At 32.5% G+C, this 72089-nt stretch overlaps 3 protein-coding genes across 3 annotated transcripts; 1 reads left to right on the top strand and 2 right to left on the bottom strand.

The window, feature by feature from the left end:
- Nucleotides 1-6147: 6147 nt before the first annotated feature.
- Nucleotides 6148-9182, bottom strand: LOC106134657 (venom allergen 5). The gene is made up of 5 exons (XM_013334754.2): nucleotides 8924-9182; nucleotides 8361-8482; nucleotides 7614-7874; nucleotides 7208-7403; nucleotides 6148-6891 (listed from the first exon to the last, which is right to left on the bottom strand). Exons 1-5 carry the CDS (start codon nucleotides 9000-9002, stop codon nucleotides 6590-6592), a joined length of 960 nt encoding a protein of 319 aa, XP_013190208.2. The 5' UTR covers nucleotides 9003-9182; the 3' UTR covers nucleotides 6148-6589.
- Nucleotides 9183-42505: 33323 nt separating this feature from the next.
- On the bottom strand, nucleotides 42506-57485 carry LOC106134621 (serine protease nudel). The gene is made up of 27 exons (XM_060945918.1): nucleotides 57366-57485; nucleotides 57017-57104; nucleotides 55217-55837; nucleotides 55062-55134; nucleotides 54612-54725; nucleotides 53850-54020; nucleotides 53423-53499; nucleotides 53015-53172; nucleotides 52026-52153; nucleotides 51479-51659; nucleotides 50772-50863; nucleotides 50526-50735; nucleotides 48980-49278; nucleotides 48561-48676; nucleotides 48323-48482; nucleotides 47210-48239; nucleotides 46965-47134; nucleotides 46784-46897; nucleotides 46515-46692; nucleotides 46029-46439; nucleotides 45768-45956; nucleotides 45538-45685; nucleotides 45044-45209; nucleotides 44771-44968; nucleotides 44378-44609; nucleotides 43047-43172; nucleotides 42506-42824 (listed from the first exon to the last, which is right to left on the bottom strand). The coding sequence occupies exons 1-27, from the start codon at nucleotides 57483-57485 to the stop codon at nucleotides 42506-42508; spliced, it is 5889 nt and encodes a 1962-aa protein (XP_060801901.1).
- LOC106134622 (uncharacterized) lies at nucleotides 53897-69054 on the top strand. The gene is made up of 7 exons (XM_060945806.1): nucleotides 53897-53985; nucleotides 62747-62979; nucleotides 64682-64875; nucleotides 66467-66600; nucleotides 67035-67210; nucleotides 67953-68000; nucleotides 68585-69054. The coding sequence occupies exons 2-7, from the start codon at nucleotides 62800-62802 to the stop codon at nucleotides 69023-69025; spliced, it is 1173 nt and encodes a 390-aa protein (XP_060801789.1). The 5' UTR covers nucleotides 53897-53985; nucleotides 62747-62799; the 3' UTR covers nucleotides 69026-69054.
- Nucleotides 69055-72089: the final 3035 nt, after the last annotated feature.

The raw sequence follows: 72089 nt of genomic DNA, 5'->3' as shown, positions 1-72089 counted from the left end.
GGGAATATATGTAGGTGTAGATGAAATAAATTTGACCGATATAGTTTTCTTACATATAACTTTTCAGCGTGGTTTGCAGTCGTTTTTTATTAATATTATTATTTGTATGTTACATAGCCATCTTGATAATTTCGTCCATATCTTTTAATATAGAAAGAGCATTATCTTTGCGAACTTTTATTTTATAACCTCCTTGCTGTAAGCTTTAAGTATACGTTGTATTACTTAAATCTGTCAATAGATGGCGCTGGCCGTAAATTAAGTTATCCTTTACTTCAAAAGGTGGCACTTAATCAACACAGAAAATGAAGTTTAAGGTTGAGCAAATTGGAAGTTGTTTCTTTTTTAAGTGAAAAGATGCTTTGAAGAAATACTTGCTCTTTGCTTCGCATTTAAAATATACGAGTAGGTAGGTGAAGTATGCAGAGATCGTGGCAAGTAGAAAAATGTAGTCTCTGTCTACCCCTCCGGGAAAATGGCGTGTTTAATGTATGCATGTATCGGTTCAGTGGTTTAATCACAAAAAAAAACTAATTTTGTTTCGTTCTTATAACAAAAGTGGGATAGGAAGAGATGTAATGTAGGTACTTTGTTTTACAAAAAAAGTGTGTAAGAATACCTAAGGGGCATGCGCGACATGGTCCAGAACCTTATAGTCCAAGATCCCAGAGCCGTAAGACACAACTTATTTTCTAAAGAATTTCTCTTTCGATTCTCAGTAGTCTTTCATGTACTTTTAATACCTGCATGTTTGTGAGACTTGCCCGGTGACACCTGCGCAGGTACCAGGCGAGAAAGGTAACTAAAAATCACAGTTACTTAACTTAAATTTTTATGACTGATTTTTATATATATTTTATAGACTATTACTCTGAAGTCATTATCAGAGAAGTCAGACGCTTTCCATGCGCCAGAACTTTTGTCAGACGCTTTAAAGCTCTATCAAAAAAAAATTAACTTAATTTATTTTTAAATGTCTGACTTTTATATATGTTATTCAGATAACTATTACAAAGTTGTAATAAATCAGTCAGACAGTTTGTAATGACCAAACACCCCTTAAACACAAGAATTACTCAGCCTCGAGTATGAGCGCGATAGCACAATGCGCATGCGCGTCAGAGTAAAATATCTAATATTTGAAAAGTACTTATGTACTGTTTTCAATTTCATATTTTTGCATATCTATTCAAATACGATGAAATTTATAATTAAAATAATAATTAATCATTTTTAAAATAATATAATATATTGCATACTAGCTGTTGCCAGCGACGTCGTCCGCGTAAAGTTCGAGTTGAATCTTAATCATACAGTCTGATACAGACAGACAGACAAAAATGTAAAAAAAAATCTCTATTTGTTTCAGTCAAAATATTAAATGTACAGACAAAATATTTTTACCGTATGATTATATGTAGTATTTTGATTTTCAGTTTTTTTAATAAATACTCAAACAACACAAAAAAAAAATATTTTTAATAAAAATTAATATATATCTTGTTATTGTTGGGACTCGAACTCGGACCGCCAACTTCACAGTCTCACGCGCCAAGCACTGGACCATCGAAGCCGTTGCGGTGGTGTCGAAATTAAAGTAGACTACATACATGGTCACGTCTATATCCCTTGCGGGGTAGACAGAGCCAACAGTCTTGAAAAGACTAAATGGCCACGTTCAGCTATTTGGCTTAATGATAGAATTGAGATTCAAATAGTGATAGGTTGCTCGCCCATCGCCTAAAAAAGAATCCCAAGTTTGTAAGCCTATCCCTTAGTCGCCTTTCACTTATATTTATATGTTATAGGTTTACTATTACTATACTATTTTTTAATTGTTTATGATTTTATTTTTACGGAAAATTCTGCCAGCAACGACAATCTAACTGATGATGAAGATGATAAAGAGACAATAAAATAATTATTCAATTGATTAATCATAATTAATTATTTTTTTATTAAAATTATTATATAATAGATATATTTTTTTAAATAAAATAAAAATTATTCTTTTTGAAAGGCTATTGCTACAAAAAAAATCATTTTCCCCTTTTTATATGCAATATATTATATTATTTTAAAAATCATTAATTATTATTTTAATTATAAATTTCATCGTATTTGAATAGATATGCAAAAATATGAAATTGAAAACAGTAAGTACTTTTCAAATATTAGATATTTTACTCTGACGCGCATGCGCATTGTGCTATCGCGCTCATACTCGAGGCTGAGTAATTCTCGTGTTTAAGGGGTGTTTGGTCATTACAAACTGTCTGACTGATTTAATACAACTTTGTAATAAGTATCTGAATAACATATATGAAAGTAAGACATTTAAAAATAAATTAAGTTAATTTTTTTTTGATAGAGCTTTAAAGCGTCTGACAAAAGTTCTGGCGCATGGAAAGCGTCTGACTTCTCTGATATGACTTCAGAGTAATAGTCTATAAAATATATATAAAAATCAGTCATAAAAATTTAAGTTAAGTAACTGTGATTTTTAGTTACCTTTCTCGCCTGGTACCTGCGCAGGTGTCACCGGGCAAGTCTCACAAACATGCAGGTATTAAAAGTACATGAAAGACTACTGAGAATCGAAAGAGCCATTCTTTAGAAAATAAGTTGTGTCTTACGGCTCTGGGATCTTACTCTATTAACACAACAAAAAAAAAATATAGGAAGGAGGCCAGGACTCATATTGGGTTATTACATACATATACATAGAAACCCGTCTTCATCCCTTTCGGGGTAGATAGAGCTAACAGTCTTAAAAAGGCTTTAGCTTTAGCTGTATGGCTAAATGATGGAATTGAGATTCAAATAGTCACAGGTTCAATATATTCCAACGATATTTCATGCCCAAAATAAATTGTAATGACATCCAATATTATTCCGCCCATATCGCAAAGTTAAGTGACAAAAAAAAAATAGTCACAGGTTCTAACCGATTGCCTAAAAAACGAATCCCAAGTTTATTAGCCCTGGATTGAATTTTACAATCTGTACGGGAAGCGAAGCAGTTAGCACACATTATGTTTTTTCTTTGCTGTCAAACTAGCATGAAAGCTATATGCAATAGCTTGTACTTAGATATATAATGTTTGTTTTTTATTTCTTGAACAGCTTGTTCAAACATCGGAAGGATGTTTCATTCCTAAGTTGGAACATTAACCTGCTCAGCAACCGATAACTACATTAACATTATACAGTTTCATTTTCTTTTTTCGGCAACAATTTGCACCGAATTATTTTCATTATCACTTCAAATGCCTCTTTAGCTAATGCTACTGCTAATATACATTTTGTTACTGTTTGCACAAATTGAGTTATAATTCCAGACGATACGTGTGAAAAATAGAAACGCAAGCGTTTCGTATTGTTTGTTCTGTTTGTTAGATCGTTTTACCTCGATAACTTTAATATATTATTGATATTGTTATTGAGTCACCCTTTGGTTGTTTTTTTTTAGAGTAAAGTCTAAGTATGACCACGAACCAGTAATAAGAAAGTAGTTTATCTTCAGGAAATACCTACTTCATATTTTAAAAACTTTCCTATAAAAACCTTGAGATTTATTCGTATTTAGACATTTTTGTCAATTATATGGTTGTGTTAACTTTGTAACAAGGGGGAATGATTTTCAATCAAGAAAATATGGAAACTATATTTATCTATGTAAGAAAAATATTGAACGTATTTTTTGTTGTCATCAAAAATATCCAAATTATTAGACCCACATGGATGAAGACACAAAACACACTTGATTTTTGTGTTTAATAAATAATAATTTTAGTGGGACAAGTACAGATTCTGTGCTTCTGTAATAAGGTGTTCATGACAAAAAGTTATTAGGAACAATATAGAATGTTCCATTCAACACTTCAAATGTTTTCCGGAAACGTAAGGGTCGCCTGGACCTTGGCAATTATTTATTTTCCAAGTAAATGTTTAAGGTACTGCTTAGAAGGTTATGCCTGTAAATATGAATAACAGTGAAGTAAAAATAAATACTGAGGTCAAAATAATTATAGGGCAGTTGCTAAAATCGATTTTTATTATATAAACAATGCTATGCCTTATAGTTCCTGGCACTTTTGAAAAGGACTACTCCATATCATTTCCATGGATGTCGTAAAAGGCGACTAAGGGAAAGGCTAATAAACTTTGGATTCTGCTTGTAGGCAATTGTCCACCTGAACTATTTAAATCTTAATTGGTTGACTGGTAGAGAATGCCAAACGGCATTAGATCCGCCTTTTGTACATTTTTTGATTTTTGTGCAATAAAGTTTAAATAAATAAATAAATAAATTCCACCATGAAGCCATACAGCTTAACGTGGCCTTTTAGTCTTTACAAGACTGTTGGCTCTCTCATACCCGGAGGAATATAGACGTGATTATATGGATTTATGTAAAATAACCTTAATTTGTTTCAATAAAATCATTTGTGTTGCAATTGTTTACAATGTATGTTTTTTTTTGTTTTCAACATTTAAGTCCAATTATTATTATTAACTTTAGTTTGAACTGTAGATATACTTAAAATTTGCTAAAATCACAAGTTGTTTAATGACAAAAGCCTCCAGTTCATAAAAAAATAATACCTATATTAGATGAATATGTGTCTTTGACATCGACTGTACATCATCTTAACTTGTCAAATAAGAACAGTTCAAGAAACAGACATCGTAAATCGGAAGATTGGTTTTGACACCTCCAAAGATATTTATTTAGCTTTTACGTAATTTATTACGTCCTCAACCCTGCGTACGCGGGGGTCAAGGTTTCCGTTACTTGTCAGTAGTCCATATTTAACTGACTTACTTTTAAAATTATTACCAAATTTTGTTCAGGATGAAGTTAAATCAATAGGAACACTGAATTAAATCTTTAAAGTTGCGACTAATATCTTGTGAACTTTAAAAATAATACCTATGTAGTCAAAATTTTAAATTTTCCTGTATAATGGTGTTAAAAGCAATAAATAAATACTTAATTGTTTTCAGTTGCTGCAATGTAAATTCAAACAAATGATTGCTGGAAAATCTGGCCCACTAAAGCTTTTTTTTTATAATTTACTTACCAGCAAGAGATGAGACAAAAAAAAAAAATAATGATAATAATAATCAATTGTACAGTTACCTATAATTTGAGTTGATATGTTTGTATTTCTTAAGTCATACAAAAAGCCTTCGATTATATTTGAAAACTTCATAGATAGACAGAATTTATATCGACTCATGTGTTTAGGAAATAAATGTCTACAATATTATCGTCAGAAGCGCGTGCTGCTTGTCTAATACCAGCATTACGTATGCCATCTCTATAATTTATAGCTTTTAGTCATTGGCATTGAAAGAACTCAATTATCAGTTGCATTAATATTCTTCTGATAAGAAGTGTCATTGAAAAAAAATTACCTAATTAATTTTTTTTATTTTATACCATAGGATATAAGTTTTTTAATGTTTAACAACTAGTTTGACGAGAGATGACATAATGTTTAAGACTAAGATAAATATGGAATATGAATGTGTTTATTAAGTAAATTATCAATTTAATGGACTAAAGGAATACTTCGTTCATGTTGTGAGTAAGATGCTTTAAATTTCTAGGTTTGTTCAGCTTATCTACGGAATATTATTAGAAAAAAAAAAAAAAAACCTACTTGATAATTATGTCATTACTTTGTATATATGTCAGTCAGATGATCCGAGTCGGAACTATAGAATGGAAATGATCTATGTATGGGAAAACTAGGAAACTGGTTAATTGCATTGTTTGGTATCCTTGACAGGTTCTCACGTGTTTCAAGCATCAGGTTCACATTTCGTCATTGGCCTATACTCAGTTATGGTCGCATCGTTTGGTTATCGTTAAATATACTTATTGCCCATAAACTTATCTTTTATTTAGCTTTATGCTGTAAAGTTGTTATTGTTTTTGAATTTATGGCAAGACATGTCAATAATCTAATAATGTTTACGTACTTACCTACAAATATATTTTGAACAAATGCCTCTTTTTTACGAGGTGATGCTCTGAGATTTTGTAGGCATTTGACAAATCGTGTAGCTGATAACTTGCTCTTTTTTCATTTACATTTTTGAAGAAAAACAATTTTTAAATTAAAATATATGTTTATTTAAATATACACAATCACAAAATATTCTTAATAACAACACATTCTTACATTCTCTGCTAATACTAGAAAGCCATTCACAGCAGCAACGCGTTTTCAACATAAGTGTGTAAATGGAAATATAAAAAAACTTATTTAATTTCCTTGTAAAACCAAGGAATAACAAAATTATCTACAATTTCCGAAATCATGCATTCGCTGTTTCGAAATTCTAATCAGTCGAGTAACACAACTGTCACAAAATACTGTAAACTATCTTTCTTTAGAAATGGCTACTCAGAAACGCTTTTCAATTCAATTAATTTACATCGAATGATGCATTGTCTAAATTTTCTAATACTAATAAATTAAATAACCCTGATCATATTAAATACAATTTGTGCTTGTTTCCATTACCCATTTCTAGACAAAGAAGGCATAAATCGCATAAAGTGTAAAATACTTCACGAGAACACGGTACCGAATTTTACTTGTGGTTTTGCTTTTGTGAGTAGATCGGTAGCCCTTTTGAAGATGCTAATGAAGGGTCTGAAGGTAGAGCTAACTACAGGTGTGTAGTAGGGGTCTGGTTGTTGGTACTGGTATTGATATTGGTTTTGGTATTGGTTCTGATACTGGTTGTAGAATTGGTTGTTGTACTGGTAGTTGATCGCTTCCGCTGGTCCGGTGCTGCCGGGAATGACGTTCGAGAGGTAATTGCTGTCTGTCTGGTAGCTCGAGCTTGATGTCACTGAGTAACCAGTAGCTGTTGAGAAAAAACCATCGATATTAATACTGATAAAATGAAATCTGAACACTTTTCAAAGAGAATAAAGCAGAGACGTTCACCGCAATTTTTCGACTTTTATTGACTAAAAATTTTAACAAAGTAAAACATATCGAAAATTATCGTTAGCTTAAACAAAATTAATTAAGAAGTGAAAGCTTTATGTAGCTGCTGACAATTTTTTGTCTGTTTTTTAGGCCAGTGTTGCATCCAACACTTGAAATCAAATTTTGTGATACCATTTCTTTTTATATGAGACATTATGAGTTCCAAAAATTATAATTAAGATACTTACAGCAAAGGCCAGAATATTTGGCGGAGTCCGTGAGGCCATAACTGCTGCAAGAGGCATAGCCCTTCTCGTAGGGATAGGCTCCGATGACGTTTCCGCCAGGGCCGTAGTTGCACACGTACAACTTGGTGTAGCCACGGACGGGGTCATAATAGAATGTGAACCCACAGCCTACTTTGGACGTCTCTCCCCAAACCATCTGAATAGATAAAATAAAAATAAATTTAAATTGAGTATTTTAACAACGGACTGAATAAGATAGTCTCAAACACTATTCACATAACAACGCAAGAAGTAAATATTACAAAACGATTAGCGTTACTAAAAAAACGAAGTCCGACCGAACCCGCAGCAACTTTTTAGATCAATAAAACGTGTTAATTTAAATATTTGCAGACGTGATTCTCACCTGAGAATAATGACCTGTGCTGTGGCCCCCAGTGATGGGTTTGAAGCCGAAGATTCTGACTTCATCGAACCAAGCGTTGATTTGCTTCATGAAGTCTGGTTCGGTGTCAATGGGGTCGCTTGGGGGCCTGGTGGTCCAAGTGGCGGCTAGGTTTTGGCCTACGGGGAAGCGACTGACGTCGCGTTCAGCTGCGGTGTCGTGGGCGGTCGTGCATTGGTCAGACCACCGCTGGGCAGTCACCGCTAACTCTTCGTCCCATGTCTGGAAAACAAAAGAGAAACCAAAATTTTAATAGGTGAATATTTTAAGAATAGGTAATGTGTACATTGAAGTGTATTTGTTGATGGCAAATTAACATTTTGTTTCTGATAAGTATTAATAATGAAGAAGGTATCTAATATACTATTGAAAATTTATGTGAAATTTAAAACTTTGAATAGATAATACTTTATTAAATGAATTTAATTCAAAATTGATAAATGAATTGATGTCAAAATATGTTCTCGTAAATCTGTGATAACTTTTCGGTTAAAATTATGAATATTCATGAAAACCTAATAGACATATTGAGATAATTTAATTTTGACAAATTTTAATTTACATCATTAACATATGAAAAAAAAATTACTTTTTTGATAAATGATGAAACAAAATCATGTGATAATTAGATATTTTATCACAAGTAACTTATACAAATGAACACCAAAGTTTGATATATGTTTTCAAGTGTTGAAGTGAATGGCTTACCATTTCCATCATATTAGCTGCTGGCGGCTGGCTAGAGACTTGTCCCAGGGCAACGGATTGCCTGAGACGATTGTGCGCGTCCACGATTGCTTGCTTCTCAAACGCCGACAATCCTCCAGATTCTACAAACAATAAGTATTGTTCTTTGAGTATACGTCATCGATTATGTAATAGCATAAATCACAATAAATTTGGCTTATGATGAATCTCTGTAGACAGTCTCAAGGTTTGTTCGTAATCTTTAGGATTAACACAATTTATGGTACTTATGGTCAGGTGGCTATCGATAAAATTTAATGGCCTCGACCTACGGGTATGCTAAGTGATCGACATTTGGAAAAACTAGTTTACTAAATCCAGACGAGACGGCGGCGATATTACTTATTAAATTGTATAAAATAATTTGTTCATGCTTTTAGTACGTAATTAATATTTTCATGATAAAATTGTTATGTACTTATATTAGGTTTAAGATATCAGAAGTAAGTAAATTTTATAAATTGGTACAAATTATGGGTTAAAATTTATGACAAATGATTGACAAAATTAAAAAATTAACTTACTTAAAATTTGTTTCCCGCCACCGCAACCTTCTGTCGTTGCAAGGATAGCTCCCAGGACAAACAACACTAAGGACATCATCTTGAAGTTTATAAAGTTTATGCACAACACTTTGAAACTGAAATTAAATTCACGTATAAGTTGAGATTCGTAACTAGTATGTTCACTTATTTACGAAACGTCAAACTTTGTTAAATATTTTTCCTGTGATCCGCAGCACTGCGTGCGGCGCGCTCTCCAGGAGTAAGCAATCTGAATGGTTCGTTGCTCCGCGTGTGCTTATGTACCCGTGGCCGCGTTACCATGGAGACGCCGAGACGCCGCCGGCCGGCTGCTCGCGCTCATCTCGGACTTTGCGTCTGTCTGTGCCGCTCACTATAGCACGCGACTCGTTACTCACACCACCATTTATTTTCTGATCCCTATTGGAAATGCCTACGTTCAAAATTTTCAGATGTTTACTATCCTTTTCAAGAAGTCTATTTTAAGCAACTTCTTTATTACTAGACATATATATCCCTAGAACAAAACGATCAAACGATTACAAGTTTTTCTCATCGCTCGTGCAGTGTCTTCGATCAAGAAATAAAGAAAGGTTAAACGTGCATCGACCGGCCACTTTTTATCTGCGGTAATAATTTAAAACTCATTACACTGCACCCGGTGGTTGTCAATGAAATCGAGTTCTTGTGATGTGTCGAACCGAACGTGGAAATATGTTGACAAATATTGGCTGGAACGGAAGTGCTCTTTAGGCGAAATTATAGGCAGGTCGGAGACAAGGAAAATATCACGTAATCACAAGTTTTTGTGTCAAAGGCTACTTAATTTTAATACTTTCGAAAAGGATAAGGTTAATTAAGTATAAACATATAAAATATTGTTCTTTTTATTTCCTGAACTTTGCCTCGGCGATCCTTGTAAATTTAGTACAGAATATGTATTCATTTTCTTAAAATTTGGAGAATTTTTGTAATTTAAAAATATTTATCTATTAGTATTTACTACTATTCATTTATTTCAATGTAACACTAGTTACCTTTAAAATTACACTTGCTGTTGAGATAAATACGTATAAACATTCATTTTATCAATGAAACTAAAATTAAAGATAGAGTTGTTCATTGTGGGATACTCCGCGATATAAAAAACATTTTTTTCCAGTTTTTTGTTTAATTCATTGTTAATCATTAAGTGGACTTAATGATAATAGCATTATCTACCAGTTATCCTTTAGAAAATAGCAAACAGATAAATATATAAAAAAAACCTTATTTCTATAAAAAAATAAATTTGGCCAATCAGAAAAAGTTCTTTTCTCATCATGCCCTGGCCAGGATTCGAACCCGGGACCTCCGGGGTCGCAGACAAGCGTACTACCGCCATAGAGGCCGTCATAAAGTAGAGTTAATAGAGTTTAAAGGATAAGACGTAACAAATCCGCAATAAAATGTCATTTTGTTGCTACTGAAGTTGTTCATCTATGTATTTTTAACTATTGTTTTAATCTTGGCGTTTTATTCGTTGTAAATTGACAATTGGGAAAGGCGATAAACTTGGGATTTTTATTTTAGGCGATGGGCTATTTGAATCTCAATTCTATTATTATGCCATACAGCTGAACGAGGCCTTTCAGTCTTCGAGTTTGTGGGCTCTGCCTACCTCGTAAGGGATAATGACGTGTCTATATGTATGATGTTTCTAACCTTCCTGAACTTTGCGTCCTCCTTTGATCACGTTACAAAGCTCAAACATGAGGTAAGTAGCTACAGAAAAGGACTATCATCTTACCTCCAAAAAATTTATTGAAATGTTTTTCCCTTATTTACTCTTTATAATATCTAAAGATAAAATAATTGGGCTTATGATAAATGACTTTTTAAAGTTTTTTTTATACCTATAACTTCTTCTTAATAGTTTACTTCATTCATTGTCAAGCATCTTGATAGCATCTTTAAGAGCGTCGGTTGTCGAATTGGTAAGGCCATTTTAAAATGCGTGTGGCGCAATAAGGGTCCAGGTTCGAAACCCACGTCGACCATTGTCCAACAGCTATTTGTGGAGTTATGTACATTAGTTTGAATACTAACCGATGCCCTTACGGTGAGGGAAAACATCGTGAGGAAACCCGCACTTTCAGGTAACTGAATGTGTAACCATGATCGATTCCATACGGGTAAGGTTCCCCTGGGAAGCTTACGGAGGTCAATCGGGAGTGGCTTCGTGTAAAAATCTGACTTAACTGATGCAACCGGGACTAAAACCTGGAGGGCGAAGATTATCAAGCACCTCGATAGGAGTCCCTTACATTAATACTTTAGAATAATGATATGATTGGTAAGAATTTTTTAAAGTATAGCTCTGGGTGTTTTACATAAATATAATCACGTCTATATCCTTTACGGGGTAGATAAAGCCAATCTTGAAAAATCTGGAGAGTCACGTTCAGCGGTTTCTAAATTTTGTATGAAGGTATTTCCACAAATGCTTCAATCTTCATTATGTAGGCAGGACAGGACATAAAAATAATTCAAATATTTCTGAAAGGATTGATGTGCCGAAAGTCGTTACTAATAAGTAACAGGTCGAAATGCTAGGTGACAACTGGTCTGTTGGCAACCGGTCCGGTTTACCACCTGAGATGAATCTTATGCCACCATTTACATATTAATGACTTTTATTTTATTGACTTTTTTATCTTATACGACCGGTTTCAATTTGGTATTATTACTAGTTTAATTATCAAAAGTTAAGTATTGAACTATATTAATGTTTGTATTTAAATTTTTTCCGTGTTTAATTCATCATCATTCAATGTGATATTTTAGTTCGAATTGTTTTAAAACTAGCTTTTGTCTGGGACTTTGCTTCCGTAGGAATTACTAAAATATTTTAAATAATTATCAAATTAATTGAATTTAAATTTATTGAATTTGATACTGAACCTGAAAACACCTGAAAATACTGAACAAAAATATTCGGTCAGAACTTCCAGGTACAGAAGGAATTTTGGAAATGTGTGCTGGAGCAAGTGCGCAATTGCTGGGTTTAACATACATATATTTTGTCATCTTGTCAAAGCACAAGTAATATTCATATCTCTATTTATATTTGTTGTTAATAAAATTAAAATATTTAAACAGTTAACCACAGAATATTTAACATACCAAACAAAATTACGGGGTATCAGATGACCAAGGAAAAATATAGTTAATTGGAAGTATTAATAGAGACGTGAGGCAAATATACAACTGATTAATATTCACTTAGTGTGTAAACTACTGGTAGTCGTATAAGGTATCAAAAATATACCTAATATTCTGAGACCATTCGAAGTAAAAATCATTTGATAACGTTTAAATAAAAATACCTACCAAACAAGAAAAAATATTATATAACACCCAGTAAAGGTACATCTACAATGAGAGGTAAATATGATTAAATTGAAACAAAAGGGATTGACCTGATAAATATAATACATTAAAGCTGTTATTATTTGGGTCAATTCAAGTTACTTTTTTATGAATTTGGCTAATATTCGGCTTTAGATTGGAAAAGAGGCAGAAGATAAGTAAGATCTATGCGAGAGTAAGAAATAAATATCTATGTTTGGTTACTAATATGAGTGCCTTGAGATCGGTTATCTATTCAGTTACTCAATTTCATCGAAAGCGAACCCTATCATTTGCAAATAAAACTGAAACTGTGTTGTATGTAAATAACTAATTATTTAACATTACTAAGACCAACCTCTTACGCTTACCAATAAACGTATATCTATTTACACCCTTACAACATCACACGACATATTCAAATGCGGCACAGGTTGACAATTCGATATTTGTATTCGCGGCGTTGAATTTTAATTGGCAGTCATTTAGCTAGACAGCTTGGTCATGGCCATCTTAAGGATATGATGGGGCCTTGACAGAAACACAGCATCTTTGAAGGTAGCTCAAGATCAAGATCAAGACCATTTCGCAACAGTTCAATGAATCTTGATTCTATTGTGTAAGTATTGCTTATTTAGTAAGTATATTGTTACGATGACGGAAAATATCGTGACGATACTTTATTATTTCAGGTACGGTAATTGGATGTGTTATCATTATTAGAGCCTAATCAGCTTTTAGGCTGACGAGAGTAGCTCAGTAAGTAAAAAATACAGATTAACCCACTCTAGACTGCATACACAGTTGAACACTGGACTTCTAAAGAAGTGAGGACGTTACTACAGGACAATCGCCAGGAGGATGGTAAGTGAGGTATGAAATAACAGAAAAGCAAGTTTACAAATGCCAATAGGCCGCCATTTTGGTTCAACTATTTAATGAGGTTCTGTACGTCTACGTACTTTTGGACCATTTTGTTTGGTTGGTAATATTTGGTTCTTTCGTTAAGGCCAATATCTCCTAAAAACCCACTTGTTACGCCAGTATTTAAATGTCCTTCTAGTGATCGTTTTCTTCGAATTAATTTTAATTATAATGTTTCCATAAATCGGGAAATATGTGTTCCGGTGTAGGTATATTTTATGGCTGATACGAGTTTTGTAGTTACCCATAAAATTCTGATCCCATCTTGAAAGTCGCGGCCAGTTGACCTTTAAATAAATTGCCTTATTATTGTATGATTAAATTAAACAGTGATATCGGTATAATACTCCATCCGGTATAGATAGTATCAATGAACGTATATTTTAGAAAATGTATACAAAACTAAAATCATCTTCCTAGCACTATCACCGGTTGCATTCTTTTTAAGAAAAGCCTAGGTCCGTAATATCCACGAACTGCAAGGTGCTATCGCGAAATAACTATGATTACATACCGTACTTAAACTATTTCTGTAAGTATTTAAATTACATAGATGATAGCAAAAAGGCTGTATGCATTATGTTCAAAACCTTGCGTCTACCGTATATCAATATATGAAGGTCATACATAAATAACTATGTTTTTTATGTCACTGACGCCAATTTTTTAAGCTATCTAAGGATGACATGCACAGACAAACGACTTAAACAAACATGATTTGGTTTTGAAAAATGAATAATCTCAGATTATTATGGACAATTTTAATGAAAGCTAAGTTTCTTGACATTTTTTAACACACATACTTTATTATATAAAAAAATTCTAAAATGTCACTTAAAAGTTCTAGAAGTTAAAAAATGATGTAATAATTAATTTCGAATAAAAAGTAGGATTTCAGTTTTTCATTGCGGGAAAATATAATAGGTTAGCGTCATTAATTTACATAATGTGGATTTATTTTTTTTTGAGAAAATAAAGTTAAGTGATAACTAAACGTAAGCTTACAGCAATTTCATGACTAATTAAAAATTGTTATGAAAGTATTGAAATAACAATGCACTTTTAAAAATACCTTTTGTATTAATCCTATTGAAGAAATTCAATGGATTCATTTTAAGTAGTGGATGGGCAACTTTTCTGTATAAGGAAGGCTTGTATAATATCTACGTAGAATTGACACTGGCAGACATGTAGTCGGCACTAAAGGTTTGCTGAATGTCTGCACTTGTATAGGTTATACTTACAAAAGAAGTTAAGTTATTTGGGTATACGTAATCTTGTCATGCTTTTTTTCTCATTTTTATATAATTTGCTGTAGGTATACTATTTCATAAAAAAATATAATCTAAAAAGGGATTAAAATTAGAAATTAAAAAGATTTCTTAATCCAAGGAAATAAATATGCGTACATAGATTCCACTTCTTTCTAGGAGGGGAAGGCGGAGACTACATCTTTCCACTTGCCACGATTCCTGCATAGTACTTTCGCTTCATCCGCAATCATAACTCCGTTCATGCAAGCTCGTCAGTTTCGGTTACTCTAAACCATTTGCTAGAACATCTCTTGTTCGATCAAGGTACCTACGTTCGTTAAGGTCGTCCCACTCCACCAGTCTCATCTACACTCCCTTTGTATATTTGGTTAGTCAACCTACTTTCATTCATCCTCTCGACATGACCAAACCATCTATGCATTCCCTTTTCAACTCCTGTTAGTATATATTCCTTCACATCATAACATTCCCTTATCACGCTGTTCCTTATCTTGTGTTCCTTGTCTTATCTATCACTCAATTTCTCACCGAAAATATTTGTTAAAGTATAGATCACAGGTCTAAAAATAAGCACCTAGTACTATCCTTACTTCTAACTATCAGAGGTACTCAACCTTTATAGTTTACTGTAATAAATTTGAATATTAATGATTGAATGGAAAATCTAGACATGATCATAAATTTGGCTTGATCGTTGACGATATAGCTTTTAATTACTATACTGGTAAGTTTACTGATTACAAGATATAACAGGAAATGTATATTGGCTGAGTAGAATATAAACATTTGTTTAACGAATGAGAGTATAAATATTCTTATGGAAAACCCGAGAACGCTGGGGTCATTAAATGCCGGGGTCGATCGGTCTGATGAAAGGATGAGTTAATGTTAACACTTATTTTGCTCATAATAAACTGGCTGAGATAACATTGGCCATACTAGATGTAGAGTTCCATAGTTAGGCGGAAATAAAAATGAACGTAATTTTTTTAGCATACTCTTCCCGATTTATTTGGAACTAGCTTTTACCTGTAGCTTCGCCCGCAAAAATTACGGCGCTACAATCAACAAGCAACCTTTACAAAAAGCAACGAATTTAGTGCCACCTAGAAAATATTACAGGTATTTCGCAAATTCCACGGGAACTGTAGTTTTACCGGGATAAAGAGTACCTACCCTATGTCCTTCTTCAGACTCGGTGAAGGTTGGTTCAATAGATAAGGCGTGAAGAATACAGGCGTATAGATTTAATAATGTCACGATAATGAATTTTCAAAACAAAAAAATAGTTTTTTTTTTATTTTGAAGCATTTAGCTCCTTGTGTAATTTTCTTTTTTTTACAACAATGCTCTTATATTTTTCTATTTGTTTACACCACATGTCTGTATTCATAATTTTGTTTTTGATGGTACTAGATCTACAAATGAATTTTTACTACAATTTTGATGGATATTGATGTTAAGATAGCAATTTATAAGCTGCGGAACCCAAATACGTACTAGCTAAGGTCAATATTAGGCTGCTTTATAATATCCGAGAAGAAGGCATTATTTGTCTTAAAAATTATATTTGTTCGTAGCCAATACATTACATCCTGCTACGAGTACAAATTTAATTTAGTTGTGCGAAATAATCAATGGTCTTTACGCTGAAATGAAGGGGCACTAATTTTAAAATCATTTATTATCAAACCATATTGATATACCTAGTAGAAGATATTAATAATTTGGTCAATACAGAAACTAAAAGAAATTGAAAATTATGATAAAACTTTTCGTCTTTAGAACAGGATCACGCCTCTTTCTCAGAGGGGTAGGCTGAGACTACATCTTATCATATATTACTTAAATCTTCTTTCACCTTAACCTTCTTCTTCTTCATCGTGTTCTTCATTCCTGAAAGTCGTGTCCGTCCCGTAAAGCTTTGAAGGATTCGCTAACGAGCTGTTTCCAGGCTGTTCTATTTTCGGTTTTTCTCAAGGCAGTGGTTATAGTAAGTTCCGTTACTTGTTTGTTTGATTCTGGCCTATTTTGTCATTTCAGCGTAGAAGGCGCTGCTGCCCACCGCCAGCTTGATTCCTTAATCGCCTCTTAGGATACCCATGGGAAGATAATCTTCTTTTGCTTTATCCATTTATCAATATATTGTTTACTTGCTATAATACTTGTTGTAATACTTGTCGATAAATTTAAGCTTTTACCACGACTTATTTTTATTTTTTAAAAGTCATCGTCTAGATGATATTGCATTTGTGTTGAGGCAGCCTTTTGTACATGTGTGTTTTCTCTTTAGCGCAATAATTTTTTTGCATAAGTAATTATTATTAACTTTTCACCTAACCTTTCACCAAAACGTCTCCTATTTGATAAATTTATGTATGTTAACACTTTCCACGTCTTTCCATCGAAAGAAAAAAATTCCATTAAAAAATCTCCTTTTTGGAGTTCCAAAATTTTGATATTATGTCATTTTGAACTTTAATGGTCTTGTCCAAGTTTTATTGCTTTCGCAGAACTAGCAGCCTTCACGGAAAAGTTTTGACTATATAATAAAGCGTTTTATTGAAAACTTAATTAATTCGGCTCTATATGCGTATTAAGTATTGTTTGTAATAAAATACACAATGAGCTAAATCAGGAAGTGTTTGTGGTGATTCACACTTAGATTTTTAAAGGTCGATAATTTTATCTATGTATTATTTTTGCAATGTTTACAAGAAAATTTTATAATCATAAAAAAGCCATATGATTGTTCAGATAGCTAAAAATTGTATATATAATTACTACAATAATTATAGACCTCACGCAGATTTCAGGTTTAGTAATAAAAACTTCCTATATTGCCGTTGACAAAAAAAAAAAATACTTTGAGATAATTTCCCCCAATTTATTATAAACAAACTTTACGGGTTTACAAACATATTGATGTATAATCCATATCTCATTTTTAAGAGTTCCTAATAATACCTTTAGCTACTAAACATTATAAGGACGATCGGTATAAAATTTAGAAATAAGTAACAGGATAAGAACAGCATGATAAAGGAATGTTGTGATTTGGAAGGAGATATACCACTTATTAATGGGAATTTCGGAAGTGGAAAGTCTACCGAATGTTTCTTGTTTTAATTTGGGACGATCTGGTGAAAGGTCACCTTAGAATTACTTTAACTTGAAGAAGTTTGAAGGATCCAAGTCAAGCGGAATGAAATTAAATCTTTGCCTACCCCTCTGGGAAAGAGGCGTTATCATAAGCTTCTTTATGTTGTGTGCATAACACTGCTGACAACTGTAACCAATAAAGTACCAATAAAACATGTAGATGATAGATGTCAGGGGTCCACGAACAAGGATGTCATATTAATAGAGACGCTTACTAATGGATTAATCAGTCAATTAATGAATAAATTAATGGTAATTATGAAGTCAGCCAGTTATTGTTTTTTCGTCAAAATATGAATTTATGATAAATGATTAAGTCTTTGTTTTTTATTAATTCAATGTCGATGTTAAAAACTCGTTTTAACCTAAGACAATACTAGTGATCATTGTGGCATAAACACAACATTTTATGAATATTTGTAGATTTAAGAATAATTAAATACGTAATATTCGTATTTATTTAATTAAATTAATGAGTTTACTATATTGTACGCGATATAAGGACACTCATTTAAAAGTATAACGTATTTTCCTCAATTCTTTAAACATGAATAGTAATTTCGGAGAATATGCTTTCACTACTTACAAATACAAACAAACATTCTTTTTTGTGAATCATATTTGGAAAGTGATCAATTGATAATGATCTTGACATGACTATACAATAAACTTCTTATATGTTATGTACTCTTGACTACTTTCGTACCATAAAAGATTGGCCTTAATCGTTTTTCATTCGTAAAATGAACTGAGCATTGTTCCCAAAGATAGATTAATAAAGATAGATAAAAGTGTTCGAAAGATACATTTAAAATCGTACCAAAGAGAAAAGAATTTCGCTACTTTTATTTTTGACCAAATTGCGAAATATTACGATGATTTTATCCGCTTTTAGATAAGTCATTTATTTCCCCAAATCTTTATTATTACAACATTCTAGTAACTTTGAGCTGTTCAGTTTCACAAATATCAGTTTTCTGAACATAAATATATATATGTATATATACAAAGAAAAAACTGAATAAGGTGCTTTTTGGGTAAATGAGTTTTTGCGCAGGTAAAAATGTGTCATTTTAATATTGAACTTTGATCAGAAATATACCATATAGTCATCGGTGAAAACCGGATCACAATAATCTACTAGTTAGGTCACTTTAGTTTTTGCTTTGCTATAGTTTAAAGACATAGAGGCATCGTAGGAAAAAGGATAAAGTATAAGATATGGTATATCTTCAAATCATTCCACTTCAAATAGATCACAGATAACAATTTGCTTATCTTCGATCAATATTAATTCTGCTTACAATTTGTAAACCATAAAAAATCCTTCTATTTTAATTAAACTGTTCATATTTTGAGGTCGTAAATAAATAAATTTTTACCATCCTTAAATTAATAAGTAAGAACATATAGTTAACTAGTAAAGCTTCAGCATTTTTTCTAATTGTGTTTTGTAACTCCTTTATGCGAAAGTTAAGTACTTACTTATTTTTGTTTTCATTATTTGACATACAAAAAATATTTTTACAGATAGTCAAGCTTTTAAGCTCAAACGTTTAATATGAACAAAAAACTACTGGTTTGTTTAGCTCATTATAAATAAATTATAAAGTTTTATTTACTTACGTGATGATACGTCACACTTCAATTGATATCCAAATAAGTTTTCATGTACATATGTATGTATGTATGTATTTATAAAACTTTTTACCCTTATATATATTTTTTTTCTGACACAATTAAAATTAACCATCGGCTATTGCTAACAATCGAGATATGAGCAGATTATAATGATTACATCAAATTAAATAAGCAGGAAATATATGCGATTGAAATAGGTAGATAATCGATAATACAACTTTAGTGTCAACCACTTAGACAATGATGGCACAGTGGTTTAGAAGCTTTAATTTTTTTATGGTCTTTTCCATTAAAGAAGTTGTTTTTGTACAGTGGGCTTAGGTGATAGGTGTGCCAGCTTACCTTGATTAATGTATGCTATACACCAGCTCAAAGCCGTTAAAAGAGAGCCGTTAGTACAAAAAAACGAATCATCATCAAACAGCCTCTGCCTGTTATTTTCCTCATTCGTCCTTCATCCGCGTCTTCTCTGAGTACAACAGGGGGAAACTGTTGAACAATTTACAAAAAACAATACTGTTGCACGAGGTGAAAGTGCTTAGTCGCTTCTTAAAGCAGAAAAGAAATGTAGTGGACCTTTTCTCAAGTAACTCGAAGCATACTAGAAAGTCAATATTTTTGAATAATCGGCTCAGGTGCTTATTTTATGTAAATTATACTTATCGTACTGTAGGATAAGTAATTTGTAAAAAATAATTACACATTAAAAATAATCTTAGCTAGCTAAAAATATTAGGTATTTAGCTCTTTACGCACTGTGCTTGTGGCAGTTATAAAATGAGTTAATTTATTTATAAGCCCTGAATCTTAGAAGTATCCTGTTGCAATTAGTTTCCTTGTTTTCTGAACACCTGTTTAGTTGGTATATCAATCTCATAACTCTGTAGTGCTGATAAATTTCGATTTTGTCAGAAAAGAAAACATCGACAAGGAATACAACACTATAAGAATAAAAGTGATACGTAACTGAATTGGCTTGTATAAACAAAGGCAATAAGAAATACTGCATCAAGATAACCAAAGCAAAAGACTTATTCAAATCCTGTGGCATATATGCACATATCACTCGTATTATCCCTTTGCGGTTAGATAGAGTCAATTGCCATTAAACTTGAAAGCCACGGAATTTACATTCAGAGATAGTAACACGTTGCTTTTGTATCACTCTTTTCACATCACGCTTTTCTTTACTTAAATTATTTCTTTAGCCTCGAAGATAAAAGATGAAGTGGTACTCAGCGTATTATGCCTACTACCTTTTGTCAAAGCACATGAACTGATTTTGCTAACCCATCTTATTGCAAATCAAATAAAATAAATAAAAGGAAAACATTACGATGAGAGTGAAAGAAAATAAAAGAGACGATGATTAGCTATAATTTTGATTAAACCTATAGCATTGACTATAAAACTGACAATATTATGGGATACACGTTTATTGTTTTATTGGTTATCGAAGGTTAAACGTGTACGATTTTATAGGCTTCCTGAGTAACTAAGTATATGTATATAGTATTACTTGAATGCATATTATAGCTAGATAAGTTGTAACGATATGTGTATGAAAATATACTACTAGCGATAGATTATTAGCGTTTATGTAAGGTCATACAATTCATTCATGGGCACTTCCATACTAATCTTTGTAATCCAACAAAGCTTATTGGGAACATAGTAAGAACAAGTTCTCTATATTAAAGATAGTGTTTGTAAAATCAGAATTTTATTTAATAATGATTTACTTAATAGTCCCATAACCTAGACTTATTAATTACTATAACGATCGTTCAATGTTAGTATATCTGTAATATTTATCTTGGATTAACAACTAAATATGTACGTAACGCAGCATTCAAGCCAGTATATACAACATTCATCTTAAATTAGGACAAGGACATAGTTCCTGAGGGATTTGTATAAAAACCTGTAATCTTTTGTAGGTGGCTCTAAATTTGCGCGGGCAGAACCTCAGGTAAAACCTAGTTTATAATAATATCAACTACAATATATTATAGTTATCAATAAAAAAAATATAATTTATTAAACTTAAGTTCACATGATGTAGTCAAAAGTCTGAGAAAGTTTTATTGACATTAAGTTTTGATGACTATGATACTCGTATATGATTTACATTAGGAAAAATGTATATGGAAACACACATACTAGTGAACATTTGCCTTTACTTACACACATTATTGTTATTTGCAATAAACGCTTGTATGTCAACAGCTATAGCCTTAACGCTAATGGAGATATAAACAAACTTACATAAATGTATGTATGGCATGAGACGCTACCATACTCGTATTATCGAACTAATGTTCTTTACAATTCATTAATTTACATGTCTCGCAGTGTTTCTGTCATTCCTTTACTGTATTCATTACGTAGCAGGTGCATAAATAAGATCCTTTGAAATAATACGTTGCGATTTTTTTACATAATACATTTGTACATAAATCACGCCTCTTTCCCGATTGGTAGGCAGATACTACATCATTCCACTTGCCACGATCCCTGCATACTGCTTTCGCTTTATCTATATTTATTACGCATGTTAGCTCGTCAGTTTCGGGCATTCGACGTTAATTTACTTTATTATAATTTAATATCGTTCACGTGTTAAGTTTTTTTTGTACTATGTAGAAGTTGTCCATTCCATTTGTTTTTTCTAGGATCACCACTGTTGTGATTCTAGTAAATGTATATATTTGTCTATGATGATAAGACTGCAAACTTCCTTCATAGAAAAGCTAATTCAAATTATAATAAATAAATTAGCAGTTCAATGACGGAGAGAATCTCCTTCTGACGTAATAATATCTTTGCGATTAACGTCATTTATATGGTTGACAGCCGACACTGCAAAATTGTCTTATATTGACACAAAATATCACACTTCATTTAATACGTCTGGCTGTTCTTTTTTCCTTTTATTATATGCTTGACCAACACATATCACGCAACCTGTCATTATCTGCATGTCAATTCTTTAATTAAGCCAAACAGCTGAACGTGGCCTATCAAGACTTTCAAGACTGTTGGATCTGTCCACCCCGCAAGGGATATAGACGTGATTATCTGTATGCATGTGTATTTATGTTAACCAGCACACTTTCCCGAAGAAAAGCAGCTGGCGGAGAAGACCACATTGGTTTTTCTTTTTACTACTAGAGCGTAATGGACACTAGATTGCTAATAATTAGAAAAGAGTTTTTAAAATTCGATACAAAGTATCACTTCCGGAGCTCATGGGTAGAAGAAGTGACGGAGCAAGCTTCACTGGAGCATTTTCACGGGACGTCAATATACAAAAGGCAGAGCCTGTTTCATGTAAGCAGAATTGTCATGCATTTCTTTCCTATATAAATAATAGAAGAGAACAAAAACTATATGTTGTTCATATACAAATGCTAATAGTATATTTTACTCAAACGACGTATTGTAGGTATAATTGAAATCTAACATGAGTGACACGACACTTATGTGGGCGAAGATTGACGTAGGTATACCATACATTTATTCAAAATATCAATTTTCTTTATCAATTTAAGTTTTAGTTAATAGTATATTTTATGTAACTGTACGTAAGAAAAACAAAACTTGCGTTCAAAAATATTGATACATCAACATATACATATATAGTATGAAATTCGGGAGACTGTCAAAAACTCCAAATATTTTTTTAAAATTTTCGATTGACGAAGATACAAAGAAAACTGATTTACATAATGGATGAATGATGATTAGTTTTGATGAAATGCGACGAGTTCATTGGTTTTTTCGGAATAAAAACAACACCGGCTTCTGCCCCTAAAAAATATTATGTAGGTAATTATAAAGTTTTTTGATTTGTATGTAATCATAAATTAATTAAATAATGATTACCGGAAATCACTTTGCCCATATTGACCTGTCTTTTGCTTAATCATGAATAAAAAAAAATACACATACTCGTGAAACGCATGATTGAGCTCACTGATTTATATATTCGGATGCTTATATTAACCGATATTACATTTACGAACAAGTACACATTAATAAATTTATAGAAAAAAAAGTCATGTCCATCAACCTGAACCAGATATTTTTTACTTGTTCTGAATCAGTGTTGTGAAAACAAACCTACAAAAACTTAAACTTATAAAGACACTGTAAAGTATTTGGTTCCAGATACCAATTTAGTTAGTTCTAGCTACAAATTGAAATGGCTTGTTTAATTTGACTGTATTAAACTTTTAATTAGAATCTTCAACGGTCGGAAGTAAACTATTAAATAACGTGTATGAATATTAATTGTTTTTCAACAGACGTCTGTTTTACTATGATTGAGTACTTCTATTTATTAACATAGCAATGAGTTTGAGCTTTTCAATTATGAGTTATTTTGTGAGACCGCAATAATTTATTAATGTACAATCTACCAGATTATAAAGTAACATTTGTCGTACATAACGTCATTAGCGAGATGTTTTGTATACGCTAGTTGAATTTATCAAAATATATTGGGTTTCCATAAACAAAATAGAATTACCCTCAATTTTTAAAGAGAGTTATTTAGATATAAGGTCACGTAACAGATATTGTGAGACGAAGTTCATTCTTCATTCAAGAAGTTCTTCTTAGTGTACTCAATGACTCATGTAGCTATTGGAATATGAGAGCAAGTAAATATATTTTAATGTGGCCAAATTGGGCATAATGTGTCAGGTCATCTATAAATGGATGTTTTGTTGTTGATAAATGAGTATCTGTTAAGCCCCAATTTAACTGTATTCTGAACTTAAATATTAGAGTTCAACTGTTAGTTCCACTTTTAATTCTGGTGATGCATCACTGTTAGTTTGCTTCTATTGCAAAACGGGAGCATTTTTTGATGTGTCGAGAAACAAGATAGGTTTTAATTTGTAAGTTGAACTTACACTATGACAACGTACAGATGAACTCACATGAATTATATACATAAAACCACGCCTTTGTCTCGGAGTGAGGCAGTAGGTAGAGTCTACGTTTTTTCATTTGCCACGATCCCTGTCTTATTTGGCTTTATCTACATACATAAGTCTTTACATGCAAGCTCGTCAGTTCCGGGTATCCGACTTAATTACTGAACGTTAAATTTAATAATCAATCGATCAATATATTTTTATTTGTGATAAGCTGGGAGTAATTTTTGTTTCGTACAAAAACAATTTGTTGGATGTCTTATTTTTAATAAAATTAATCATCAAAAAAGAAATGATTACCTCGAATTTTGAGAAAAGGAATGCGAAACGTATTTTGCGGTATTCTCAAATAAACACTATCTTCCTACTCGGATCCATTTCGGTAAATAAGAAAATTAATACACCTAGGTACTTTAAGTATTTTTTTAAAGTGTCGAGATGAAGTTACACAAGTGTATTCAGACGAGTTTGGTTGTACGTAAACGGAAGCGACAAAGGCCATGTAAAGTACACATAAAAATGTTGACAACCATTCAGAATAAACACTATCGCATATCACACAGGACAATTTAATCCTCATCATTGTGTACTATAGGGATAAGACCCTGTTTATGAAGAATTAATCATGTTTTGTAAAAAGCTTTTTTGTGGTCGTATTCTATACAGTGTCGTAGGACTAGTGCTTCAAATATTGCCTAGGTAGTTAAGGCAACCTTATTCCTAGTGATTATGTCCTCTTCGCCTTGTGTGAGGCAAGCAAAGGTAGCTTCGATTGTTTGAAAACATTGTTCATTTTCTATCTTTAACAGACCCCAAGCTTTGAAGCTAACGTATAATATTTTTATACACTACGCTATGATCTGAGAAATGATATTTTGATTGCCGTTACATATTAAACGCTTCAAGTGGTATTAAGAAGATCACGTGGAGACGATATGCCAAGTTCATTGACAACCAGTCATGGCCATCTGATGATCAAAGTCAAAAGAAACATAAGGAATATAATATTGCTAAGTAACCTTAAAGTAATTTGTATAATTTAAACCATTTGTAGTAAAAATAGAACAAAATGATTACCGACAGATGGGTTTTGTATTTAAACGAACCAGTCAGAACACATTAATTTGTTAAATAAAACAAATACATACATTTTGGTTTTGGGTATATTTTATAACCTATTGTAGTCATTTTAGACGTTTTGTTGTAAGGTTTTGTTTGTCTTGATTAAGCTTTAACAATTTGACATGAATGACTAGTCAAATTAATTGAACGCAGCATAATTAATCTCAAATAGGTTTTTGCATTGTACAAAATATTTAGGGAGGTAGAAGGTATATCTTTTTTGTGCTGTTTATTTATGATTTACCCTGAAAGTTTGGATAATGAAAATGCGATGGATAATGGAATTCATATTGAACAAAATAATTTTTAATATTTTCAGCTATTTAAGAAAGTTCCAGAATATAACATAAATGAAATATTGACTTAATGGTACTATATAATAAATCCATTTAGCCGTGTGGTTTGACAGAGTAAAATAAAGCAACTCCTAATATACTTATCATGCTTAATGAGGCACAATAACAAAAAAAACTGCTAGACTTTGATCTAGACTAGTTTTCGGGTGGCAAAGGGTAGACGATGTTACATGTGTAAAATGCTCCCGGGCTCAGAAGTAAAGCTTTGAAGTATAACTTGTAAAAAAAAATCGATGAACGATGAACGAATCAAACCCCTAATTGAAAGATGGAACTAGTTTATGTAAACTTTGTGATAACTCTAGGTAAACAATGATAATCATTTATATGTCGGAAGTCAATCATAATCCGAGTTTCATCATGTCCCGAAATACAAACGTTACGCAATCGGACAAGTATTTGGCCATTCTAGTTTAAATATTGGCAATTAATATGGAAATCAGTGAAGTTCAGAGAGATGGTGCGATACGGATAAAAAACCGGTTAAACCTGTCTGTTGACATAATTTGTAGACTTGGAGCTAGTTGATGAATTCCCACTAATAAATTACTCATGTCGCTTCAAGTCCTATTTTGTTGAAGGAAAAGAGATCCAGGGGCGTCTTTTCCTAGAAAATGTGTTCAATTTAGGGGATATTCACGAGATGAAAAGTAACATCTTAAGAACTTATAGGTACATTTACGGACCGTACCTATGGCATTCTATTATTGAAATGCCATTGTTACTGTCAATATTTGAATCTCAATTCTATCATTAAGCACAACGTGGCCTAACAGCCTTTAAAGACTGCTGGCTCTGTCTACCCCGCAAGGGATATAGACTTGACTATATGTATGTATGTATTATTGTCATAGAAAATATGTAAATGTAATGCACAAAATATCTGTCAAAAATAAACGATAAATCAATGAAAAGTAAAGCAGTTGATACACTCTATGTTTTTTATGCTGAAAATAATCTCACGATGAGACAATCAGGTAACGGGAAGTTAACTAAAGAAAATATATATTAAATTTTCCATAATTCCATACATTTCCTGCAACATAATAATATACATCGTTTATTTTTTGCGCTCAAAATTAGATTGATTAGAATGTGTATGATGAATAATGTCTAAAGTCTCGATCTGCTCCGTTACTACATATATTTCCACATAAGTTTCGATGGACGTTTTCAATCAACTAAATTAACATTTTAGTATAAAAGATTAGGTATTTAAATTCTCATCTACATATTATGGTAATATTTGCACGTGCAAAGTTCGGTTCTCAGTGTGAATATTAAACAGATATTAGCCATTTTGTGACATTTTTTTTAAAAGTTCTGGAGTAAAAACCGATTAATTTAAAATAAAAGTGATGGCATTTGAGAGACAATTATCATAACAGGCTTTAGCTTCCGAGCCGGTATAATTATTAGGTAGCCTAGTGCCGTATACTCGTTCATAGTGTCCTCACGTATAAACTTCAAGGAATGAACTTTTTCATCGTGGTTTAAATAGGTTTTTTTTTTTCATCAATTTTCATCAATCAGATCGATAGTTACATACATTTTATGTATACTTTCTCCCTACGGGTGTGCTTTTTGGAAAAAGAGTACCTACTCATACTTTTTTAAGTGGATATAGTTAAATATCGACGCAACAGTATGCGCCTAAGGCATGGTAAATGTTTTTCGTCATAATTTGATGAAAGTTTTAAGACCGAAGTTTTGAAGTGGAGCAAAGCCTCATTAGCGAGAAGGGTTATTAAAATTTAGGATATTTCTTTATCATTACTTTTGGTCATTGTGGACTTCATATCGTAATCGTCAAGTTTTTAAGTAAATTTCAATATCTAAGAATTAAACGTGATGGTCGGAAAATTTAACGAGGAAAAGTCATTGCTCTATCTGAGACACAAACAGACGGTACAAACATATTTATTTGCTCTTGTAGTGCGATGTACGTCATTCAGCGTCTTTCGGAGGAATATAATTCAAAACGGAAATAATTCTGCGAGACGTGTGTAATTAAGTAAATATTTTGTGTTTTGATTTCTCTTTAACGTGGTATTTACCGAGACTGAATTTTTACCGAATCGAAATTCGTGTGATTGTGTATCTCGCGGAAGTTCCGCATTGAGGTTTACCATAAAGCTCTGATCGCACCCGTGTCACGACAGACGTAACCAGAAATCGCGCTTTGATCTTTGCCTAGCGTATTCCTGGTCCAGCCACTACTATAATACACTTTCAACAGTATTAAGTCCTTTGGCTCGTTAGACATATCACAAGGCCACTTTCTATCCGGGCCCGGAGACGGCATGTTTAGGCCAAGAGGAGCAAAAAAGTTACTCTAAAATTACTCTCTCTCTACTTTTGACGGGTACGGAACTTACTAACGAGAACGAACGAACGAGGCTAACTCATTTGAAATTCCTGCAATCGTTTTTTCTACTTCCCTTTTTTCTTTCAAAATTTGTCGTACATACAAACTTACGACTTTTTTTATCGTAGTATACATGATCCAATGAACTATGGTTAAAGCAGTCGGCCACTATAGATCTCTGGTTTTACTTTATACGCTAATTTTATTACAGGTACATACAAGAGCGATTCTAAAGAGAGAGTCAAATGTATCCATAAAATTTATACACCTACCTAATTATGTGACCGTTAGATGAACTGTTACAATACAATAAATTCATAGATTTGCTTAATTTTCAAGTTCTTTCACATTCTAACCAAATTTTATATGACACGAATTAGGAACCTGTTCTATTATAATATTTAAACTACAGAACTATGTTAAACATCCTATGATTTTTGAGCTACAAAGTAAACTTTTCGACCTGATTGGCTATTACATGTTTTATTATTATTCGAACAAGTAAATGTTGTCATCCAAATAAAATTTTTCATGCGTTTTGTAGAGTGAGGTAAGCGGAGGTCGATGACTCAGTTATATAACTGCCTGTTCTTGTTCGTGAATATTTATTTAACCAACTTTAGGTTAAGGTTAGTAGAATGATAATTTTATGATTGAATCCGATAGTCTTCGCAAATACTGTGAAGAGAACGTTGGCGTGAAAGTTGTTCACTCATTTTATATTTTTAGAGTTGATAGCTTTGTAAGTTGCGAATGATTCAGTGTTACAAATTTTATAACGTTGTCTTCAATTTAAAATTTTGTACTTAACAATTTATGTCTGATTTATTAGAATTTGTTACGTGATGTTATAAACAATTCTAAGCTAAACGTAGCCGTCTATTTTTTTTGGAAGAAAAGAAATGGCAAATAGGATTAAAAAAAATTGAATCTTGCTTTCCTGTCGTTAAACAAATTATTTGAATATTGCTTTCCTGTCGCATCATTCGCAATGTTGTTTGATTAACAAAGTAACTAGTTGTAACACTGAGCAACTGTCACCTGACGTCTGCAGGAGCAATCCAGGGATTATAGTACTACAATAGTAGTTCTGACTCATCATTACGGTTAAAGAGATATAAAAGTGTCAATAAGTTTTCCCACAGTATTAAATGTAATATAATCGCATGCTTTATACTCGTTAAGGACAATACATTAAATATAATGTTGTGTCATCCTGTAACCGTTTCAAGAGCTTACCTTATAGCTTAGCTTTACCTTATAGAACTGAACTGCTCTGTAAAATACGTTTATAGTACCTACAAGCAGTCTCAATGGTTACTATTATAAGCTTACTAAATATATCACATGTGGTCATAAAAGGCCTTAGTCATAGAGCCTAATGTTATTTCGCATGGCTTATCTGGCATTTTTAGTATGAGTTTATTTCGCTTTATAATACAAACACTTCATCAACTAGAGGGTTAGGTTCCAAGCTCAAGTTTCACTGAACGGTTGTACATCACATCAGAATAATTACTACAAAAATACAACTTCACTCATGATTATAGAATCAATTATTTTGATTGATTGAAATAATATATTTATTTTGATATATGCTAGACGTGACAGGTCCTTACGTCAAAATGCAATATGTAACATTTCCATTTAACAATTACTTTCAACAATACCTGTACAAGTGATATTTAAAGACAATCCAAGTGTTATGTAAATTTAAATAAATCAAGTCTTTATATATTCGTTGAAAGACATGTTTTATTTACGATTTATAAAATCAACTAATTTACGACCATTTATTAGTTTACTTTTAAGTTTTTAAACTAGTATTTTTAAATATAGACATATAAATGTTAAGAGTGACTCACTGACTGCTTAATTTAACGCGTGCTAAATTAAATTTTAATTGATCTAAAATTTCAGATACTGACACAGAGCGGAACACTTTTCAGGCTTTTAATTATATTAATTGTAGGTTTGTTTGTTATATTACAATTGCACCGAAATATATTATTTGATTACACTCTGGAGTAAACGTTTACTATAGCATATCTATATGTACCTACTCGTACATCTTGTTTTGGCGTGATAGTCGACAGAATAGTAGTTGACGAGTTAAACAAAAACAAACCCTGACCTGCCACTAAAAGCACATGCAAAGAAAAGTGGCTGGTTTTTAGATAAGAAAATATTTTCAGACTTATCTCCTTATTTTCCAATATAAAAACGAAGTCTTTTATCTGATTACAAATTTAAGAAGGTATATTAGTAGGTATATATTGCTTTTTTAAGATTATCTATGTACAGAATATATAATATATACAAGACCAGTAATGTCATGTATGAGTTTTTTATTTGAATTCTCTTCGCTCTTTCGTAGCTTTTTATTTTCAATGGAAACCAAATTTTCTTAGTATTCAAATTTACTTTTGTATTTAGTGGTTGCGGTGAGATTCGTTTTAAATAATTACTTACAATTTCATACATAATTACTGAATTATTGACCCCGCCGGTACTAATTAATATTAAGCCATTAATTGTAGACAACATAAATCTCTTATGTTTGATTTTATCTCTCCATCTTACTTTATGGTGGTCAGGTGGCTACGACTCGTCTTTTATTTGTATTGAAAATTTATGATTCACATTGAATATGTATTGAGATGATCACGTTGTGCTCTCATGAGAATTATGCAAATTTTCGCACGAATGTTCAGACAGAGTGGCAGCGAACGAAAAAGTAGTCTCTCATCTTTCTGACTTGTTATTTTATTTAATTATTTCCATTACCAATGCTAGTTTATTATATTAGATATTTATGATAATTTTGCGATATGATTTTGAGATCTCCACTTGGTATTTTATGGAGGTAAGTAGAATGTAACGCCTTTTGTGCGAGCAGCACTACACAAAAGTCGGATTAGATAATAGGTTACAATTAGGTACGATTTTCGGTAGTATATAAAGTTACCCAACTGATGTCCTTTGTGGCCTTAGAGTTGTTGTAAGACTATTGGCTTTCTCTACCCCGTAAGAGAAAGAAACGTGATATTTGTATTGTATGTACGAGTAGGTTACACAAACTGTAGTTTTTAATAAGAAATTAATATTAAAAAAAAAAGTAAATTATTTTATTGTATTATTCATGTTATTTATTGAGAGTTGAATTTAAGAAGGGTTTATATTACACTTTTTTGTAGATTTCCAACTAATGTTGATAAAGGATACCTCTATTGGCTTTAGATCTCTAGGCGCTACTAATTGTACAATTAGTGAAAAATCAACATTATCCTTACCGATTAAGTTCTTTTTTATTTATTCGTAATAACGTTTACTTTAGCTTGTAGTTAGCCTTGTGTCCCTCCTCGAGACATCACTCCTGACGGCGGCACCTACCGCAGCGCGTTTAATATTAATGCCGATCAATTCATGCTGTATACATATATGTATATTCTTTGTATAAATTCGGCAATTTTTCCGAACTGATGGCAATGAAATTTTAAGCGGAAAATAAAGACGGAAAGAGTGTTATAACCTCAATATAGTTTATGTTAGTGGCGAAAACATTTTTTAACATTCATTATTTTGCTTAAAATCGGTTAAAAGTTTGGATTTGCTAAACGTACAATTGTTTTGTTTGAGCCGTTTACAAACACTCGTCTTTTTCACAAAACTTTTTTTCGTTTTAATTTTGATTCAGTCATTATTTTGTCGGGTACAATGATTAATTTGTCACTTGTCACTTGTATAAAAATATATTTAGAGAAACAAATAAAAAAAAACATCTCCCAGGCATTTGTCCCTTGCACCACGAAGAATAAACAAGCAGCTAAAACTGTACTCAATAAAAATATGATTATAACATGGTCGCACATTGAAACTATATGTACATTGCACATTGAAACGGGCACTCTTTTTTGGAAAATTACTACTAATTAATACTTAGTCTTTAGCTAAGACACCTTAAAAACAGGTCGTCAGGTCTTCTCTCGAACTTCGAGTCTTCTCGAGAACTGATCTCATTCATAACAATTTATGTAAATCTTGTAGTTTTGCCTAATACCTCATGATCTACTGGCATAATCAATCTTATTTAGGAAAGGGCTTGACGGTTATGACTCATGTTTTTATAAAAATGACTCATAATACAATCAAATTATAATAGAACGTGTCTGGAGTCAGGTCAACAGTTCAAGCTCAGTATCAATAAATTCTAATTTTTTGATATTTAACATAAATAAATCTGTAAATGATGTCACGGCTTGACTCACTTCAGATTTGAATAAAGGAATATAAATTAGGTTTAACAACAAAAGCTCTTATCTACTTTATGCCGTTTACATCCAATGTTGATCTATTTCGTTTCCAAAACCGTATTGTAGAAAAAGGTGTGGCTCGTATATTGTGACATAATGGTACAAATGGATGTTTAGTTTTACTGTATAATAAGACATGTGTGACGGATGACACATGTTCTGCGCCGTGTGCGATCTGTAAACTTATATGTATAACGTAGGTATATTAGCTTGATTTATTCAATTCAAACCCAAGGATGTTTATAAATGTTATTTCAAAATATAGTTGAACCTTATTTTTTAGATAACAACTTTTTAAATTTATTATTCTCCTTCCTCCTTCTTTTCCTTTCTTGCCACAACCAGTGCATATAGTGTTGAAAGCTGGACTCATAGACCGCTGCTAATGTCTTAGTTTGCCACAAAAATAGCACGGTTCGTGTTTAGTTATGTTTCTTGTAGCATTTGATGTGGATGAATTTGGAGAAGGTCTATTAGTAGTTTGATTTACTATTGGCATTTGTTGACAGTTGTATTCTGTATTTTGAATTTGTGCTATTACTTAAGATCGTGCTTGTTGGTATGCTGCATCAGGAGTGAGTGTATAGTTCTCAAGTAGTCTTTGACGTATAGCAGAAGTCGATAGCCCTGCGATAAAGGCGTGTCGTATTTATTCACTCTCATTTTGTTCCGCAGTTACTGTTACAGTTTTAACGTTTGAATGTTTTGATCAACTGTCTCTCCTGACTCCTGTTTTCTTTGGGACAGTTGATACCTTGAGTAAATATCATTTACAGGTTTGATAAATAGCACATCTAGTCTCTCTATAGACAAGTGATAATCATTTGTATCTTTGACATGAGTATAAAGGAGTAGAGATAAAAAGTTTACTAATAATTGATACTTGCAGTCGTTATTTACGGTATTTCCTTTATTTTCAATTGCATGTGTGAAATTATTGAAGGTTTGTTACCAATGAATCCATTCACAAGATTTATCCGAGTTTCCCGTCCGAAATCACAACATTTTTAGATCCTTCTAAATACGTGATAATAGAAAAAATATGTGAATTTTATATTTGAAAATAGACAGAGCCAACAGTCTTGAAAAGACTGAATGGCCACGTTCAGCTTTTTGGCTTGATGATCTATCATTCTAATTGAGATTCAAATAGTGACAGGTTGCCTAATCAAACCATCGCCTAAAAAGAATCCCAAGTTTGTAAACCTATCCCTTAGTCGCCTTTTACGACATCCATGGGAAAGAGATGGAGTGGTTCTATTCTTTTTTTGTATTGGTGCCGGGAACCACACGGCACTCGCTAAAACTTATAAAAAAAAAATAACACCGTGGAATCATTTGAAGTAGGTACCTACTTTTACTTTCGAAGAAATTTTAAGTACTGGAGGGGCAATATAATTAATTGGGTAAACGAAATTATTTATGAGAAAAAAGTAAAACGGGCAATATTATGTCAAAATATAATAATTATAATTAAATACGCGACAGTAATTTGTCGACCTCCGTGGCGTAATTGGCTATCACGCTACTTCCTCGTCCTGTATTCGATTCCCAGCGGAGGTAAATGGTATGGCCTGAGCTCTGCCCGCATAGAGCAAAAAATCTAGATTTTTTTTCTATTCTCTGTAATAACAATTCTTTTAGTGATACACTTTTTGGGTAATATGTACGTACATATACTTACATGCCAAATTTCAGCTTCGTTAGTTTTTAATAACATATTAGTTGTCTATTCTCAAAGTTAGCTCTAATATCTTAAATTGTATTATTTCTCTAACCAGATATCTATAAATTGGTTCGTTATTAAAAATACACACATGACATTGAACAAAATAAAATACATGCAACAGTGTGTTTATTTACCTAATAACATGTATCTTCACACGTCGTAAACTTAATGATTTACAGGTGTGTCCGATAATGGAATGACGTACAAAATCACTATTGGTTTTACATGTTGTAAAGCTATGTTTAATTCATCTAGTCTCTAAATAGAGTGTAAAATTGGTTTATTACATTATTTTGCATAAAGTGTCCTCGTGTTTGTGGACGTAAGTTATAAATCGCCCTACGAGTAGGTGGTATCTTCTAATAGGTACATTTTGTTCTTCTTTATTGGTATTGAAAAAATATACATGTACCAAGTTATTTTTCCTGTAAAGAATTAGTATCTTCATTTATTGTTATAGGCATTTAAATAAAATATTCAACTGTATTTTTACTAATGTTATGTAACGCTAAATACTCTTAATACTTAGTACAAATTCAAATACATTTTTTTTATTTACCTATCCAACTGCAAAATATTGTATAATATATATTTGCACTATCTAGTGATATTTTGTACGAGTTTTAGTCGTACCTATGTATGTATAAAAAATAATGTACGTGAGGTGTTCACGAAGATCGATTTGCAAATTATAAAAATAAACGGTGCTTACGTTTCAGGAAATGCTCATTTGAATAGATAACGAGACATTTGCAAAAACTTGTAAACGGCACTTATTGATCGATTGAAAAATATAAACGACGCGTGCATTTTTTGCGTTAAATCTTGAGATTTTTTCCTTAAAATATTTTGGCGCAATTTGCTCAAGTTGTGTATAAATACCGAATAAAGGAAGCATGGCGGTTTTTTATAAAGTTTTTGAACAATCATTAATTAGGTGCCTCTTTATTGAGCCTTTATCGATATACGTTACGTTCTCAGTGACAGATTTATTACCCATACAAGGTTCTGGTCGTTCTTCCGGGTATTTTGCTTTGTGCATTTTATTGTTCGCCTATTTGCTTGCGTCAAAGCTCATGACGAAAATGATAACATGTATGTGTATACATTCTTAAGAAAATAAAAGTGATATCAGCAGAATCAGGTTTTGGAATTTATACGCTTTTCAAATAAAGGCGTATTTCTTTATGAGTGCCATTATGTTTTTGTATTTGTTTTATATCAGCTGTTATTCGTCTGTAAATGGAAATGTGTCACGGTTTTTATTTCAGATTATTATTTTAGCTAAAGCAACTCATATACTGAATGCTAATTATATTTTGGCTAGAACAATAATTGTAATTTATGCTCGTTATATTTATTAAAATGTTATAAACAGAAAATTTATTTGTTTATTAATAATAATAAGTTATTATTTTATTCGCGGTTAATAGGAAGGTTCAACTTAAAAAGGCGACCGCCACTGTATTGATACCGTGTTCCGTTTTGTAATCGATGTGTCGCATTATTCATGACCGGATGTAGATCTTTATAACTTTTAGAAATGATGTTAAAATACAAATAGTTGTATTTTTTTTAAATAATATTTATTTACCAATTCATTTACATAGTTAAAAGATAAAAAAGATTGTAAAGGTAAAGATTGTACAAACTGTGCAAAAAACTGTAGTTCAACAAAAAAAAATGATTTTAGATTACATACAAGATAAAATCACGGATAGCAAGAAAAAATACACAAGACTTAAGTTTATTTGTGTGATTATCGATACTAGCCGTTTCTATTAATTTTGGATAGCTGTGGTAAAACTCCTATAGGATGAATTTTTCAATAAGTAATAACCATAATATTAATAACAATTAACCAATGTTAAGGAAATATTCACAGCATGACGGACGATGAAATTGAATAGGCTTCTATTTTTTTAAGAGGAATATCCTTATATATAATAATCAAACTTTAAATAAAACCAAGCAAATCACTAGACGTTTCGATTTGTTCATTCTAACTCTTAAGAAGTGTCACTTCTGAAACTTTTTAAATCTACGGAAGGAGGTAGCTTCAACAAGTGTGAAAGGTCAGGGTAGCTCAAACTACACGATAATTAAAGGTTATTTTTGGCGATAACCATCAGTAAAACAGTTACCTACGTGTGCGAAACAAAAAGTCGATGGTTTAACTCGGACCTTGGCTGAAGGGCCTTCGTGTGCAAAAAGTCAACGAATTCGAAGATGCTTCATGCCGGACAATTTATGCCAACATTAAATCACCTCAATTGATTGCTAATTAAATAAAAAAAGCCTGTCGTGCGACTAACTTAAAGAGTTTACTTCAGTGTGTACGTTAAACATTTTAAAGAATATTTTTATTTATCCGTCCTTAAATAATTATAATTAATATCGATGAGATTTGCTTAAAAAAATTATAAATGTAGTAGATTACTCCTTGTCCTCAAGGTATTATTTTTATTTAGATTTTAACAACAAAAACAAATTAGTTCGACACAATTGCAGTAAAACTTGTTAATATTTTTTTCTATACTTATTTTGATGTTTTATCCAACTCCAGTGTTGTAAAAAATATATTACGACATTGGCACGTCAAATATTATGGTAGGCAGGTAGTTGGACTTTATTTGTTGTTTAACTTGACTTGCTGTATGTGTTATACACATTATTTTGTTATAAAATATTTTATTTCGCAAATTTTGTTTTTATCCTTTGTATAGATCAGACTGTGGATACATTTGCTACAATTAAAGCATGTCTAAACCGATGTGACAATTAGGAATGTTATAAGGACGGAAGGACTTAATAAAAGAACCTTCATAACTAAAGAGTTTGGGCACGGTTGTAAAAAATACAAAATATTGATTCTTTAAAGCCATATATTTTCGCAAAGCATTGACAATTTCATGAGCTGTGCAGGGTAAAAGCAGTTCATTTGAAGCTACCCTTCTTCTGAAGAAGCCAGCGCACAACCAACTAATGCTAATGAAATAAATTTACACGACCAAGATGCGGTCAGAGTATAAATGTGAAAGTGTGTGTGTTTATTTGTCTTCTCTTAATGTTTTATTTATTCGATTTTTGTCCTGGAAAAACTACTTGTACTATCTCGGCATCTGTGTCAAACAAAAAGTAAGCGGGAGAAGTCGCAAGTAAAAATTTATCTATAGTTATATAAAACTGACAGAAAACCCCTACACCACATAAGAAACCTATCTTTGGCATATTGAATGGCTCCTTATGTGGTCTAAGGGTGCATTGAGAGAGGATTTCCCGAAATTTCCGCGGGAACAGGAATTGACGGGATTATTCGCGAGCGTCCGCTAGTCACAATATAAATTAAGGCACGTTTTTCTGTACTTTTAAGTGAAGTTCAGTGACCCCGCAAAGCAAGGCCTGAATAGCGGCTGGCGACTGACTGGCTAGCAGAGCTACGTGATAAGCAACAAGAATTACTTACATTATTATACATTTAACGTAGTTATCTGCGGAAATCTTCGGTTTCAGGTAAAACCATTAAATCGTTAGCTCGTGTGTACAGTTATTCACTATTGGCATAAATATTTACCTCCTTATCAGTAGATATACTTTAGTTAGAAGTTTAGATGTAGAAGAAAAGCCACCTTATTTTAAAATATTTTTTTTTGTTTTAAACCAACAATTATTCAAGCTCTTTCAGGTGTGTATTTTGATAACAATAAATTTGATTTATCTATCTATGTCGATATCTATGTTTGTAGTACATATAATTTACCTTTCATATTTTTGGTTTAGTTGTGAGTAGTATTTTTTGGCCTTTTTATGAAAGTGCCGGTAAGTAAGTAAGTAGCGGGTCTGTATTTTCAGTTAATTTTAAATTGATATGTATTGACCATGGGGAGTGTTTATTATTTTTATAACATCAGAAGACGATCCCATGCAACTCCCATTCTCATTGTTCTGTCAACTTGACTTATTCAACTTAATACATAGCCTTCAGTCAATACATCCGTAACTTTGTTCCTAGACGAACATGTACAAGTATATTTAAATAAGACAATAAAACGTTAACTGCCACAGTCTACCCTGAACAAGCGCGAATAAATCGACCGGCAAAGTTAAAAGAGTGCATTAAATCTTCTGATTTACTGCACATATTACAATACAATACGCATTGTTAAGTTTATACCTCATTCAACGATACATGAAATTTTACGCGTGAATGCGTATTTTATTCTCATTTATCATATTCGGTAGGTGTTGTAAATTGTTTGAGAATTTAAAAATAATAATGTTGCATCGACTTGCCGCTGCATTGGATCGATGTTCCGCGTTTACATTTTCAATATTTATCATAAAGAATGGTTTCTACAGATGACATAAAAAATTTTTTTAAAATGTTCTAGCAATCTAGAGTTAGGTACTAGTAACTTTTAGTTTATTCATACAAAGCATTGCCAGTTGACTGCACTTATCAATGCGGAAGGAAGTATTTACGTCGATTATATATGAATATATTGTTATCTTTTTTAGCCTTTTTATTTCATCAGTTTGATACTTTGGGTCCTTGGTCTGAGTGTTGAACTAAATCAGTTTGAAGCATATACATAATTCAATGTACTTAATGTATACTAACCTAACCAAAGTAACAGTTGAGACTTCACCTCTAATTTCTATATAAGAATATACTCGTATAACTAACCTTTATCAGGTTTTAACTTTAGTTATTACATTGTCGTCAACTTCGTGGTTTACGACAATGTAACCGTAGCCCAAGACAAAAGTTAGTAGGTACTCTCATAAATTATTCGTGATTTAATAGTTAACAAACAAAAACATCAGTTATTTTGTCATAGCAAAAATTAAGTTTTGAATAAGGTGGTGATTTTACTGATAGGTTAATTATCTTAACAATTATGACAGATTTGTGGATTATTTAGTGTATTTATAATAAACTACATGGAATTCATCCTACAGTATAGCAAAGTAAAATACTTTCTCTAAATCATCTTTATCCAGTTAAAGTCGACAGGCAAATAATTTCACATTCAGCTCAGTGAAATAAAGCGGTGATTCACTGCAGAGCCCTGACATAACTCTTCGAATTAAATACATTTGTTCCCTCACTAAGTCTCAACTACTTTCGAATGTAAAGTTTAAAGGACTAAATTACTTACGCATAATAAATACTATTTAATAACTTCATTGTGGACCCTAGGTCCCGAAACAGAGATACCTATGACATGTCTTCCTCCTGGCTTTAATTTCGTGTACATCCCCACGTCCCTGGAGAGTGGTGCGTCTTTTGACCATGGTCTGTGTGGAGGATGTTATGTAACTGTTACATTATGTCTTCGTTTACCTCTAATGATTAAATGAAATACATAAAATATTGATAATCATATTAAGGTAAGGCGGATAACAGTATTAAAACATAATTTAAATATCTCCACATGGTTATCAAAATAAAACAATTCAAACCCACAGAAAACATGACAACGGAATAACGTACGCACATAATGCGTATTTCTTCTTATTGTAAAATTTGCATACACTACACAAACACACTTACGATTGCGACACGACACGATCAACAAGAGTACTATTAATTTTCAACAGACCTATAAAAGACATATTCTGTATTAAAAAATATAAACTGTTAAGCTGAACTAACTTACTAATCTAACACTAAATGATGATGACCTTGGTAATTATATTTCCACGCAATAAATCGACACATGAATTACCAATGAAATGAAAATACGGCTGACGCAAATATTGGTCACAAATTTGAGCATGCAAATAGAATTTTCAAATTTAATTTAATTTTTGTAAGTACTTAATAATTCAGTTTCTTTAGTTGCATACATAAATATGCTTTCTACGCATGGCAACATTTATTTCCAACCACAAAAGCCTGTATGATTAATTCAAAGTTATAGGAAACTGTTTTGACATTATAATTATCAAGGATTTGTCGCAAGTGCGACCCGGCTTTTAATATTTTCTTGTGGTCATTTGAACTTATATTGGTTGTACGCAAAATCAAAACACTGCATGCATCAAGGTTGTTGACCGAAGGTTTCGGTACTTGGACCGTTATTTCGATTTTAAATTGCTTGGAGAAATTCCAAAGACAATTCTACTGTGTTATCTTTATTTATTTACTAATTTATGTACACAGAAAACATCGAGACTGATAATCACAAGAAACAAAATTTCTGCTTTTTTCATTATCTTTCATTTAGTTTTGAAAAGATTAAATACTTACACGTTAAATTTTTCGCCAGCATTTGACTATTGGCTCTGTAAGCCCTGTGAGAGATAAGTACGTGATATGTGTAGTACCATTTTTCTAATACAATTCTGTCATTTAATTTTATTTTACTTCCATTCTGGTAGTGAAGACATATCATCAATAGCTAGTTGGTATCAGCTACTTCACCATACACGCAGCTTCAAGAAGTTTAAGCTGCGTGTAAGTTTATAAAATTTGGATTCTTGTTTTAAGCTCTTAGTTTTATGAACAAACTTTAATGATATATACAGTAATGAATAAAATTGTGTGTGTATATGATCTCTTGTCCCCGTCGTTCGCTAGCCCATTGCCCAAAAGAAGAATCCCAATTTTATAAGCCTATCCTATACTCGCCATCGTATCCATGTGAAAAAGATGGAGTGGTCCTTTCGTTTTATATCGATGCTAGAAACCACACGGCACATTTTTTTTACCAATTAAAATCGTAATTCTTTATCACATGCTACAGTAGTAGCTATTTCTCACACCGTGTCGCATTATGGAAATTGCTTTAGTGAGAACGACATGGAAAAAAAATAATTTATGGCTGTTCATTTAGTAAATTAGCGTGCTGTTGAACTGCTGTTAACCCTAAAAGTTTACTGACCTTACGAATTTTATGTCATTCCAAACAAACTCGTTCCAAACAGGACAAAAATCAAATATAGTACTGGTCCTTAAAAGAGCATTTTGTAATAACGCGAAACCAGATATCCCCTCAACAGTCCAACTGAATTAATTAAATATATAAAGAAAGTTTTTTTTTAAAGATAATTAATTATCTTATATATTCTTAATATTCTCCCAACTTTACTTGGGATTCTTCTTTAAGGGGATGGGCTAGCACCCTATCACTATTTGTATCTCGCTTAACGTGGCCAATCAGTCTTTTCGAGACAGTTAGTTGTTTACACTGCAAGGGATGTAGACGTGATTTTAAGTATGTATGTATGTCGCTACCACTATTCTGGAAGAGGTAAACGAGGGAGCGTGTGATTAATGTGCGTATTTTATCTTCAATCTACCTAGCTTAAGTCAATTATTTGTAGGAGAAATACAACAGACAATGCCTTGGATAACAGAATCATGCCTTGAATAGGTACTAGTCTTCTTTCATCCGAATGATAATGTTATAATATATATACTATAAATATATAATATATATATACTAAAGTAAGATTAACCAGAGGTTACAAGAAAATAATACTTTCGATTCTTATCCATCGGTTTCTGAAAGTGAAAAAGTAAAACCTTGTAAATTTTTAATACTGCCATCTTTCGTATATCTCGGGAGGTAATAACAACTTTTGATTTTATGCTCTAGCGATCAGCAACCTTAGCGAAACCCGTAAATGTGCTCTTATTTCCTTAAAGATGGCACTATTAAGCGTTGCACAAATAATAATCTTTACGTGACAACGGAAAGCGCTTCATACATTTTGCTTTCATCTTTTTAAAGCTGATAGACTATGCCCGTTAAAAGAGACCCATAATAATTCGCACGAATAGGATTTACAATACATGTCTTGATCTCAAGGAAGCAGGATATTTTATTTATAAGTTGAATATCAAGGAATAGATCTATTTTCATCCTGCCTTCATAAATTGTCAAATTAATAAACGTGCATCTAACTGTAGCTAAATAAATAGTATTTACAATGTAATTTCCCATAACGTTTAAAATCACAGACAGTGCCTTAGTTCAAGAAATTAATCTTTAGTTAGTTTATCCTGTAATATTTTAGCATGACTACGCTCATAGACGTTCATCAACGTGCAAATATGTAGATCCCATGCACGAATTATGAATTTTACTAGCAGTCTATTTGTCCACTGCAAAATTGCAAAAAAGGGAAAAAAATCACTGGAAAAATTCGCTTAAATGCGATAAATGCACGTCATTTTCTAAAAATTGAACGTATATATTAGAAATCTATGTTAGCATAGAAGAGCTCAGATCTCTGAATATGAAATAGCAAAAACGCACCGTGCAGCAAAAAAAGGCAAAACGTAGAACTAATTCACTATTTATTTCATACGAAAATTACAAAAATACATATAAATTAATAATAATTTACAGACATTCTATATAAACTGGGTGACAGTGTTCTAGAGACTTGTCAAAGAATCCTTTGGCAAGAGGCTCTTGGGTATTTCTTAGTTTGAGTTTAGTCATGTTATTCAGAGTAATATCGCTGAAGGGGTTTAGTAAAACGATGTTATCCATAGGCGGTATTACTTTGGCGAGAGACTTAATTTCTTTGGCGTGCCCACTCAGAAATCCGAGCTCATAGCATATAGACTCGAGTTCCGCTCTGGTGTGGTTTTCAGTAGGATAACATTTAGTGTGCCAAATGCCATGTGAACGGATAATGACTTGGCCGGTACCAGATCTGAAATAAATGGAGAGATAAGTAAACAATGGTAATCGTCAAAAATTATCCTCATCTGACATCTATTTACGAATTTTAAATGGTAATATAACATTATAAAGAGTTGCGATTTGTGTTTTGTTTTGTTGTAGACCAATTGTTTAGAAAATTCGTACCCCATGAGCTATGCCTCGAGCAAAAGTCTAATGAAAGGCTTATAAAAATACTTTAAGGTATACGTACGGAGCGCCATTAGGCCCTTTTAGACCAATACAAGTTGATTCGTCTTCTCCATTCGGACAATCTCTAACACCATCGCAAACCACATCTAGTGCCACACAGTGATTCACATCACTAGTCTTTCCACATCTGTAAAGATAAAGAGTTATATTTTTTTTAATTTTGTGTATAGAAAGAATCACCAGCTTAGAGAAAACGAGTGAGATCGGTTAGTAAATCCATAGATAATATTATGTCTACTAAGGTGATTTTCCTAAAAAATGGAGAATAAAAAAGAACCAGTAGTTGAAACTTGAAAGGTAAGTAAAACTTTAATAATAAGATAAAATATAACTAAGATGCGAAGAAAAAAAAGTTGATTTTAGTCTTTTAATAAAGAGTATGAAATACCTACCACTATTAATCTTGATTTCGGCTGAAATATTTATTATTCGTCGGTCCGAGATTCATATTAAAACAAAATGAAAAGTAATGAAATTCTGTAGTCTAGATGAGAAAATAGCACGACTTCATCTGTCATGGGATAAAGAGAGCCAACAGTTTCCAAAAGACTAAGGCCACATTCAATAAAAAAATATGTTAACAATATTATGAAAAAAAATAAATAACGAAAGCTGTATTCTTCGTGACAAAATGATAGTAGTCTCAAGAAAATCTTGGTAGGAAATTCATTTCATACATAATACACGAAGGTGGGCGAAGCAATAAAAACATAATAACAAACAAATAATAGTGCGTAGGAGTAAGACCTATATTTTCTTTTCCAGTAAAATCGAATGAAATCTTTTAGGATTAAAGAAATTATTCTTTAATCCTAAAAGAAACTAAAAGATAGAAACTTTAATACACTTGTTGTAACCATTAACTAGTGAACAAAAATTGGTTGAAAATAAGTGTAAAACATATTCGCTAAGACTATGGCTCTCTCACTATTTTGTCGTGCCATGCCCTTTTAAGTCTTTCAATATGCATGTTATAATGGCGACACATAGATACATACATGTAATCGTCTTTATTCTTCACGGGAAAGACAGAGCCAACAGTATCGCAAAGATTGAAAGGCCACGTTCAGCTGTTTTAAGATTCAAATAGTGACAGGTTGCTCACCCGTCGCCAAATAGAATTCCAAGATTATTAGCCTATCTCATAGTCGCCATTTACGGCATCCATGGGAGAGGGATGGAGTGGTCTTATGATAAAGTGCTGAGAACCACATGGCACCATGGCAATATAGTTAAAACTTATTGGAGCAGTTAATATTCCTCATCTAAATTATAATCCAGCCTCCAATAGTTCAAAAGAAGAATTCAACCGTTGTTTGAGGAAAAACTTACTGGTATGTTTTTTCTGCATAGCATTTGCAGAACATTGGATCTTCGTCACTTCTGTCCTCACAGTTGAGCACTCCATCACAAAGTCCAGACGGCATGACTCTGGCTAAGTATCGCGAACATAATAAATGATCCGGTTCGTCTGTACCATCACCACAATCATCGTTCCCATTATTAAAAAGTTGTTTGGATACGCATTTTCCATTGTGACACCTCAATTGATTAGACGAACATTCTGAAAGAATCAACATTACGTATTATCAACATCATTGTTTGATATAGTAAGGATGAAAGTATATAATTCTACGAAAGTTAGATTAAGACGAGAAAAAAGGTTCTTATTCATACAGGACAGATTACAAAACTAATATACATAATTTGGGTAATCAGTCTTACCACACCCCCTTTGATGTGGGTCTTTCTCACACATTTCTGTTTTCTTCTCGCAAGCTCCTACTGATTCGTCATTTCCATCCTCGCAGTCATGCACACCGTTACAGACTTGCAACAAATTAATGCAACGACCTCGACCGCACCGTACTCCGTCACAGGCAACTGTAGATTCTTCATGATGTTCAATGATAACTTTCTTTTCTACAAAAATTAAAAGGTTTTATACAAATGCCATATAATATACAGCTAACGTTTAATATTATGCTCTAAAATTACCAGCTGATCTTATTATGCTTCTAAGATGAACTATCTCTGTTGCGACTATTTGATTTCCGGCACCGCATTCTCCTCTGCTATCGACAAATGAAGCTACGGGGTGCCAGCCGTTCTCATCGTGACAACTTATGATACCCGACCAAGGGCGATGTGTCGACATCCCTCTCTAAAAATAAGGATAAATTAAGTATCTCAATTCTATCATTAAGCCAAATAGCTGAACGTGGCCATTCAGTCTTTTCCAGACTGTTGGCTATGTCTACCCCGCAAGGGATATAGACGTATCCATATGTATGTATGTATGTTTTATAAATAAGAACGTGAATAGGTTTATATAACTTGTAAAATGATTGGTTTCGTCAGTTTGATTGGTTTTGTCAGTTTTATTTGAAAATATCATGTAGTACAACGTAATAACTAGTCACGGTAAATTTATTAAAGTAAATTTCAGATGGCTTTGAAATAAGTTCACAAAATACTAAAATGATACATACATGGCATAATTTATTCTTCATTAGGCTTTCAAAGCACATATTGTGAATGGAACAATTTTCTTCGGATTCACTTAAAAACATACTAACAGAGAAATTCCTTTCATTTTGACCGACTGCCACACATATTGAATGATTAGGAGCACTATTTCTGTAACATTAGGTGTAAAAAACATAAAAAGTATACAAGACATTCATGGACACCATTGTAGTGTGATAATTATACAACTTACGAGGATGTAACCACCATAGGTTTAACCATAGAAGAATACACCGCAGGTTCTTTGAGATGTAAAAGAATAGACTTGCTGCTGTACAGCTCCGTTTTGCCTACCACTTCGATTGTTTGTTCATAGGGTCCACGTGTTGCGTTGATACTTCTATGTGATCCGAGCACAACTACTGTATGCTGTTTATCTAACCTTAAAATACAAATTGGTATAAGGCAAGTTGAAATCATTAAATAAATAAAGAAGTAGAGATTATTAACTTACAATAAATCCCAGAGGCACGACTGTCCAACTAAAACTAAAGAATCATCTACAAGAACACCTGAGCATTTATAATCTCCTTCGACATAAACCTTTGCTATCCATGACCACGGTCTATCGATGAGAGACGTAGCGTCACGACCGTACAACTCTTGAAATAAATTATCATCAAATAGTGATCGATCACAATATACATATAAAGACATGCATGTCTTGGTTATATTGGGTACACAGTCTTCCTTGATTATCTGAGGATCTTTGATAATTACATGCCTTTCATGATCATTTTCAATTTGAGTTTTGTATGCAAAATGAACTGGTACATCTAGTGCATCTCTTCTTGTTTTTGAGTTAGTTTTAAATAGCTTCTCATTTTTTATATTTATATTTTTTACCATATATCTATTTGCTGAGCTAAAAATATTAGAAGTAATTTTATAGCATGAATTATTATGATAAAAATATCTATCTTCCTAAAATATTGTTTACCTAAATCCTAAATATCTACAAATATGATCAGCAGCCTGCTCTTGTTGTTCTGTAGAAATCATGTCTTCGCATACTACATGCCAATCGCTTTTGTATTTTTTGGTTAGGAATCCTTCTATGTGTATTTTCGGTTTACCATCAACTTCATATGTTAAGTCCATTCCGTTTGAAAGAGCAACTGAAATGAATATAATAATGGCTTGTAAAATAAATAATTCTAAAAACAAATGTAGATATAATTGTAAGTAAATTAGCCATTAAACACTTACAACAGTTTAATTCGTCTTCTCCTTGTGGACACTGAGGTTTACCATCGCAAATATATTTAGAAGGTAGACAAATTTGGCTTTTTTCACAGAGAAAACGATCTTCTGTACAACTATCTGTAAGAGAGTAAATATAATTAGATATAGAGCATTAAAAAACCTAATATGTTTATAAAATACTCACAGCAATCGATTTCGTCTTGCCCGTCTGCACAGTCAAATACTCCATCACAAATCAAATTTTTATCAAAAGTTGTTAAATAATCTGTACAGGTGCAGTCAAGTTCATCAGTGCTATCTTCACAGTCAGCTTTGTGATCACATCGAAATTTATGTGGAATGATTTGCGCTATGCTAAAACAAAGGCGTATGTAGTCATATTTATATTTAAGTAAATAAATAAGAAGCAAAAGATTTGCTGTTACTTACTGCTGACACTCGAATTCTTTAGGAATAAGGTGCTTTTTTCTAGTTTTAGCAGGCTGTAGCTCAGATAAAACTAGGTCCTCTATTTTATGAATTATGTCATTCTTATCATTAAAATCAGGAAGTTTCTTAGACTTGTTTATTTTTTTTTCATTTATGAGTTTAAGCTCGTCTAAATTCAAGTTTTTACTATCTTCATCTTGAGTTTCCGGACGTGAAGTAGAAAGAAGCTCTACAAACAATGATTTTGATTCTATTTTGTCTGGATCACTAGTGCTGTTTGAGAACTCATCTTTAATTTTTTCAGTATTATTCCCAATAGAAATATTGTCTTGGGGCGTTAAAGTGGGTAAACTTATTTCTTCAACAGGAATATTCGTTGTTGATTCTGTATTAAAGGTAGTTTCTTCGGTAGTTGTAGTAGAAATTTCTATAATTTGCGTACTTGTTGATCCTTCTTCCTCGGTGTCCAATTCTTTTAAGTCACCTCTACCAGCTTTTGTACTCTCTCTTTGATTACTTTCTAAAACAGACGACATGGGTTCTAATGCTTCTCTTGAAAACGTTTTGGCGAATACATTTTCTTCGTTGGGATCATTGTTGAGTCCATTGCTTACGAATGATTCACTAGAATCTGTAGTTATTTTGTCTTCAAATGTGTCACTAGGTTCAAATTCTGAACTTTTAGATATTGACAATTCAAGTGTTGATGCATGTTTAAAATTATCTTCGAAATCTTTTAGAAGTTTTATTGTTGCGTTAATTTTTTCAGACTTTTTATTTTCATTAAGTTTATTTGTCACTAATTTTGGAGGTTTATCAGAGACATTTAAAGGTTTATCATTGTTTGCTCTACTCAGAAACATTTCATCAAATGATCTCACATCACTACAGTTGCGTTCATCCTCTCCATCGAGACAATCGACAATTTTATCACAAACTCGTTTATCAGGGAGACATTTAAAAATGCCTGATTTACATTTGAAGCCAGGACATACTTGTTTTGGTTGTATCGTTGGTAACGAACTAGAAGCTAAACAAAATAAAATGTTGTGAAGTTAATGTAAGCTAGCTCGCAGTTATACAAGAAATCCGTCAAAAAATATAATTACTCACAAATGTGATGTCTTATCCACTTTACGTATATACTGACTCTAGTATAAACCCCAGGTTCTCCTTTCCTAGCACAGCCGTCTCCGTGACTTACAATTCCTGCTACAAACCATTGTTGAGAATTAGAAGGATTTCTACATAAAAGCGGGCCTCCACTGTCTCCCTGAATAAATATAAATTTAAGTTAAATTTATTTTCTTTTAAGAACGTATGGTTTATGTGAAAATCAGTTAGTACTTACTTGACATGCATCTTTACCACCCTCGACGGGTCCTGCACATATTTCTTTGCCCTCTCTATCTTCCGTGTGTTTGCAGTCAGACCAAATTGGTAGTTCTACTTCTCTCATGTGATCAGCTATAAAAATAATAGACACACAATAATGACAAAAACGCGATGTTTAAACGCCCACAGAAATGTGAATAATGTAGTCCTATATATATTATTTCTCGTATCCTATAATATTCCGTATGGTTTCCCGGCAATGGTTGCAGAAGCAAGACGGTATTGCTTCGCGCGAAAACCGGACTTACCCGATTCACGATCATGGTCGCCCCAAGGTCTTCTTCAGAGAGGTTAGGATGTATCTAAGCGGGATTAATTATTAAGTATGTAAATTAAAAAGCAGAGTAATTGATGAATTTGTTTTGTAATACTTACGATCAGGACCGTGTTCCACAGTAGCTCCCCATCCGACGGCCGTGCACATTGTACCAGGCGTTGGACCCCAAATCCAGTCAGCACCCGCGGTTTCAGGGCCAGGTAAACATATCGGGCGCACCCATCGACTGAATTGTATTGCTGACTTGACCTTCAGTAATGAAAGATCATTCTTCATATCCGACTGACTGTACTTATGGTTGACGATGACGTGCGAAACCGGGTGATTTTGTTCTTGGGGCGAAAATGAAAATCGTCGCAGCATTCCGACTTGTATTTCGTAGTAATGCTTCCAGAATCTAATAAAAAAATTAAAAATATCAGAAAAATATGTAATAAAAAATGAAAATTTCATGGCAATATTTGAAACAAAATATTTTCCTTCCTTCCTTAAAATAGCTATAGAGAATTTCTGATTTTTTCAAGTTTTTGTTTAGAGCAAAGGTTGGTATCAATGTGCCTATTATAAGGAGCTCAGAAAAATGGTGTGAAATTATTTTCATCATACTATTTAATACGTTGTGGTATAGAAAAGACTAGGATGAGGAATAAGCTTGCATGCACATCTGCTCATTGAGCTACGATAATCATATTTACCTACTTCTTATTATGAAGTTTAAATATTTGTTTATTATTATTAAAGTAACGTTAAAAAACTAACGGTTATAGTACATCTTTTAGAAGATACACTTACTTGTCAGAGTAAAATACGTAATTAACATTGTTTTACTTCAAATATGTTTAATATACCCATATCGGAAAAAAATCCTTATGCCGAATATCAAGTTAATTAAAACAAAGGAATGATAACTGACTACAACTTTTATTATTTCTACGTAAGTTGCGGGAACGATGGATTAATTTGGTATTAATTACTGTACATTTTTCATTAGACTCAGGATCTAGCACATATGTTTACTTTAGCTTCGGCATTAATTGTCCGGAAGAGCTTCCTGTACAAGACAGCAGATAAATGTGGGTTCAGAAGCAGAAAGCACCTCATTGAATCGCGTTAAATATGGATATCGTGCTGGTGACGGCGATTAATTATGGAAACAAACATACCACGATTCTTGTTTTATATAAATAACTTGATTTATCTAATGTCTTAACCTTTTATATGTAACATCTATGTGCTTGCTAATTTCAAGATATGTATTCTTAGTCTGACGCTATTAAATATGAGCAGGTATTATTTTAGTTATTTATATCGGTAGGTATATATGGAGTTTAACAAAATACCTGAATTAAACAAAAGAAAGTCATGTGGCGTAGAGCCTTAGAATTTGCAATCCATACTCATATTATAAAATACGAAAGTGAGTTTGTTTGTTACACATTTTTCATAGTTATACCATCGATTATGAGCCGTTCTGTATGAAATGTTGTAAGTATGCACATGTGAAGGACATATGGTACTTACCACGCGGGCCGAGCCGCTTATGAATTCTAGTAATTACAACAATTTCAATTTTTATAACAGAAATTACAACAATTCCAATTTTTATGACAAAACACATAATGTATAAATTTAGTATTTACTTACTCGTGGACACAATGAGCGGCTGATATGATCCAATCCTGGGTGATAATTACTCCACCGCAATGGAACATCCCATTCCTGTACATGGCCGCCACCCAAGGCCAGGCCGCTGGTTGGCTGGGCTTGCCGCCCACGACTCTACTCTCGGCCCTTTTATTTCGTACGTCATCCAAATTCATTTTCCTTTCACCCTCCACATTATATTTCGGTTTACTTGCAATCTTATCAATATTTCTTTTATTTGTGGACTGCCTTCGACGGTTACCATTAAATATATCGTACGGGTAACGGTTAAGAAATCGTTTATTTCGACCAAAAAGTCTATTTTCAATAGCAGTATTCTGTAATAGGATTACTAAAATAAATCCATTGTGTATTCGTATTTCAGGTATAAATTCATTTTCGTTCGTTGATTTTGCAAACCGAATTATGAAATGTTCAAGAAATTCAAAACAACATGTTTTGAATGACTGCTTGGTTTATGTTTTAGAAGGTTAATATTTTTTATATACATTGTCTAGTCATATACGTAAGTAGTGGGAATAGTTCAGTCATCATTTCTTAATAAGTTTGGAAAGTAGTTGATATGTAAAAGACACCTTTCATGCCGTAAAAAAACTTGGCAGCTTTAAAACTTTTTAGGAATACTATTCGGGTATCTACATTAACATCAGCGAGAACATAAATTCTATAACATCAACGTGTTTTATCACAAGAAATAATATTTCACTTTTAAAATGTGTAGGTAAATGAATGTTGTCATTTCTGAAACGTTTCAGCTGATGCTTTGATGTGGTGACCACGGCCGCGACATTTCTGCCGTGTGTTTGTGTGTTGTGTTTCAACACGGCAGAAATGTGGCCAAATAGGTAAAGCTACATATGCTTTAAAATCTGTGTTCTTGTCATTACTTATTTAAAAATCATATTTTTATTTTTTTAAAAGTGCCTACTAACCTCTCTTAGCAATTGCGACGTGGACAACATTCTAGTTCCACACAGAAGGTCAGGGCAGGTGACATAGATTGCAGAAGAATTGAAGCAAGTATTACTGGTGTGTATGAATCCTCCTGGCCCAGTGTTCAAGTAATTAACATTCAACATAGGATCTATAGGAACAACTTGTATGAATGGGGGCCTAAAATGAAAAAAAGATTTTCTTTTATGAAATCATATTAGCCGTATGAAACCCACTGCAGACCTAAGCATTTCCGTAATTTTTGCAATTTTATACATACATATAATCACGTCTATATCTCTTGCGAGGAAGACAGAGCCAACGGTTTTGATAAGACTGAAAGCCATCTGTAAGGTGGCTTTTTTACGTTGTACTCGTATTTGCTTTTACAATTTAGACTATTCGTTTAGTCGTCTTCTTGCCATGTTAACTCTTTAAAAAGAAACTGCCGTTCTTAATATATATATTTTTTTACTTTATAATAGTGTATCTGATCCTATAATTATTAAGCAATTTAAAAAATATATAATTTAAAAAAAGGCTTACCTGATTATAAGTCCTGTTTCACGGCGACAGGCATCATGGGCCCACATATATGGATTTTTACACACGGCATACCAATCGCCTCTGAAATTTCTGTGCAAAAAGCCTTCTGTGTTAGAAATTGCAAAAAGCTGAAAAAAATAATGATTACACTCTAAGATTATTATTATTCTTACTAATTATCTATTAATCAATAACAGGAATACAGCAAGTGCAAAAAAGAATACAATTCAACACTTATGAGTAAATATTCTTAAGCTTTCTTTGAAATAAGCGCAGCATAATAACAAAATCCTCATTGAAATCGGTAATCAGTAGTTTTTGAGTAATTTTTGAACTTACGAACAAATATAGGGTTTAGTACTTTTTCGTAGAACGTTATTTTACAAGTCGCTTAAAAAAATAACTAACAATTTAACAAAGCTTGCTTTAAAAAGAAAATAAAGTCGCTTTTCTTTAATTCATCGAATGTTTCTCTATTGTTGGCGTTCTTTTGTTTTAAGGATTTTTCCACATTTAGGAGTTTGAGAATATTACTTTAAGTTTTCTGAATGAAATGATACTTATATTAACTCTCAGATTCGCGACACGAGTTACCTTTTAAACTTTTCTTTTAGCTTTTCGTATTCAAATGAACTTCTATGAAGCCACAAACGAATTATTTTCTCAACCTTCGTAAGAATTTTAATGAAAAATCTTATATAAGAAGAACTTTATTGGATATGGGATTATAACAACCTTATGTGGAAACATCGGTTCTTTACCCTTGAGTCTAAATGTTAAGTATTTATTTACGACATAAATAAAACGAAAAGCGAAGATTTGCGTGTTTAATTTTTTTTTAAACTTGAACTGAAATCTGACGCCCATACCTAACTCAGAAGAAAAAAGGTAACTTTTCAGGAATTTCCACAAGATTGAAGCTCTTGATAACAGATTTGTTGTTAATACAAACATTTTAACAAGTTTTTTTTTTTTCAATTTGTACTTACAGGTTTTTTGTGCAGGCTCGGAGATAAACTGTTGCATTCGAACTCATCTCTATGATTTGGACAGTCGATTATATTGTTACATCTTTGTTCTTTTGTGAAACAAGTACTACGAGAATTTATGTCTACATCTTCACAGCTGAAGGTGTTTTCACTACAACCTGTATATAATATAAATTTCTTATGTACTTATAACAATGTAAAAAAGATACAAAGTGACAATTACTGGAATTAATATTTATTTGACAGAAATGATTTAAGTCCTCGATAACGTATTGTTTCCTTTTTTAAAAACTGATAATTCTTGTTATAGCTAAGGATATAGGTAAGTATTTTTATAAAATTTTAAGTCAGTTGATTATGTTTTATGTAAGTTAAGGAGTACATAGGTAGCTTCAAATTTATATTAACCATTGCATCCCATTTCGTCTTCGCCAAAAGGACAGTCAAAATATCCATCACAGAGTCTAGATTTATCCACTCTCGACCTGAAAGCAGCAACAACTTTTAAAGGCAATAAAAACAAAGACAAATAGGTAACATAAAGTTCGTGTGAAATATATTCCATAGGTCCTGTAAGTACCTATGTAGGTATGAAGCTAACACCATAAAAAAATTACGAGAATTTACTGTTGATAAATTAAGTTTTCGACACAGAGCATTGAACTCGGTATTAAATAGATATTTGTTTATTGTAATAATGGAAAAATAATTGAAAAAGGAATCCAGAAAATACTTCTTCTATAAAATTTATGAAATAAATATTTCTATACAATTGCCTGGTTTAACTTTTGTTTTATACATATATTTTAACTATTTTTGTTATTGGCAATTATACCTGCAGGTACACTTGGCCTCGTCGCTGACATCGGCACAGTCCACGTTTCCATCGCACCACTGTCCCTCGGTAATGCAGTCGCCCCCGTCGTCACAGGACATTGAACCCTGAGGACATTGCGCTTCCCGAGTCGTAGGTATTTGCTTTGACGTCACTTTATCTAGCTCCTTTCTGTGCAGAAATATTAAAGTTTGCGTGTTGACAATTTGTATACTCACAGGATAAGTTGATATTTTCTTATACAGGACTATTTTCCATTAGTTAAATTCGCGACGATGAATGGAAAAAGGCTAACCAAATTAAATATGCAACAAGATGTTCAATCCGTGTGGTTACCGGCACTTTAGAATAGAACCACTCCACATTTTTTCCATGGATGTCGTGAAAGGCGACTAAGGGATAAGCTTATAAAATTGGGATTCCTCTTGAAGGAAATGGGTTAGTATGTTATCTATTTTTGACTCTAAATTCCATCATAAAGCCACACAGTTGAACGAAGCCTTTCAGTATTATTAAGACAGTTGGCGCTGTGTACCCCGCGAGGAATATAATATTGTTACCAATATTATAAATGCGAAAGTTTGTAATGGGTAGAGGTAACAGTTATTCATGAAACTTTACAGTAATTTATCTTAGCTTAGAAAAAAGTCGTGGACAGAGGCTAGTTCAAGTACCTAACCTAGAACAGTACCTAAAACTATTTAAACTGGGCGTAAAAGATGGAAATAACTAGAATAATCTTACAGTCTCCCCTCTACTTACTTTTCATCCAGAAATCGACTCAAAATTTCAACATCTTGTGGGTGTACATTATGTACCTGAGGCTCCACATCTCGTCCTTGATGATAAAGATTCGAAGAAGGTAAAGGCGGGTATCTGAAAATTATCATTCAAAATTATAGTTTGAAAGGTCCCTTGTAATCCTACCAAACTGATATAATTTGTACTAATTTACGTAAAAAAATCTTACAAATTTTTATTAAATACAAAAAGGTATAACTTATAGGTTTAACAGAAATATTTAATAGTTAACAAAATGTTTAACAAAATTTTAATATGCACAAACAAAATTGAATAAATGTAAAAATCGCAGTATCGTCAACACAACCTAAATGATTTCGGTGATGACCAAGCCTTTGACAGTCGCATTTATTTATGTATATTGATGAAACAGGTAAATCTTATTAAATAGAATTTAATTATATAAACTACCTATTGTAAGGCGACGAAGGATGCCCATGTGCATATGGATAGTGGTATTCTTCTGACGGAACATTATACAAGCCTGTAAGAAATATCAGTTATTAAAATGCAAATCAGTTTGTAGTATACCCGCTTCAGAAAATAAAGCAAGATTTTTTAAATACCTTTATAATGTGCTTGATTATCTTTTAATAAACGTGCTAGTAAACACGTTTCAGATAATGGAGGTGGAGCCAGTGGGGGACGGGGGTGAGGCGAGTAACTGTTGACGGCATAACTTTGACTGGGATATAAATTTGCATATGGATCCCTTGCCATAGGTTCAGCTACGTTATTAACAGAAAATTTTGGTACTTGAACATCTGCGGCATGAGTTTCTCTCTTTGATAGTTCTGTAGAATCTATATTTTGGAAAGTCAACACTCCTTTTTCTAATTCTCTAAAATTTTTAATACTTTTTTCAGTGTGTACATTAGTATTTCTTAGACTTCTTATTTTCGTTACAAGATCTTTGCATATGTCAGATTTGTTTTCATTATTACACAACGTCTTGTGATTTGCTATTATTTCTCTTGCTTTCAAAATTTCTCTATCCTTGTATTGTGAAAGAACATCATTTACATTGGTGTTATTCTTTGTAAATAAAGCTCTTCTTTTGGATCTCTTCTTCGGAATAGAACTTTCGTTTTTGAGATGGAAAAAAATGTTTTTGTCGCTTTGTTTCATACTATCAGAGCTTTGACTGATCCATTTCAAAGATACAATTTCAGTTGTTGTAATATATCCTGAAAAAGTTATCATTTTAACTCAATATTTGGTCTTAAAAATTTGCCAGAATTATCTTTATTTTAATAATTTACATATATTCATTCATCATTTAAGATTTCATGATATAACAATGGAAATTTGATAGTAATAAACTCTTTCTCACCTGTATTTGTAAGTAATATTTTAATCGCTATTAATATTCCAATCACACCTAGTATTATTAAAAGTGTAGGCCACAGACATATTCTGATTCTTGTTAAACGACGCCCTGTAATAAAGATAGACTTGCATAAAAATACAATTTTAAATTAATCTATGTTAATGAACAAACAGTCGAAAAAATGCATCTATTAAAATTTGCAGTTGAAAAAATGGCGTCGATTTATATTTAATATATACCTACCTAACTGTATGTATAATTGAATTATTTAAATTATACTTTTTCAGATAGTAAACGAAAACGAGATTCTGTACGTCACGTTTTCTTGTTTGTCATACTATAATATTATAGTTTCAAAATATTAATGTGTCACATAACTAAGTTCAAGGATTATTATTAACACTTCGATTAGTTTGTAAGAACTTAACTTTGCTCTCAGATACTTTGCATCAAGAAACACTCTGAAGCTTAAACCGTCTTTGGATAAAGTTCTGTGTAGGGCAAAGGATAAGTTAACACAAAATAATTTTAGACTCACTATGTATTAGTGCAATGGTTCCCAAATCGTGAAACTCTTTTTTAACGCAGTAAGGTAAAATTTGTCATGACTTTTCTACTAACCAGCTGTAATTCGTAAAACAACTGTAAGCACTTATACATGTAGGTAACCTGTGTTGGTTTATTTTCGTAGAAAGTCGATGATTTTCATATGAAAATAACATATGAAAATAATACCTCAGAATAACACATGGACTACAATTTACATAAATTAAAGTAAATTGTAGTCCATGTGTTATTCTGATGTAAACTAAGTACCTGTGTTAATTACTGTATAGTTTCAACCAACACCATTGTAGGGTTTTTGTTTGAAAGAATAATAAAGCATTTATTTATTAAGCACCATGATGTTTGTACATCCTAAACAAATGTCATTTAATCTTTCATTACTTAATATTTGAAGCATATTAGTATGTTGAAACAACAAGTACCTAATTATTTGATGTTTGATTAACTTATACTAGATTTTGTTACTTACCATTTGTTTTTGATTCTGCAAGTGACATAGGTGGTCCCTTAAGGTGGCTGGAAGATTTTTCTGTTATATTATTACTATTATTCATTGTCTGAAAGTAAAAATGAAATTGTAGGAAGTATAGTCGCAAAGATTATTTTCGTTCTTGCGATTTATGTTATTTAATTAAATTATATAACATCATAAATATATTTTTATAAAAAGCAATCGTAATTATGTCATAATGAAAATAGTATTACATACTTAAGTAGATTAAGATTTGTATATGTATTTTTAGCGACTTGTAATATGATATTGTAGATACTTCTATAAAGAAAGTGTAATAATAATTAATGTTTTATAATATAGACACAGTATATAATATGCAACGTCCTAGTTTCAAAGCATACGCGTAATAGTTGACGAAGGCTGCAACTGGGAACACGCAAATATGTAAATAGAGTGCAGTGGCCATTAAGTCTTCCATCCCCATATTTTTAATTCAAACATAGTATAAGAGCGCGCCCTGCGCTATAGCTAGCTAATAGCTACTCTACATGAAGTTTATTCACTCTGGACTAAGTAATTGGCAGGCTATTGGCTTACGGCGCGCATCATATTGGCAATATCTTATTTATTAGTCGCCAATTAGATCGGGCAGGTCAAAACACTCGCAAACATGAGACCAACATATTACAAGACTATCTTTTTTGTATGTCACGCCAATGTCACGGGAAGAGTAATTCTTTACTGGATAATAAGTACCAAGCCATGAAATAGCCTTATACAGGCTTAAATTCACCAAGTTTTATTATAATCGAACTTTGTGTGAAACAACTTTTTTGGGTCCGGTATCGAAGTAGCATTCCCTTTTGTCATTCATATTTTGTGTGGAAATATGTGAGGAATTTGCACTTCTACAATGTTATTATATTACATGTTAATATAAATTACTGTCGCTTTCGTCAATATTTATGACGCACATCCGACGGCCCAGTTCTTAGAAATATGCTTAGTATTTTTATCGACCAAATATTCGAAAGCGTCATTGGATTCCCTGGATGAGTTTGATTAATTTGTATTATAAGTGACACCCGAAAGCGAAAAAACATAGTATGTGTCAGTCGCTTTTCTTCTCGCGAACATTGTAAAAGTTAACTAAAGGAAGCTTGATTCTGTTGCTTCTTTTGGTTGGCGATGGGCCAGTAACTTGCCGCTATCTCTGGCAAAGCTTAAGTCCTTTGTATCGTGTGATAATTGGCTCTGTCTATTCCGTACGGATATAACATTTTTGTGTCTATATGTGTGCAAAGCAATCCGATTAAACATGTCACCCGTTCTGTTAACCCACCTCTAACAAAGTATTATTTGGTAATGTTTGTATAGTGCGCCCTTTGGCCATAAACCTGCATTCGATAACTCAGGTTTTTACACGAAGCGACCTCCGCAACCTTTACAGCTGAACCTAACCCATATAATGTAATGTAATTAGTATGCGACACTTTTCGTTTCTATTTTTCTTAACATTTTTAAGTTTATTAGCAACAATTTATAATAAACAAAAAGAAAGGTACTTACGATTTCTATATTTTAGAAGGTTCAATCACTAAATTTAGATTTATAAAATTTGCACCACATACATAATTCACAATAATGTCACGACAAAATTACTCAATCCATACACATGATGGATCACTGCCACTGCAGAACTGGATGGGCTGGCAAATTCTGATGATAATCCATTTTTGAATGCAAATTATAATTTTGTTTGCTAAGGGTTTTATTGCTGTGTGTTAGAGAGGACGCACACTTCATACAAAGTTTGTCATACTAATATTATAATTGTGAAAGTGTGTTTTCGCATTTTCGTGTGTTGTGTCCGCCTTTCGCGTCAAAACCACTGAACCGATATCAAGAAAATTTTGCTTTTGTGTACAGATATGAAATTAAGAATGTAGGTTCATAATGTGCGGGAACGTAACCGCCTATAGGTACTTATAGTTTGTATGACGTTTACCAATTTAACTGAATTTTCTCTTGTTTTGCATGTATGTCAACTTTTAGCTTTTATACCTTTATATATAATCAATCTTTCATTTCTGTGATAGAGATTATACAATGATTGAAATATTTATTGTCTACATTCATCTAAAACTTGTTAAAAAAAATTGTCACATTCTTAATTCTACACATGAAAGCATTAGCTATTTATTTGTAATTAAACTAGCAGAAAAAATACCCAAACGTGACCTTACTAATGCCATCTTTGCCTGATTGGATACTGAATTCAACATTTTGATGAATTAAAGTCTTAAGTTTGTGCGCTGGATTATGCTTGTCATCAAAATTACGTACCTACGCTAATGACCTGATGCAGATTTCGACATCATATATGTATTGAATTTGTTTTAAAATACTTGTATAGTTATTGGGTATCAGAGTCATTGAAGTAGTAAGCTATACTACGCTATTATAGAACTTTAATAATGATTTTTTTTAATACGGAGAGTTTTAGTTACTTCGAACTTTGCTTAAAATTCACCAGCAGTTAGGCCATCCTCAAAAATTAGTAAAATATATCGATTCCCTTATTCACCCATGCGTTATTTATTTTTCAATATCTGTGGTTCAATAGCATACTTTATTCTGAACCACAAGCCCTGTAATCCATTCATAGTCGCACCAAAATTCAATATGACCGTCTTTAGATTCTTCGATGGCCGGTCAGATATATCAGTGTTTATTCTTATTTCTTTAGTCACCTTAACAACTTCTACGGAAAAAATAAAGTGGTCCGGTTTATAAAATGCTGGAAGTCAAAAATTAATTTTTCTCCTGATCCTCTATATTCGTGACACAGTACAACTAAGTCTAACACCGCAGTAGCACTTGGGTGTATAACAAATCCAACCTGAGCGAAGAAATAATCCTTTTCGAAAATTCTGGAAATCATACATAATTTGTCCTTAAATCATTCTGTGTTTTTTTTATTCTAATGTTTGATACATTAGAATAAACTTTTCTCTATCCTTTTCTTTATATTTTAACCCATATATTCTTCAGTGCTTTCTCTATATTCTTAACACAGCATAGCTAATCTTAACACCGCGGGAGGGGCACCTGGGCGTATAACAAATCAATTAGTGAGCGATGCCTCACCACACGTTCCATTAGTTAATTGATTTTCATACTAAAATGATTTGGTCACTGGTTTTCTTGGTAACATTAATAATATGGCTGTAAACTAACATTAAATTCTACTGTAAAAGTTGTTAACTATGTTTTCTTTATGATTGATACGTTCAAACTAAGTACGTAGTAAGTAGTTTATATGAAGGTTCAGGTAATTTAACCTAGCAAATATATTGCGATAAAATTAACTTTAATCACTCCATGATAAAAGTTTATATTGAATTTCTTGTTTCTTACCTAGTTCGTGTTTAATTAATGTTCTCACCGCCACTATCTACCTTTGACCTGGAAAGGTGCTTTACCCTAAAATGTATTATACAGTTTATTTATTCGATTTCCAATCCTAATATTTTTTTTGTTAAAACTTTTTACATCGTATAGGTTATATGATTAGTTAATTCAAGAGATTACAAGGAGAGGCATACAAACTTTGAGTTCCTTCTTTTAAATGATGAGTTAGCCTGTCACTTCGAGACCTAAAGATATACGAGTAATATAAAGACTTGTTATGTGGACCCTGTAAAGTTAATAAAAATGTGTGTCTACCTGTGATCCATGGGATCACACATATATGTACCAGCTCGTTTAAAAAATGCAAATGATTTTCACATTTGAGTAAAATAATATTATAAAAAATCAACGAACCTTCCTTCGGTAAACGTTGATCAAAGGGTATTTTTCTATTCAAGGTTCTAAAATCGTGCCAACATGGGGTGAAGTAAAGACGAATTTGCATCACAAAAGGATCCGTCTGGTCAGCCAGTTTAAATTAGATAGAAATTGGGTTGCTTTTCAATGTTGAAATTAAAGGGTCCGTTGGTATTTATGTAATTATCACTATACTAGCGACGAAGTCACGAGGGTTTAATCGACCCTTTTCTATATAAGGCATACCTATCTGAAATAGTTAGCGGTTTATCAGCAGAAAAATACTCATAATGATCTATCAAACCACCCCCTATGGCCTTACCAACCTTCCTGTTATACATAATCTCTTTATTACTCACCCCCTATTTAAGGAGGCAACGTCGGTCCACCACAACCTATATAAGGGAAACTTGTGGTTATATATCTAGATGCTTGAATGTGCAGTATCCTCGTGAGGTGTTATCTCGCCTTATGACCATTGGCTAGCATTTAAACAAACGTAAATAATACTTAGTAGACGGGCGAGAATTAAGCACGAGAGGACATGAAAGTGTGAACTGATTCAAGAGCATAGAAAGCTCCGATTTTGTTGGCGGTGGGTAGTTGTAATAAGTAACTTTTATTGATTAAAGAAAACAGCGCATTTACAAGTTCATTAAACACTTTCTTCTGCGCAGTTTATTTATGTTTTCTAGAACTGTAATCAAGTTATAGTCGACAGTGTATAATAAAAACCGGTATCACACGCGTCACGGGGTACGCAAATGACGGTCAGGTTACATGGGCAGTCATTAACATGATTTGGTTTGTGATCATGGGGAAAATTGACCGCTTTCCATTGCAACTGGACATAAAACCTAAGGGGTTACTTGCTATTTTCTATTTATTGTTTAACCTTCATGCTGTGCGGGTGTTAGTTGTATTTTAATTTAATATAAAAATACTTACAGGTAGTTGTTTGTTTTTGATGTTAAAGTGACTACTCTAAATATTAAAATTTGTGAGTATCTGAATAAATAACTTTATCTTTTTAATGTTAGTGTGTTCCGTGTCATGATAAAAGATGATACCAGTATTAAAAGACAGTAATAAATAAAGCGTCAGTTCATGATGGTTTTTTTCGTTACTCTCCGCTGTTGCATTTATTTTGAGAATATTGAAAAAAGAAAGAAAAAGTTAATCAATTCGACGATTGTCATTCTCTCTCTCATCTCGGCGTATTCCTTCCACAGAAATGTCCGGGGCCCGGGGTTTGCATTCCGACTTTTCTCTCTCCACTTGGTCCGCTTTTGGCGTCCTCGGATTTCAGTTAATTGGCTCGCATGTTATAATTCTATATTTAAACTTGCCAATATAAAAGAGTTTAGATTTAGAAAAACCTAACTTTTTTTTATTGTGCTTGCTTGTATCGTTGCGATCAAATATGCTTAACCTTTTGTGAATAGAATACAAACCAACAAACCTTTTGTGAAATAAATATCGATATTGTTAATATATTTTCAGCATTAAGTGAAAAATAAAATGCCTTTGAGGTTTTCTGTATTCAAAGAGACTCTTTAGGAAGGGCCAAGTAGATGTAGGATTTCTTTACATGAAATCAGACACTTATCTGAAAATGTACCGCGTATTATCTATTATAACGTAAGGTATATATTATTACGTACTTATACCTATAAATATGTACTTCAAAATATAAATCAAGATAAAGATGATATTCATACATTTTCATTCCATATTGGATACATAAAGTCAACGGACTAAGGACCATATAAACGGGACGGGAAAATAAAAAAAGTTAGTTAATGACAATTGAAGATCCCAACCAAATCCTGGTTCATCTCAAAATAACGTTGCATTTCCTCACAGAAAAGTTATAAATAACCTTTTCAGATAACTTCCTTAAATCTATTTCAGATATCAATGCGAGTTCATCGAGCTATGGCACACAGGATAAAGTGAACTCCACAATGCGATCAGAAGTCGATATGAGCATCTCCGTAATATCATTTTTCTCGCTAGTCTTAATTTCCTGTTGCCATGGCGACCAGAAAGTTGACACCGACGCATATTTGAGCCGTTTCATAGCTGACTTGTGGCTCGAGGGCGCTGATGTAATAAAAATAATTTGGAGAGATTGCTCTAAAAAGGTGGGTGTGATGGTAATCATGTAATCTAGAATGCAATGCGATATGGGGCATTTATTACTGTAATACATTATGAGCTTTGTTCCGGGTCTCTGTGCCATAAAAAAAACTATAATCTTTTCTCAGTATATGCTGCATTTTGATAATTTATTAGAATTATAGTCGTCAGTAATTCTTCTGTTAGATAAATTCTTGTCATTGCTTTTAAATCCTTCTGCAATATTACAAAAATGTATTTTTTAAATATATATAATAAGAGGTGTCTACTTAAGTAGTTTCACTAACAAAATACTTGTCTATTAACATTTCACTAATGAGCGTATGCTTCGTCGGTTTCCTGTTACTCGTTTCCTTCCTTTTCGCTTCCACAGATTGTCTACCAGAAATAATAGTAACATAAAAAATTGTCATTTACATTCAACTTATAACCGCGGCTTCGCCGCGTGAAAAGTTCCCTATTCCTCCGCACTTCTCACACATATAGTGTGGTTCAATTTACTTACCAACGCAAAACTTCATGGAAATCGGTTCAGCGGTTGTGATGTGAAATTAAATACATTAATTAATTATATTAGTATAGATGTTAGGTATTGTTTCCGTTAATTTATACGACAATAATTTCTTTATAAACACTTTTGTTTTCCTCGTAATTGAGTTGGCAAACTAACAATAACACAGAAAATTATTTAGAATTCACTTCTAAAATGCAATTTATTTTCTAAGAAGGCGCTTAAGTGTTCCGTATTCTGGTAAATAATAAACTGTTATGTCGTGTTTTTCTTAGATTTAACCAAAAAGGTAAACAAATATTCTTCCTCCTAGGTTTAGTCACGGTTGCATCCTTTGACCATGGATTGGATAAGTCAGTTTTCTTTACTATTTAATGTATATTTAAATAGTAGTTTAAATCGTGCCGCAATTAATTTTTTATCATCATAATAGATATAGCGCGGAAATCGATAATGCTACAATCTTACGCTTTCCAACAGGTACGATTCAAGGCGGACTTTGAAGTAACTAATTTAATTAAAATTGTTTTGTAACATTATTAAATTGAAAAACTTATACAGTACCCTAGTTTCAAGTTGCACTCCACTGGTTTTTGTATGCGCAGTCTCTGTTTGCAATTCACATTTTTCAGGGCACCGAAGCAAATAACGAACTGAAAAGTGTTTCCGCTTTTAGCTTCTCGAGAAATAACATTCCTTATTTAGATTTATACTTGAGTAATGGTTACATTTAAATACAATACCCTTGTTTTTGTCTCACTCTTTTGTGGTGTAATATCGTCTATCGTATTCAGCATCTCAACTGTTGGCTTTAAAGCTGTGGAACAGTATGTAAATGATACCTTGGATGATTGTTTTTACGTCAACTGTACTCGTTGTAATTTTTAGAATTAGTTTTTCTTTATTCCCTCAACACGACGTAAAAAGAAAGAAATGAAAGTGGATCTATTCCAGTTTAAGACAAAGGTTTGGAACTAGCACTAATCTGTGAATTTTTACACGTGAAATACCAGTTTTGAATTAGATTTCATTTCCAAGTTGTGGTTCTTATTTGCCTATTTATGAATTAGTTTACGGCTTTGAGTAAGTAAATTGTATTTGCTCTGGTAAATGTTTATTTTCATCAGTTTCACGACATCGAAGTAAACTCTTAAATGTAAACTTTGCGATCATTTTTCTTTTTATTATTGTTTCAGTTGGTCGACGTCAAAGACGTAATTGACCACAAGGAATATTTCCCCAAGTTCATTCGATGCATGAAAAGGAAGACTCTAAGGGCACTGGATCGCTCTCTAAGCCCCGACGTGGTGCCAATTGCTGAAGGAGTAAATCTAGTGCGTTTTGAACTCGTCGACCGGTCGGGAAACGTCATGCCTGAAAATGAAACCAGGTAACTAAACTACAGTATAAATAGAATGGAATATATTCAAAATTGGATACATTTTATCACTTATCTAACGTCAACAAAAGTAACTATTGGAATAAATACAAAACCTACTTAATAATGACATATATACAAGAAGCTTATAATCTATGGATCCAGGACCTCGGAACACTACGGTGGAGTGTGCGACTAGAAACATGCCAAGAGAAAGAGGTTTGATATAAGTGGCCATATAAGTAACTGTCAGAAGGCTTGGGATTCTTTTTTTAATGAGCTATAGCAATTTGTCACCTGTATCTGAATCTCATTTCAATTTTTTGCGTAATTATCTGAAACAAAACTTAACTCCTTTCTTTATTAAAATTAGTAAATATTTAGATAAATCGTTTTTACAGATACAATCTTTAATAAACCTGAAAAAAGAGACATCGATCATTTAAGAATTTTGTGCAATCAATCTTAAAGAAAGAATGTTTTTAACGATGAAAGATATTGTTGCTATTGTCACGTTGTTCCTATTCAGTATTTTCAGTGGGCGAAATTTTATCTCGATAAGGAAAATAAAATGGCAGGTGTCGTAAAACGAGCGAAACAAGTAATTAAATGTATAAGATTCTAAAAGCGTCTATGTAATTAATTCGCTTATGTTTGGATTGGAAATGCTAAATCTATCTATAGATATAAAAGTGTAAAATGATTAGACTAAGTTTTGTTAAGGGGTGCACTAAGAGAGGATGTCTCAAAGTTGGGAAATAAACGGGATTTTTGTTTAAGATGGGCGTAGCCGTGTTTATATATATGAGGAAACTGTTTAACTGATTTAAATACATATCCACGGATAACCTGAAGTAGACTAGTAATGTATCAGGAATTTCTCGAAATTTACTTCCCTAACTGTAGGACGAGAATAAACGGGACTTTTCGTTTTAGGCGGGTACTACGGACATACAATACAATCAAATGTATGAATAGAAAGGAAGGTACCTATATCAAATCACTGAACCAGTTAGATATATACCATAGTAGTTTTTTTTTATATTTAATTGCCTGTTCTTGGTGACTCTTAAAATAAAAACCGTTTATCATGCAACCTGCATCATATCGCGTGTGTAATTTGATTGCTCAATAAGCATCATCAGGTCATTGCCCGTAACACAATTTTTTGTTCCAATATTGCGTAAACTGGACACCGATGCCATGAATTTACTAAATATTTACACTTTAATGAAATCCGTACTGAAAGTGTTCGCTTGACAGTGTTTGTTTCGACAAAATGTAAAATTTCAAGATATCTATGAGTGCCTTATTCAAATAAAGAACTAATCCTCAACTCTAGATTAAAAAGACTAAAGCTACCTACTTATGGTTTCATTAGTCTTTAAATCTAGCATGTTCTTCATTGCATATAATACTAACAGCCGCCTGCGGCTCAGCCTGCGTGAAAAATACCCTATGTTCTTCCCCTTACTTCAGACTAAAGTATGCAAAGTTTCAGAAAGATCGGATCAGACCGAGTGGTTTTGATAATGACGGACAAACAAACACACTTTCACATTTTACATATTAGTATAGATAATTATCTTAATAAAATCCCCAGTTACTGGAGTGATAAGGAGCTTGACGAAGGCGAGTGGCGGACGTTGGCCCTTCAACGAATGGCTAAAGTACTTCGGACACATGTCATCAAATTCGACTTTGAGGACGGAAAGTCAATCGAGAAGGGACAGACGGGTACGTTTAGCTCCATTCATCAATTAATACAGCTGACAAAGTTTCATATAAACCTATTTATGTCACTAATCAGCACACGCTGACCCTTAAATTTATAACTAAGTAGGTTCCTGAACAAAATTAAACAGACTGTTCTGTTTTATTGCTAAACCAAGATAGAACTTTAATTAATCTGAATATCCTTTTTAATATCCGCTAATTCTATTTACAAAAAACGTTGTTAATAAAAGTTTCTTATAACTTGTAACACTAACAGAACAATCAAAAAACATTCAAAAGAATTTTTCAAATGTTCAATGTTTTCAACTTTTATGTTGAACGCATATCTTGTATTCTTATTCATTACGTCGTAACTAATTTGTCATTAGGTTCACAAATTTTATTTTTACTTTTTGATAGAAATATTTTTAGATTGATATTTTCTTTTGCTTCAGTTGAGTACAGAGGGCGGCGACGTCATCAAATGATGACTATGATGATGTTTGGTATAGTATCTATTGGAATGGTTTTGGTACCAATGGGATTCCAATTTTTGGCCGTCCTTGGAGGAAAAGCCTTACTTTTGGCCAAAATGGCACTAATTCTTGCGTCAATACAAGGACTAAAAAAGGTAAGCACCGATTGTATCACTTAATTCAATTAACAATATTAACACTTAACTTACAAATAAAAAATGATAATATTACAAGTAACAACACTTTTTAATCTTTTTAATAAAAATCATCTTAGACTAGCCGCGCACCACGAGTTATTTCTTCTCAAGCAATTCAGATCTAAAAGCTAAAGATAAAAATATAATCATGTATACATATAATAGATAAAAATATATAATCACGTCTATTTCCCTTGCGGGATGGATAGAGCAAACAGTCTGGAAAAGTCTGAAATGCCTCATTCAGCTGTATGGCTTAATGATGAAATTGAGATTAAAATAGTGATAGGTTGCTAGCCTGAGGCCGAGAAGAAGAATTCGAAGTTTATTCGACCAAAAACTTTTGTAATTAGCAATTATTTCAACGCTTGTTGCCATATTAATTAAGCAAATCTCGATATTTCTATGCCTATCGCAATACTGCAACAAAATATGCAATTAAGCTAATTAGTATACATCCCGTGAGATTCGAAATCTTTCTTTAGATTATTGAACACAAATATTCCTTCAATACATGATACCTACTTAATTATGTTTATTTTACGGACAGCTGCAAAATAAATCGTGGTGCGCGCTACATTAAAGTGGATAGTAAACATTTAATTAACTTCACACTGAAACATTAACATCGCAGGCAAAGAACCTTTGCCAGCAACTTTAAAACGAACTAAATTAGTGCTATGTTAACCTTCTCTTTTAGGTAGAGAATAATTACGAAGGGTTTCATGGGTATCATGAAAGGGGAAAGGTATGATTCTGTGTAATTAACTTAACCTTTCTCTTCAATCTTTTAGTAATGATGCATCCACTATAAATAAACAATTTTAAAACAACTTCATTGTATCGTAGTGTAAGAATTTTATAAAACATAAACAAAAGATAAAATACCTCCTTGAAGTTACCATCAATGTGGATGCATCATATTCGTTATTACCTTTGTAAGATACTCGGATAGGACACTAACATAATTTCTAGGTTCACTAGAATATTGCACTAACTTTTGCAATTTTATTTATTTTAATTTAGAAAAGCAACTAATTATTTAAATGTTTTCAAAGTTTTGTTAATTTTAAAAAGTGTTTATGTGATATTTAAAAAAAATAAGTATTTTTAAAAGTATAAAAAAATATTTTTTTAAATAAAATCTTAAATAAAAATGTACATGTATGTTAATCTATATTTGCACTTAAACAAACAACGTTACATTAAATCTAAAAAAAATACTATTGAAAATATCTACTTTTGATAAACCTACTAAGATAACACCCATTTCACTTCCATGCACTAACTCAAAGTCACCTAGATAACCCGTTAACAGATGTTCTGTTCCAGATCGCTACAAATCCGGTAAACTACGGGTTCTACCATTCCTACCCACCGTACGACTACTACGAGAAACGTAGTCACGAAGACTGGCCACCACCAGCTACTATGCCTGGGACACCACCGCCATCTTTATCAGTTAACCAATGGCCAATAGATTCAGGAGTAGTCAAAGTAGATAGAACAAGCCTTATAGACAAAGATGGCAAAGAAAGTAAAGTTAAAGTAGTGACATGGAGATCAGAATTACCTAAGCCGACAAAAGAAGAAATAGAACCTCGTTTGTATCCCGTGTATCAACCGCCTCCGACAATTTACTCAGCTATTGACGCACCTAATTCTATCGCCGATCTAACTACTAGGCCTGGAGAAGTACAAGCCGATTACACCTTAGATTTGCCCTACAATGGGTTTCACTTTCAAGCTCCCACTACTGTCGTTTCAGCTTGATGTTTTCGTAAGACTTTTTTGGGCGTTGTATAACGTAATTGTTAACATATTCTCATATATTTCTCAAATTTTGTATCCCCGAAGACCAGTTTTTTATTCTGTATATTGATCGTGTTATTTGGTAGTATTAGTGTAACTATTTATTAAAACCAATTTTTATTAAAATGTAATAAATGTTGTTCGAAATTGTTCACCCATTATTTTATAAATTGGTTCTGTTCATCTTTCCCTATCGAAGCATAAATAATTCATATAGTAATGAGAAGTTATTGTAGGCAAGAACACGTAAGTATCCTCTGGGATTTTGCCGGGATGTTTAAATTATTTATCGGATGAGCTGCTCTTAATCCAAACATGTTTTTTATAAGTTGATCTGTTGTTACTATGAAAGTAAAGTGGTGTAGTGGGTAGGTAGTATTTTATCATAAAACGTCAAAAATTTTAGGATTTGTAAAAAGTGAACCAATAATCAAATCTTACTGTTTGTTCGTTACCTTTTCACAGTCTTCTACAAATTTAATCAGAATAAAAAAAAGGAAGTACAAATAAATATCAAAGGTAACTTTTCATTTGGAATTTGTAATAAAGGAGTGTTAAACCAAGGGGGATAAAAGTGTTATTCTTAACCACAATCTAAGAAACAAGAAAAACTAAGACTTTCCCAGAGGAGTAGACGGAGAACGTCTTTACAGCTGGCTAAGGGAAAAAGTAGATTCATCTAAATTTCGTGCTAACTCATTCAGGTAGTGTAGGAAAAAAAAAACACATAGTGTATGCTAACTGCTGCTCTTCTCGCGTAAATTGTATAAGGCATGCTTTCTGAAATTTATTTTTAGCCAGCTTGACGTGGCCAACTTCTGAATCCTGTGACTATTGGTTGTGTCTACTCCATAAGGGAGAAGTTGTGCTTTGTTCGTGTATAGTAAATACCCTTTTTATATTTTACCTATCTACATTTACAGTAAAGGTGAGTATAGTGATATCACAAAATATGTGTCCTACAGATAATGTAGGCCAGCGGAAGAATTTGCCAAGGTATTTGCTGACGTTAAGGTTATTAAACAAGTCGCCTTCGTCACGTAAGAATAGTATTAGAAGTTAAATAAAAAACACACCGACTTTTCATGTGCGTGTGCATAGACAAAAAAAATTGTAAAACGAATCTTATGAATAATTAGTAAACTGATTAAATAATTACACACAAGATAATTAATAAGTATAAGTTAAACGAACGAACGAAAAATTGAACAACCTTGTTGTTAAAATACTACTTTTTGAAAAATCCTTCACCTTCTTAATAAGGTCGTGCACATTAATTTGCAGCACCTTCATAAATAAAATACATCAAATTTGATAAAACTACTTAGATCTCAAAAATTTGCTTGCCTAACAGGAAAAAATATTTTTCAAATTAGTTGTCAAAATTACGAAACTTACATTGAGTTTCTTATTTGTTTTGACATGCTTTTTCAAGTTTAAAAGAAATGTTGTCTCCATTTCGCATGTTCAACGCTACATGTATTACCTGTCACAGACATAATTCAATTACATTTTTATGTATTCTTTATTTCTTATGTATATGAAAATTGAACATACCTTTTCTTTAAGACCCTACCTTTGTGGAAATTGAAAATAATAGCGTATGTCATGATTGTACGTTTTTTATCATTTGGCTTCTGATTACTGGATTGCTTTAAATTTCCTACTGGTGAAAAACTTCCACATCGAATTCTTACGTCGCGTGATACATATCTTTTTCATCTTTGCTCGGTAAATCCAAATATCTTAATTCCTGGTATATTTGTTTACACTTTACATACTTCATCCAGCTTTTTGATTTTTGAGGGATCAATACGTTTGAGTGCTTCTAAGTACCAAAATTTTATTAACTTACTAAAAAGTTTTAAAAAAGTGAGTGTGTTAGATGTGCCTATAAATTCCTCTCTCAAAGCGTTCATGGAAAATAATTACATTTCAGTAATTGAGTTGCAATCTCGAAATCAATTTGTTTGGTGGATAATTCAGTTACTTTGCATTTTAACCATAAATTTTAATTTAACGCGGAGGTAAATAGATTTACATTCCCCAAAAGTATAACAATATTTGATTAAATAAAGATGAGATTAAATATCCCTCTGGTGTTTGTCCCGATTGTTTGTTCCCTACGGAGGAGGTCGAGTCGTTTACTCACCACAATCCAGGAGTAAGAGAAGCGACCCGTCTGACCTTCGTAACTCTGTATTATACCTTACTTAGTTTATGGGTAGGATGTGGTTTTTTCATATACATAAGTAGCTGCTTAATAAACAAATCGAACTGGCAATGTACTGTTCTGTTAATATGATCTTGCTATTTACAAATGGTACATATTAAATGATTTATCACGCGAACATGATTATTTGCGCACTTTAGGTACGAGTTAATGCATTTTTAATATTGAAAAATCTCTTCGTATTTATAAGAGAAGCCGCAGATCAGAAACTTAGAGAACTTTGAAAGTCTTCCTTGACTCTACTTAATTAAAATGGAACTTTATCAATACTTTATATAGTGCATGATAAAGAAGGTACATAATATTAGTTATACATTTTTCAGATTACCATAAAGATAATTAGAATCAAATCAATGTACAAAATCCGAATGTGCATAATATATACAATATGATTCATATAATTGTCTGTCTAAAAATAATAAAGGAATTGATGTGTACGCATTGAACCAAAGTTTATTGTGTTTTAAGAGACAATTGCTTTCAAGAACCCATAAATTAAGAAATATATTGATTTTTCATAAATACGGCTATACGGCACATACGGCTGTGTGTCGTGTGGTTCTCAACACTACAACAATAAGATGTCGGAAAAAGCGACATAGGGATAGGCTAAGAAACTTCTCACAAAGTATTATTAAGGATTTAATGGCTTATAAAGAATTCTTTTTTAGGCGATGTGCTAGCAACCTGTCACTATTTGTATCTTATTTCTCACATTAAGCCAAACAGCTGTATTTTGCCTATCAGTCTTTTCAAGACTGTTGGCTCTGTCTTTTCCGCAAGAGATGTAGA

Source organism: Amyelois transitella, chromosome 9 (genome assembly GCF_032362555.1).
Source record: "Amyelois transitella isolate CPQ chromosome 9, ilAmyTran1.1, whole genome shotgun sequence".
NCBI classification, from domain to species: domain Eukaryota; kingdom Metazoa; phylum Arthropoda; class Insecta; order Lepidoptera; family Pyralidae; genus Amyelois; species Amyelois transitella.
This window is presented reverse-complemented; position numbering and strand designations above follow the sequence as displayed.

Bases quoted from the DNA above. Each gene is read 5' to 3' on its own strand.
- LOC106134622 (XM_060945806.1), top strand. From the start codon at position 62,800: ATGCGATCAGAAGTCGATATGAGCATCTCCGTAATATCATTTTTCTCG. The intron at 64,876-66,466 runs GTAACTAAACTA...TAAAATCCCCAG, and splicing joins ATGCCTGAAAATGAAACCAG to TTACTGGAGTGATAAGGAGC. The intron at 66,601-67,034 runs GTACGTTTAGCT...CTTTTGCTTCAG, and splicing joins AATCGAGAAGGGACAGACGG to TTGAGTACAGAGGGCGGCGA.
- LOC106134657 (XM_013334754.2), bottom strand. From the start codon at position 9,002: ATGATGTCCTTAGTGTTGTTTGTCCTGGGAGCTATCCTTGCAACGACA. The intron at 7,404-7,613 runs GTGAGAATCACG...TTATCTATTCAG, and splicing joins GCACAGGTCATTATTCTCAG to ATGGTTTGGGGAGAGACGTC. The intron at 6,892-7,207 runs GTAAGTATCTTA...TTTTCTCAACAG, and splicing joins CAAATATTCTGGCCTTTGCT to CTACTGGTTACTCAGTGACA.
- LOC106134621 (XM_060945918.1), bottom strand. From the start codon at position 57,485: ATGGGGATGGAAGACTTAATGGCCACTGCACTCTATTTACATATTTGC. The intron at 52,154-53,014 runs GTAAGTACAAAT...TATTTTTTTCAG, and splicing joins CGAGCCTGCACAAAAAACCT to CTTTTTGCAATTTCTAACAC. The intron at 45,686-45,767 runs GTAAGTTGTATA...CTAATGTTACAG, and splicing joins CCTATGGTGGTTACATCCTC to AAATAGTGCTCCTAATCATT.